The sequence below is a fragment of the Alosa sapidissima genome, chromosome 19 (genome assembly GCF_018492685.1).
Source record: "Alosa sapidissima isolate fAloSap1 chromosome 19, fAloSap1.pri, whole genome shotgun sequence".
NCBI lineage: Eukaryota > Metazoa > Chordata > Actinopteri > Clupeiformes > Clupeidae > Alosa > Alosa sapidissima.
In genome coordinates, this window is record NC_055975.1 from 1,109,871 (window position 1) to 1,181,959 (window position 72,089).

A 72,089-nucleotide genomic window follows, 5' to 3' on the forward strand; every position below is an offset into this window, starting at 1 on the left:
AGGATGGGGTCTCAAGTCCATGTACCAAATTTGGTTTCGATATGTGTAAGCATTGCTGAGATATGAGCCTACTTCCTGTGATTATAGCGCCACACAGTGGTCAAAATGTACCAAATTTCTTGAGCCTCCTCCTAATTGGGTCCTGAGCACATGTACTAAGTTTAGTCTTGATACGAGAAAACCTTGCAGAGATATAAATTCACTTCCTGTTTGGCGGCTTCACCGTCAATTTCGATTGGCTGTTACTGGCGAACGGTTATAGATATGGCTACAAAAAACAATACTTTTGTTAGGCATGGTCAGAAGATGGACTGTGCCAATTTTGATGAAGATCAGATGAAATTTGTGATCTTTGAAAACGTTTTAGTGTTTTTGATTAAATCCAATATGGCGGCTGAATCAATTACGATGACATCACAAGTTGGTCTGGGTCAGCCTCATAGACAGTAAAAGAAATGGACGAACAGACTCCGTTAAGCATCGGGCTAGCCATGCAAATAAATCACTGTTTTACACCCATTTACGAGGCTCAATGTATCTCCACACTTCATTGGTAGACTTCCGAGGGCCCTGACATTTTAAACGAGACATTGAGAACTTTGAAAAAGCACTGGTAGTTTACTTACAAGACGATTTATACAGACAGTATCTTCACAAAGTTTAGCGTTTGCAGCCATCTTGAATTTAGTCACGATAAGTCGAGCAACGAGTAAGAATGAACAGGTATGATAAGGGATCAGATTCCAAAAATAATTCAGTGGAAATGCATGGATTCCAGTTTCTTTCTTAAATGTCAAGGCCCTCGGAAGTCTAAAGACAAAAAGTAATACATTAATAAAGCATGGTCTGTAGATGATGTGTGTGAAGTTTGGTGTCGATCGGACAAAATTTGTGTTTTTGATGAAATCCAAAATGGCGGAAAATCCATCATGGCGGAAAATGACGTCATAGGGTGCGTCTTGGTCCAAGGACTCCAATATTTACCTCATTTTTCAAATCGGGCCAACGGGTCAGAAGTTACGTGCGTGAACACATGTCCAACTTTGGCCTATTGGTGGCGCTAGAGCGCTCGAAGTGCCGACATGAAACTTGGTGAAATTAATCATGGGACTGTCCCCAATCAGTGTGCCAAATTTCACAACTTTTTACCAGACGGTTCTATGGGCTGCCATAGACTCCCATGGCAAAGGAATAATAATAAGAAAACTAACAAACACAAAGGGTGCCTTCGCAGCTTCGCTGCTTGGCCCCCAATAAGAAAACGTAAAAAACTTTGCAGCTTCGCTGCTTGGCCCCCAATAATAATAAGAATACGTAGAATCACTCATGGTGCCTCGCAGCTTCGCTGCTTGGCCCCCAATAATGTCTTATTATTAAACAGTGTCAAGCCACAAAGGATAGCAGCAGATCCTAGACGGCAGTCAGCTTTTTTTAAAAACACCCCTACATTAATTTAAAAAGATGCTAACCTGCCATTTTACTAATCAAGTGACAAATGGCCATCTGTTATTTAAAATATTACAAATAGTCCAGTAGTAACAGGGTTACACCCGGAACAAATTAGTAACAAGCTGAATTTTTCAGGATATGTTCAGAATACCTTTAGGAATGACATACTAAAAGCAGAGAGGGTTAAAGCGGAGCGAGAGGCGCAAACGTTCGACAATTTCCGCGTTCGATTATTGCAAGGGGGAGGGGGGGAAATCCCCCTTTATGCAGACCAGAGTAAACCCTCGCTGCACTAATGTCAATGGAGACTTGTGGAATTTTACCAATAAATTGGTCATTATGTCTTTCTGGATTTGTTGAGGGTTTTTTCGAACATTTTGTCATAATCTGTAAGTGTTTGGGATTATTTCAAGCCTAAAAGTGTAATTTTTTAGTGTTCGGATTTGTAATAAAATAACTTAATATCAGACCATGCTGCTGCCAGTTACTGTCCAGTTGTTAGCATGCTAGCTAGCCTCTTAGCTAAGGTAACATTTTAAACGGAGAAGTGTAATTTCTTTGAAATGACAACTAGCTGAATAACATTACTGACATTAGTTAAAGTGGATAGTTTATACTCAAGCGAATTTGGAACAGTATATTAAGTTTAAGCGAAATCCTTCAACTACTAGTCACTTGTTAGCGCATATCTGTATTGCCATAGCTACTCCCATCCACTTGTATGGCATTTTAAGCTAGCGTTAGCTAGCTAGCTAGCTCGGTACACATGACTAATTCAATTATTTATATCATGTCCTAAAGAATGATTCATCATACATGATTATAGACAATGATACTGTGAACACAATTATGTTTATATGTTCTTATTGCTTATTAAGAGTGAAAGTTTATTTAGTGACGTAAGGTGACACTCCCACTTATGCAGACCGGAACTGTCCCGTTTTGCTCCCATAGTAACGAATTACATTGCTCTATCTTGCTAGTAATCAAGGATCTTTGCTAAAAGTCCCTGTGAATCCCCCTTGTGCTCTCTGAGATATTCAAGATGGCGTCCAAAATGACCGCCATTTGGAGATTTTTCCGTATCTCGGGCTTAAAACCTGATACAAATGTAATTAAAAGGTTGAAATATATGTTTTTTAGGGTAAGTCAAGTTCATCATTAGTTTATTGAATGGAGACATTTCATAATAATAAATCACTTTATTCATCATCCTCATCATCAGAAATTGGTGTTGATTCTTCAGTTTCTCCCTCATCATCTAGTAAAGCTGGCATTGGTGCTGCATTATATGAAGTCAGCATTATATATATTATTATTATATTATGTGCTATTACATTATAAAGGTTATAGAGGGAAAAATGCTGTCTCATTGTTGTCTAACTATGCGTTCAGACCAAGAGCTACCAAAGTTGCAAAATCACTTTTGTCACTGGTAAAATGCAGCTGCTAAATAATAAATCTGTTGTTTTTGTCGCGCAAGTCGCTCACGACATGAGAGATTTGAACCTTCTAAGTTCACATATTTTTCATAGACATTAAGATGGTTTATAAACATGATCAAATGTATACAGAAATGCCTGTAGCCTAAATATGCTTTAAAACATTTGCTTGCTTTTGCCATCATAGTTATTCCTCTTTTGCCAAACTCTCTGAATTAACAAGGAATTCTTATTTTAACTGTTTTTTGGGTCACTGTACCATTTCAGCCCACCTTGGAAAAAGGCATTTTTTTATGTTCACCCATCCAAATCCTAATTTTATTTTGTAAAATGAATCAGAAAACATATAGTTTGTACACTCAACATTTTAATCCTTAAGCAGTGTATCAGGGTTAATGTTGTTTCCCTGAATTTCCCAAAACATGAGTTGTGCTTTTCTTTTTGGAGTTTTTGTATTTTCTTTATTTTCCCACGGGAATCTAAGGGTAAGGGGGTGTGTTGTAGGTGTGACGTGGGGTTATGCTCCGCGAAAATTAACTTTTAACTAAGTGTCCCACTACCCCAGGCTGGCTTGTCAGAATAAAAACTGATAAGCATAATAAAGACATTGTGTGATTAGACAAAATAATGAATAGCATTAGCTCTTTTTCTAAAAAATGACAACGTTACAAATGGGCTTAAATGGTGCCTGGGCTTAATGGGTACACTATGTGAATTTTGTGTCACATTGACCTTGTAATCTTGGTTAACTTTAATTTTAGCAGTGTGTCAATGGTGAATTTGGATTCCTTGTATGAGAAAACTTATATTTAAACATTTTTGTATTATGTTTTAAGCCTGAGATATGGAAAAATCTCCAAATAGCGGCAATTTTGGACGCCATCTTGAATATCTCCGAAAGCACAAGGGGGATTCACGGGGACTTTTAGTATGTTATTCCTAAAGGTATTCTGAACATATCCTGAAAAATTCAGCTTGTTAATAATTTTTTCCGAGTTTGACTCAATTTTGAGCTAATGCTCTTGGACTAAAACCATTTGTTTTAAAAAGCTCTCCTTGTGTATCGGGTTGAAAACAAAAATCTATGAAATACCAGTAACATAATAACTAAGTGTGTGTGTGTATGTGTGTTGTGTTTGTGCTGTGTATTTGCATGTGTATGTTGTGCGTGTGAATGCGGAAAGGATGATAGCCTCAACTATCTCTGCTACTCTTCCCTAGCCCCTCCCAACCCCCTGAGTCAGCTACTTCCGAAGGGGTTAGAATGATAAAGGGTTAAAAAATGCATTCATGTTTACTCTATTCCTTTTACATATTACCTTTCCTTTCCCTCTCACTCACTCACACTCACTTATTCTTTTTCTTTCTGTCTACACAGTACACACTCTATCCATCTTTCATGAATCTCTTTCTCCTTCTTTCAAACACACAGACAGACCTTGGGTAATGTTTGCAGTACAAATGAGCATTAACATTTTCTCAGCTCTCCCCATCACCCCCTCCTCCCAAATTTAATAATAATGGCAGACCACCAAATAAAAGACTGTTTATTTATGGCATCAATATTTAATCACATATATTCACATCTCTCCATGGTTGGCTCATAAGGCTCAGCACGGCTGTTTAAATATTAAAATGAATTTGAGCAGAGATAAAGAAGATTGGAATAATTGCACTGAGAGAAGAATACAGGGGGGGGGGGGGTAAATAGAAGGTAGGGTAAGAGAAGAGAGGAGGGAAATAGAGAAAGAGTTAAAATAAAGTATGAGAAAAAGAGCTGAAGAGGAAGAGAGAAATAAAGGGATGAAGAGGAGAGAAAAAGAATGTGTTAAAGAGTGTCATAGCAGGCAGGAAGTAAATCCTGCTGATGGGGTGTCTCACGTGAGTACTAAACTCAGCTCTCAGCCCTCCACAAACGGACCAGAGCATGGACTGTGTGGTTCCCTCTCTGGTTGGCTGGCTACATTGATTACCTTTTTTTGTAATCAGCGACCTCTCTCTCTCTCTCACACACACATACACTCTCTCTCACTCTCTCTCTATGCACAGCCCCAAGCCATCAGCAGCAATTAAATGAAGTTCTCTTGTTAAAAATCTGAGTGTCTTCAGTGTCCGTCTACAACCGCTGTGTATGGAAAGCAAGACATCCTTCACATATGTGCGTACACACACACACACACACACAGACTAATGCACAAACACACACACACACACACATACACTGATGCAGTATTGATGGTGTTGCTTTTGGATAATGTATTATATATCTTTTTAAGAACCAATGCCTTGAGGCTGCGCTTGCCTCTAGTTCTTAAATTGAATCTTAGTCAAAGACTGTGCCTCTCATCTCCACTCCATAAAACTGACATTATAAAGCCCTTAAGGCCATGTTCACCATGTTCACCTTAAGGCACATTTCCAGACATGCAGAGAAACAGGCAAGCATCACTTGTGAGAGATCGAAATTACGTTTCTCACTATCCCACGGTGAAGACAAGACATATTTTACCAATTTAAGTCCACAGACAAACATAACATTCAAGTAAACAAAAAAGTAAGTAAATAAGTAAATAAGAGGGCACATATAATAATAAAAAAATAAGAGCAGCAAAATTTGGTTGAAATTGTGCATAGACAGTCAATAAAATACTAGTGCAAAGTCAGGCCAATAAAAGGCTTGGGTAATTCTGTTTGACCTAACTAAGTAAGAAAGAAAGTGGCATAGTGGTGCAAGTTATGTAAGAGCAGCAGAAGTGTTGTGTTTTCAGGACAACAACAACAAGTTGTAAAGTGTACAAGTGTGCAAGTGGAGTAGTGCAGGCGGCCATTGTGGGTCCAATGTCCAGGATGTTATGTAGCTGAGGGTGGAGGGGGGAGAGGAGGGAGAGAGTTCAGCATCCTTACAGCTTGATGTATGAAGCTGTTGGTGAGTCTGGTGGTGCGGGAGCGCAGGCTTCTGTACCTCTTCCCAGAGGGCAGTAGATCAAACAGATTGTGAGCGGGGTGACTTGCATCACTCACAATTTTGGTCGCCTTGCGGGTGAGGTGGGTGGTGTAAATGTCCTTCAGGGAGGGGAGTGAAGCACCAATAATCCTTCCAGCTGTGTTCACTATGCGCTGCAGGGCTTTCCTGTTGTATTCAGTGCAGCTTCCGCCCCACACAGCGATACAGCTGGAGAGGATGCTCTCAATGGTGCCTCGGTAGAATGTGGTCATGATGGCTAGTGGAGCACTTGCTCGCCTGAGTTTCTGCAGTTTACTCCATTTGGACGATGAAGTTCTCCTCAGTAAAACAGAAAATGCTTCATTGGTTCTTTCACAAGACAGATTGGACCAAAGGAAGGAAAATTCGGTGCTCAAAGCCTGTTGTAGCCGTAATAAAGACGGTACGGAAAAGTGAATGTAATTTATATTGACTTGCATGAAAACATGCCCTCAAGCCCCTACGATATATGTCTGCTCTCAAAATATTGACGCGTGTAAATGACATTCATATGATGTCAGATGTGTACTGTGCTCAAATGGCACATTCTGGTCTGGGATCAGGTTATTACCCATGTCATAGCTTTCCTGCACATTCCTATTTCCATTTATTTCCTATTGGTTGTTTGTTCAGAAGAGGCCTGTATATGGGTACTGTGTGTGTGTGTGTGAGAGTGAGTGTGTGTGTGTTTATAGCCCATCAAGGTTATGACTTAATGTGTGTTACCATGTCTTGTGTTGAATGACGCCATGTGTGTTTTTCTGTCTTCATTTGCATTTTACTGACAGCATCTTGATTTTAATGAATGCGTGGGCTATGTAGTGTTAGTAACACAAGGAGGCAGCTGCAGTGACAGAATCAGCCACGTAATTAGAATATCCTGTCAGTAATGAAATTCCAAGCCAAGCGAACATACACACAAGGACATAAACACAGACACACACACTCTCTCTCTCTCTCTCTCTTTCTCGCTCACACACACACACACAGACACAGACACAGACACAGACACAGACGTACACGCACGTACACGCACACACACAGTCTACCACTACGAAAGGGAAAAAAAATGATCCCTAGCAGAAAAAAACAATTGCATTGCTGCACACATACCCACACACACAAATAAACATTATCTCAATGTGTGTGTGTATTGGCACGGTGGTCTTTGTGTACCTCACAGTAATTGGTGTAGTTTCCCAGGTGACAAGGCTGTGTTTGAACAGCACCCTGACCAACACATCCTAACCCACCCTCCCAAACACACACATACATACACCAACAACAATACACACTCCCCCATCCACATCCTCGCTCTCTTTTCTATGTTCATATTTACCTTGACCTCATGACATCCCCGCACACACATCTCCACACATTCAGAATAATACTAGTGACTAAGCAACTTCCTGCCAACCCCCTCACTGCTGTGCCTCAGTGTTCAAAACAACATAGAGGAATCCACAGGGATATTTAGTACAATTCGCATGATATAAAGAATTTTTTCATACTTTAATTTGTTACATTTGGATGATTTTCAAAATCATTTACTTCATATTGAGATAATCAAAGATAATTAAAGATATCATTTTGTTGTAAGAGACTAAAAATGTTTCTTGCCATTATAATAGAATTTCCAAATCAATGTGTTGCTGAAATGGTGTTTCACTGTTTGCACACGTGTGTCTTGGCTTGTTAGCTTTGCTTGTGAAAAGCACAATGTAAATCATGCTGTATTGTTATGCTTTTCAAGTCAAGTCACTTTTATTTATTAAAAAGGATAAAGTTCCTATGCAAAGCCTTCTGATTACCAGGTGCTGGTGATGTGCAGTCGTCAATAAGATTCGAAAAAGTGAATGATTGCAGCACACTGGTGGATTTACTATGCTGGTTTATTTTTCAGTGAACGACACGTTTCACCAATGCTTCATCAGGTTCACTCTTAATCTTCACATGCCACCGACAGGTGATATAGGTCCTCAAAGTCCTCACGAAGTCCTCACATCAAAGTTCACATACATTAATTTCAATTCAATTTATTGTGCTTATACTGTATAGCGCCAAAACATTACACATGTATCATGGCGCTTTACAGAATGTAGGCAATCAGAGAAAAAGAAAAGAGGGAGAAAAGAAAAGGAAGAAAGAAAGAAGGCCCATGGGTAACAGGGGCGAGGAAAAACTCCCTAGAATTGGAGATACATATAGGAAGAAACCTCGAGCAGATCCACGACTCAAGGGCCTGACCCATCTGCCTAGGGTCAATATGGACAGTAAGGTCTGTAAACAATGACAAATGCATATGACAGTCAGATGTGGAGAATAGGACATGGTGTTTAAATCACCTGAGGTGAAAGTTACAAGAGGTGGGATGATTGAGTATCCGGTATGATAAAGCATTAATCATGATTTAGTGAGAGAAAGTGCAATAGTCCGGCGTCGGAATTGTCCAGGAAAGAAAGTTGTCAGGGGGCAAGTGGTGGGTCAGCAGACAGGCCAGAATCCGGGCAGAGTTGTCATAGGCAGGTGATGGGGCTGTACGGGCCAGAAATCCAGGTAGGGGGATAGTAATACAGCAGTCAAGGATGGGACTTCTGGTGGGATGGGTAAGTGGAGGGCCAGGCACACGGATGGTTGATGACTGGTGATGATATACCTGAGTGCCACTCACACGAGGACTCAGCAGGGTGGTCCATTCCAAAATCCCCGAGATGGTTGAAGTTCCACACCGCACCATACCTAACTATGGGAGGCAGTAAAGAGGTATGTTTTAAGTCTAGACTTAAAAATAGGGAGGGTGTCTGCTAATCAAATTGAGGAAGGGAGATTAGTCCAAAGGAGGGGTGCGCGATAGCTGAAAGCTCGGCCACCTACTGTAGTTTTTGAGATTCTTGGAATTACAAGAAGGCCAGTATTCTGTGATCGTAGCGGTCTGGGCGGGTTATATGGGACTAGAAGATCTTTAATATATTCTGGTGCCTGGCCGTTAATGGCTTTGTACGTTAGAAGTAATATTTTAAAGTCAATGCGACTTTTAACAGGCAGCCAATGAAGAGATGCCAGGATAGGGGAAATATGTTCATATTTTTTTGTTCTAGTGAGTGTATAAGCAGCTGCATTTTGTATAAGCTGTAAGCTCTTTAGACAGGTGTTATTGCAGCCAGCATACAGAGCATTGCAATAATCAATCCTTGAGGTTACAAAAGCATGGATTAATTTCTCAGCGTCTGGTAAGGATAAGGACTTCCTTATCTTTGAAATGTTCCTTAAGTGATAGAATGAAGTTTTGGTAATCTGTTTTATGTGATTACTCAGTGATAGGTCAATTGTAACTCCTAGATTTTTAACACTTGTGGATGAGGATAGTCGAAGATCAGTAAATGTAGCCTGTGATGAGGATAGGATATCCCTCATCTTTTTAGGACCTACAACCATGACTTCTGTTTTATCGGAGTTCAAAAGCAAGAAATTATTTGTCATCCATGTCTTTATATCTCTTATACATGTGTCAAGTTTGGCTAACAGAGTTAATTTGTCAGGTTTTATGGAAAGGTATAGTTGTGTATCGTCTGCATAAGAATGAAATTTAATGCCATGTTTCCTAATTTCAGAGCCTAGGGGAAGCATATAGAGAGAAAATAACAGGGGCCCTAGTACTGAACCTTGGGGGACCCCATATTTTACCATAGTTTGGATAGACGGTTTATTGTGGACTTGTACAAATTGTCTGCCGTTAGAAAGGTATGATCTAAACCAAGCGAGTGCTGAGTCTTTAATGCCTATCAAATGTTCAAGCCTGTGAAGTAGTATGTCATGGTCTATGGTGTCGAAGGCAGCACTGAGGTCCAGGAGGACTAAAATTGATATATGTCCATTATCGGCCGCAATGAGGAGGTCGTTAAAAACTTTAACTAAGGCTGATACAGTACTGTGGTGAGCTCTGAAACCAGACTGATATAATTCTTGGATTTTATTCATATGTAAGAAGGTGTGACAGTAGCCTACCTTGTATATAAACAGTCACCAGGTTCTAATACCCTGTTACCCAGGAACCTACCCGTTAAATTAACCTGATAATTTCCTGTTTACCACTAGGGTCACACAAGTTGGTAGTCTGAATAATAGGCAGAGACGTGAGATTACAATACAAAACTATTACAATTTATTTATTTAAAACAGGATCAATGTATATGCACTTCAATACCAGAGCAACACCATGTAATGCTAGATCGTCAGGATCAATGTTGACACTAGATTGGGCTTACCGTAGAGGGCAGATGTCAAAGCCTCTGAGGCGAAATCTGTGATTCAAACCACACTGCAAATCAAAATGAAAAGGTGACTTATCTAAACTAATTAACACAGCTCACACAATAAGGGATGGACACCACCAGAGGAGAATACACCCTCCAACATGCGCCCAATGCAGCCCCCAGCAGGAGAGACAAGCAACATACACAGGGAAAGCCCACTTGACAGTACATGCAGTAGAAAACAAACAAAAACAAATGAGTACAAATAAGACAAAACAAAATACAGAGAAAAGCACAGAGCATCAATAGAGCAGCAAGCAAACCAAACTCCCACACATGCACACTCATGCAACAAACATGCACGTCCGCACTAAACAGGCCCAAGCAGATAGCCACCACCAGGTTAGCTAGCAATCATGCATCAGAGACGCAGCGATGGAAGGCCACAGAGAGAAGCGGAAGGCGCTCCACACAGCAAACCCCAAACAGGAACAAAACAGCAAGGCCGTCACCACATCAGGATACCATACAGATCCATGCAACAGCTAACGTCAGATGTAGGGAGCCCGGACAGCGCAACACTCTGTGATGTTGCTAAGCTGGAATTGATGAGCACACCAGGGGAAAGAGCAGCCGTGAGAATATCCAGCCAGTAGTTTAGCAGCGACTTCTGTTACTGGAGCAAATGGTGGAACAAACTACAGCCAAACGTCGGGGATAGGCGATAGGTCGGTCAGAGTCGTCCCTGGACAAAGCAGACGTCTGCCCTGGATAGCCGCGCTTCCTTTTTATGGAGCACAGCTGCCAATTACCCACTTACGAAGTAGGTGGGGCAGGAGCGAGACACAACAAAGCCTATCACAATGCTCCAGGTAAGGACTCGTCCGGCTACAATCGCACTAATTTGTTTGGACACTATTTTTTCTAGTATTTTCGAGTGAGTTATTTATGATCTGGAGCAAAGCATTATCCAAGAAAGGGAGAGCAGTTTTCAGAAGATGAGTAGGGATAGAATCTAGTAGACTAGTTGTAGATTTTGATGAGGAAATTGTGGAAGTGAGGTCTAATATGTCGATAGGTGTAAATGAATTCAAAGTTGTACGTCTCATCTGTGATTCAACTATGTTTTCGCTACCGTTCAGCAATGGAGTATGAATATTTGGTGAGACTGATTGGTTATTAATCTTATCTCTAATTGTTTCAATTTTGTCATTGAAGAAATCTTTACAGTCATTACTGTTTAGGCATATAGGGATAGATTCGGTTACTTCAGTGTGGCTCTTCGTCAGGCGGGAAATTGTGGTAAAGAGAAATTTTGTATTATTTTTGTTTTCTTCGATCAGCAAGGAATAGTAAGTTGACTTAGCCTTGTTGAGTGCTTTTTTGTAGGTGATAAGGCTATCTTTCCATGCTTGGCGGAAGACTTCCAATTTAGTAGTACGCCATTTTTGTTGCGCGCTGCTTGTTTGAGGGTTTTTGTCTGTGTGGTGTACCATGGAGCACGCCTTATTTGTTTCCTTACTCTCTTTTTTAGTGGTGCTACTGAATCAAGGGTTGAGCGTAATGAGTACATCACATTATCAGTTAACAAGTCAACCTCGGTTGGATTAAGGAAAGGGCCTTCTGAAACCACATGGGTCCGGAAGGGGGCAAACGTAAGCGAGATTTTTTCTAGAAAGTCTGCATTCCTTTTTTTTCAGATAGGCTGCGGCTGTAGTATTCAGCTAAATTGGGTACTGCATTTTGTAATGTCATTGTAAAAGTAATTAGATGGTGGTCAGTTAAGGTCGGGTGTTGTGGCAGAACTGTTAACTGCTCTATGCTTATGCCGTATGACAAGACTAGATCAATAGTATGGTTATCTCGGTGTGTGGGTGAATTAACATTTTGACAGAACCCAACATGTTCAATTAGGGATTGAAATGCAATTGTGAGACAATCATTCACATTATCCATATGAATATTGAAAAGTATTTTTTCCGTTTGGATGGTTAAAGTGGAAAGGAAATCAGAAAATTCTTCTAAGAATTCAGTGTAGGGGCCAGGGGGTCTGTACAATGTGACCACAGTTACAGGCTTATTAGTTTTCCAATCTGGGGGTAAAAAAATTAGGACTAGAACTTCAAAAGATTTAAACTTGTGTGTAAGCTTGGGAGATGTGAGAAGACTAGATTGATACTAGATTCTACTCCCCCTCCCCTGCCAGTGTGGCGTGGTACATGATAATTAAGATGAGAGGGAGGTGTAGACTCATTTAATGGAAGGTATTCGTCTGGTTTAAGCCAGGTTTCAGTAAAGCACATAACATCTATATGATTGTCTGTAATAATTTCATTAACCAAGGCAGTTTTATTCGACAGTGATCGAATATTGAGTAAAGCAAATGTAAGTTGCGTTTGTGGAGGAATTTGCTTAGCCGAAGAAGTTTTTATCGTAATAAGATTGCTGCGAATAATTCCCCTCGTGGGTCGAATAAGAATTGACAGTCTTGGTAAAGACACCCTCTCTATTTGGCTATGTATGCCCTGTATATCCTGTATATCTGGGTGGCTGTTAGGACGGCAGAGATCTGTGTAAGACATTATCTCTGCTTCCTGGACCTCTGCATCCATAGTCCACACATTACCCACGACAATGCCCAAAACCTGAGTGCATATACATTCACATTGTTATACAGTACATATCCATGTACACATATATCACTTCCAAGGTTCACATTCTCAACAATTTTCAAATTCAAGACATAATGTAAGAGTAGGTTCCACTTCAATAATAAACTCATCTACCAAAGTGTAAAAGTGCAATGTGCAAATACCAATGTGCAAATATTACTTAAATTACATCCAGAGTCTGTACATTATCAACAACAATGTCCATGTGTAGTTCAATTCTAGTCCCATGCTCACATCCCATACCAATATTCATATATCCAAGGTTCACATATCATTAGTAACTCCAATATCAATATTAATCCAATATCAATCAGTAGGGCCTACACTCATACATGTCAGGTTCATATATCATAAATACCAGTGTGCAAGTATGCATTGTGCAAATAGGCTACCATAAGATTTTCACAAAAATACACTTAAATCTTGTAATCACTTATTTATATAGTGCATTTTTGCACCAACACGCTCTACATACAAGACACACAGGACAAAAGATGCCGGACGGAGCGGTGTAGTCGCCAGCATACCCATGACACCAAGCAGGGGCGTTGCCAAATTGAGCTCAGCCCGGGTAGCCAAATTTTTTTTATTTAACTTTTTTATTTCGTTGTGCATTCTATCCCTCGTAGCCTGTTAGAACAAGGAATCCCGAACACTAAACTGACAAGGAGAAGCAGAACGGGCGGGGCGAGGCAGGGCTGGGGGTGGATGGAGAGCGGCAGAGTCGCTTCGCGGTCTGGTCAGAGATCAGTGGATCTGTGCTCTCAACTAACATTACTGCTGTCAACTCACTGGGTGGTTCAGCATCATAGGTTGCAGTACGTTGAGAAAGCAGACGTGACATGGCCAGCAAAAAACAATTGAAACTGTTTGGCTTTTTAGCTATCATTAGTAAACACTAAGCAGGAAAAATTAACTTTTTGAAATGTGAATATCTACCATTCACTATCTTGAATATCTTCACTGACAAATGAAGTGGCAAAATTCACCCACCATTCAATAGGTTTTGAGCCCTGCTAGTAGGCTAAGCAAGCATTAGGCAACTGCAAGGCATCTGGTCAGGTTAATTGGCACGACACATTTCAGTGCTTGTGAGAGACAGAGAGAGAGAGAGATTTATTACACTAAGCTCTAAATAACTAAATTTAGCCAGAAGGGCTAAATGCTTTCCCCCCGTTGTTGAACATTTGTACTGATGTTCTGAGGAGCAGACGAGGATGTTACAATCTCTAACACTATAGCAAAAAATTGCAGGTTTGATACACAGCAGGCCTGCAATGTAGGATTTTTTCGTAAGGGAGATGTTTTAACAGTGACAAACTATAAACCATTAAATATCTAGAGGGGGCTGAGACAGCTTTCATTCACCCTGTAATGAGCCATTTAACCATCAAAGTGATTACAAAGCTGATGACATTAACATAAAACAGCATTAAAAAAAACAAGTTTCATGGGAATGAACATGTTCCATGGGAATGTGTTTAAATGTCCACTAAAATGTATGCAAATGCCCTATGCATAAGCAAAGCATTTGTAATTAGAGCTTGAACATTGCAATCTCAAAAGTTATTTGTATCCTGCAATGTAGTATGTTTTTGTTGGTTTGCCACACACTGATCTGATTCCATGATTTTGTAGAGGGTAGCTGTTCTCTCTTTCTCTTTCTCTGTGTGTGCAATCCCATTTTAACATCAAGCATTTTACTGTCTTTTTGGTAGATCTCTGGCATAGATCAAACAACATAAGAGCAGTCAGATGATGGAGAGAGAAGGGAGATCAACAGAAGGAGGTGCAGAACATTTGCTTAATGATACATTACATGCAACCTCACACTTAAACGTGTATGTACCTAGTAATTCAATAATAAATACTTTGGGCAGTCTAATGTAGTCTGTTGTCTACTATAATAACACATTTTATGTACTGTATATATAAAAAAAATCCTCAGCTAATCTTTACATTTACATCCGGTCCAGCCGGGCTAAGCCCAGGTTGTCCTGAAAGTCTAGAAACGCCCCTGACACCAAAACATACAAGACAGACAACAAACAAATTAACAAATAATAAAAACAAAAAAGAAAAACACATTTTTAAAGAAAATTTAAGTTCAATTTAATTCATGTTAAATTAGTCCAATTGGTTGCATCTAACCGGCTGACAAATGTCCAAGGGCAAAGATGACTTGCGTGAGACTGACCAACCTGGAGGATTTACTGTAGTCTGGAGAGCACTGGAAGCACAGAACAGTCTGAAGCCATGGGCGATCTTACTGATCAGCAGGTCATTTTTGGATTTTGACAGTGACAGTTTGTTGTTTCATCGATCGTGACCCAAGGCTCAAGGTAGGCTAGTTATGGCAAGCTCTTCAGCCCAATGGAATAATGTTAACTTGACGTTAACATTAAGGTTATCAGCCGACTTGTAAGAAAAAAAGGACTAAGAATAACACAAAAACTATCGAAAATTAACGTAAATAAAGAGTAAATACATTACATAAAACCAAACAAAATCAGGAAGCAAGATGGAGCGGCGTGTCTCACCTGTGTGTCTCGTCTCGCCTTTTCAACTTACCTTGTTGAAAGCCTTAAATACATGTATCTCACCACAGCAAGCTCATAGCTCTACATGCATTGCATGTGTGTGTAAGGCAGACTGTCCTGAAGCAATTTACAGAAATATGTGGTGTGTGATTTACGGAAATAAATGCCATTTTTTATTTAGTGATGAAAAATGACCTTTCTGCGCTCCATATCTGTGACATGAACTGATCTGACCTGACTTGACCCGAGGTTGCATGTTAGCCTGTGTGCCTATGGTGTATGCACTCATAATGATTCTCAACTTTTTACTGCATTGCTATGAACAAAGTAAAGGCAAAAAAGGTGCCATGTTAAGTCAAGTTTTGCCATGTTAACCTGTGGAGACTGAAGGCCTGTGGGTCATGAGGGGCACTTATTTGGATGTGTGGTGCCCTAACCCACGTAAAGACACAGTGAAATAGCATGTTACACTATATAAACATGATATAATTGGGAACACATATTGTTCTAACTATAAAAAATGGCATATTGCATGATATTTCCATAACCGCGAGATACACGCTTCACGATGGCGGTAAGAAGTTGTTAACAGACGTTCACCAAGATGTATAGCCCATCAATAATCTATTTAAAATAACACCTATTTGAAGTACCATTCATGATATGTTGTCAAATATTGAAGTTGTGGGAAGTACTTAGCTTAAATGGTATGTTTCTTTCATCCCGCATGCCTGTTCCATTCATTCTGGCCAGGAGAGTCGAATAAAACAAAACGCACATTTGACTTCTGCTTAAATAACTCATGAACGGTTTTGTTCAGAGCTGAAATTCCAACTGTATTTGACAGAGGACAGATGTAGGTTGCTAGTGACAAAATATTAGCTTTCAGTGTGGTACGATGTCTTTAATGATATTTAATTGAAAAGTCCCGGTTCTCCCCCTATGTAATAGACGTGCAGGGTGCTAAAGCTTGTCAGGCATAGCAACAGTAACTAAGGAGGGCGGGACTTAGCGAAGGGTGAATTAAATAAATGCAAGCCTCAGGGACAAAGACAAAGTGCAGCAAGTAAGGCAGGACATCACCAACAGTTTGGAAAACATCAACAAGACCCTACTGCCAGGGAAGCTCAAGCTCCGGTGCCTGCAATTTGGACTGCTCCCTCGAGTAATGTGGCCACTCATTATCTACAAGCTCCCAATAACAACCGTGTCGGTAACACTCCATAATAAGGTGCCATAATAAATAGCAAAGTAGTAATTACTTAACCCTTTGTTAATATTTGTTCATTGTTACTAACATATCTATTTGGCACAAGTTAGTAGTTTTTTCATCATTAATTAAATATTAGTTGTTTGCATAAAATCTGTATGGTAATGTTTTAGCAAATGTATTAACTAATATTGTATTAATATGTGTTAATAGTTAACTAAATGTCTTTTTGGCACTAATTACGTTATTTCTTACATCATTTAAATGTTGAATGTTTATTTACAAACAATATGTTAATCGAAAAGTTAATGAATGTTCATTATTTAACTAATTATTATTAAACTGTGCTTCTGCCTATCTCAATATGAACCACTCCCCATAGGACCCTTACAATAGATAGATAGATACTTTATTGATCCCCAAGGGGAAATTCAAGAAAAAAAAACACTGAGCTACCTTGACATGCTGCCACTCTTGTCGGCGCCGGAAAAGCTTGCAATAAAGTTGGTTAAGCTTAATTAACATATTAGTAGTATATAGCTATAAGCGTGGGGCCCCTTATAATAAAGTTGGTTAAGCTTAATTCATATATTAGTAATATATAACTATCAGTATGGGGGACCCTTATAATAAAGTTGGTTAAGCTTAATTAATATATTAGTAGTGTATAGCTATCAGTGTGGAGCCCCTTAAAATAAAGTTGGTTAAGCTTAATTAAGGTATGCGGTCAGCTCTAGGCTTGACTCAGGGAAGAGGACGTCCTCTGCCTTGCATAGTCCCGTGGGCTGCGTCACTTAAACTACTACTAGGCAACTCTCATGATTGGGCATGGGACACAAGCTCACCCTGTTCACTCTGTAGCTGGCCACCTTTGATGAGGGTGTCTAGTGTTGAAAGGCCGAAACACCCGCTGATTCAAAGGTACACTACTGATGATGTGTCCCGAAATGTAACATCTTTCCCATGTCTGAGATACAGCTTTCACGCCACTCTCAACATCAAGGCAAACCTCATGTGCATTCCATACATTGGCACAAATGGACAGTTTTACCATCACGTCCCGTGTTCCTAAGGCCATTGACACAATAGTGAAAGCTGAGAATCGAACCCCCTACTTTTCAGGCTACTGCATGCTAGTCCAGCTCTATGGCAAGCCGATTGAGCATTTATTCTGATATATTGATATCAGGCATAATTGTCATGTACATGTAAGCCATTTTTGTCAACTAGTTAACTAGTGAGCCATGTTTGTGTGAACTAGTTAACTAGTGAGGGCCAAAATATGCACACTAGTTAACTAGTGGGAGCCAAAAGGCTCACTAGTTAACTAGTCAACACATTTTAGCTTCACTAGTAACTAGTGAGAGCCAGAAATGTCTACTAGTTAACTAGTAAAGGCCAAAATGCATACCAGTCAGCTAGTTGAAGGCTTTTGGGTCTCACTAGTTAACTAGTGACAGCCAAAAATGTGCACATGTTTACTAGTGAAGGCAAAACACATCACTAGTTAACTAGTTGCAGTAGGTCAATGTCACTAGTTAACTAGTGAACCATAAATGGCTTACTAGCTAGCTAGATGATGGCAGTAGGCTCACTAGTTAACTAGTGAGGTCATAAATGTATACTAGTAAACTAGTTCAAGACAAAATTCACACTAGTCAACTAGTGGCGCAGAATTCAAATTAGGAGGCGGAGAATTCTGGAAATTGAGGCTTTCTATTGGCTCCCTATGCCCAAATAGAACATGACAACCAATCACAGTACAGAATTTCACGAAATCCCACCCACAACATTTGCATGTGGCACACAAGTTAACATGGTGGCCAAAAGTACTCTAGCTAGTAAACTAGTGGCTTCAGTGTGACACTTACATGTAAACTAGTGAAGGCAGAACTGCTCACTAGTTAACTAGGGAAGACACAAATGCCCACTAGTTAACTAGTGAGGTCTAAAAAGTGTCACTAGTTTACTAGTGAGGGTGTTGTGGGCCTTACTAGTTAACTAGTGGCATGCATATTTTGTTCACTAGTTAACTAGTTACACCTAAAAACACAAACAAGCTGACCGTTTTTGTCCACTAGTTAACTAGTGGAACAATTTAAGTCTCACTAGTTTGCATGTGTGGCAGTGAAGCAGCTCACTAGTTAACTAGTGCGCACAAGACACACACTAGTGGCTGTTTTTGGAGCTATCTAGTTCACTAGTCATGCAAAAGGTACTCTTACTAGTTAACTAATGACAAATTGGCCTTCTCACTAGTTAACTAGTTGACATGTTTGGCCTTACTAGTTTACTAGTAATGGAACAGGACATGCTCCCTAGTTAACTAGTGAGCATATCTGCATTATTAATGCCTTTCACTAGCTTATAGAGGACATTTTGAGCCTTACATGTTAGCTAGTGAGGACAAAACACTGTCCATAATGAACTAGCAGGAGAAAAATGCCCCTCACACTAGTAAACTAGTGGAATTTGAATAAATACACAAACGGCTGGCATTTTGTGCAACTAGTTAACTAGTGGGACGTAACATTGGCCACTAGTTAACTAGTGCGCAATGTCGCACTTGCATGCAAATGAAGGCGGAACAAGGAAAAACCTAGAAAACATGGCTGACTTCGTCCAGGCTGTTCTAAGAGCAAACTTTTATAAACTAAGATCGTTTGAGCATAAAAATATGTTTTGATAACATGTCTAGTGACAAAGTTGTGGTGTATTGCTGTAATCTTCGTTCAGTTAATGTCTACAATCTTTAGTTTTTCAGTTATTAGTCTGAAAATCGCATAAAACTGGAGGCATTTGTATATGGTTGCCTAGCAACAAAACATTTCAGTAACATGAATATTTATGATAGCATTGCTGATGTGGCAAGACTAGCTCAAGTGGTTAAGCAGCAGGACATTATGTGGGAGATCAGGGTTCAATTCCTTAGAAGTGCATGAATTTTTTTTCTTGATCTTTGAGCTTTTAATTACTTTTGAAACCATGTGCAGTTAATGTGTACAATCTTTTGTTTTTCAGTTATTAATCAGAAAAGCGTGACTGGATACATTTATGTCTGTGGTTGCCTAGCAACAATAAACAAAGAATAATAGGCTATTAAAATCGATCCGTTGAATCTTTGGTGTGGATCACTAAGAGCTCACTTGTTAAAGCATGGGGTTTCCCTGTTATTATTAAAAAACATTTTGACAGAATATGAGATACTGCATACTGCAGGCTCTGCTTTACTATCTATACTGACGTACCGTTGCAGAGCAGTGTGTCACTTTAGCCACTAGGGGCACCCATCAGGACCTGATTGCGAGGCTATGAACAGTAAATTTACATTTAGACTGGGTGGGATTCTTACATAATACCCAATAGGAGTCTTCTACCCACCCTCTCATTAGAATTTGCATAATAGCCGTTTCAGGCACTAGTTAACTAGTGAGCTGCTTCACTGCCACACATGCAAACTAGTGAGACTTCAATTGTTCCACTAGTTAACTAGTGGACAAAAACAGACAGCTTGTTTCTCTTTTTAGGTGTTAACTAGTGAACAAAATATACATGCCACTAGTTAACTAGTAAGGCCCACAACACCCTCACTAGTAAACTAGTGGGTATTTTGGTTTTTACATGTTAACCTGTGACCATTTTGGCATCTCACTAGTTAACTAGTGGGGCTGAAATGGGGCACACTAGTAAACTAGTGACACTTTTTGCACCTCACTAGTTAACTAGTCAAATGGAAATTGCCATCACTAGTTCACTAGTGGGTGTTTTGGTGCACACTAGTTAACTAGTGACATTGACCTACTCCAACTAGTTAACTAGTGAGGAGTTTTGCCTTCAGTAGTAAACATGTGCACATTTCTGGCTGTCACTAGTTAACTAGTGACACCCAAAAGCCTTCAACTAGCTGACTGGTATGCATTTTGGCCTTTACTAGTTAACTAGTGGACATTTCTGGCTCTCACTAGTTAACTAGTGAAACTAATGTGTTCACTAGTTAACTAGTGGGCATTTATGCTGTCACTAGTTAACTAGTGTGCACAAACATGGCTCACTAGTTAACTAGTTGACAAAAATGGCTTGCATGTTGGCCTGATATCAAAATATCAGAATAAATGCTCAAGCGGCTGGTTAACAAGTGGGAATTTGACATTCAGTAGTCATCTAGTAAACATTTTTGTACCTTACTAGTTGACTAGTAAAATATAGAAGTCTTTAAACTAGTTAACTAGTGCACATTTCAGTGTCCACTAGTTAACTAGTGAACATGCTGAGCATTACTAGTTAACTAGTAAGATATGAAACATATGAACTAGTTAACTAGAGAGAATTTGGGCCTTACTAGTTAACTAGTGAGCATTTTGGCTGTCACTAGTTAACTAGTTCACACAGAAATGGCTCACTAGTTAACTAGTGGACAGAAATGGCTTGCATGTACATGACAATTATGCCTGATATCAAGATATCTGAATAAATGCTCAATCGGCTTGCCATACAGCTCCTTATCCACTACACTACCCTGGCCCGGATAGAAACACCTACAACCATGCAAGAGCTTCTCTTTTCTTCTACTACACACTGTTAAGCATTTATTAAACATCTGTATATGTAACTATTATTAAATGCTGTATTCGTTGTTTGTAAAGCATCATTCCTACATTAATTCTCATCTGTAAATCATGTTGACACACAGTTAAAAATGGTTTGATCATAGTAAACACACATATCTATATTATATTTTTGAATTGACTGTTGTAATACCACTGGGCAGAGGTAGTGTAGTGGATAAGGAGCTGGGTTAGCATGCAGTAACCCATAAAGTTGTGGGTTGAAGTCCCAGCGTCCACCAATGTGGCCTTGCCCTTCAATTTCATTGACATGTGTAAGTCGCTTTGGGTAAAAGTGTCTGCTAAATTAATAAATGCAAATGTAAACTTTATAACTCATTTGTAAATGTGTTGCAAGGCATAACATGTCCTCACTTTAGATGAGCTCACAAAATATCATTAACTAATCACTTGTAACTCCTGAGTTAATCATGAATTATAATATTAGGAAGTAGAGTTCTCAACGGGTCGGGTCGGCCCGACAAACCCGACGGGACCCGCGGGTTCAGGCCGGGTTCGGGTCGAAAATATAAGCAAATGACTCGGGTCGGGTCGGACCTCGGGCTTAATCTTTTCCGTTCAGTGAAAAAAAAAACATTTATTAATCATGGCTGCTGTTCACCGTAAAGAAAGTCTGGCTGCTGCGTGCAACATGCATCATGGAGAGGGACGGGGGCAGACCTGACGCCGCTGCGTGCACGCCTTTAGCCTGGAGAAGAAGATGGAGTTGGTGAAAAGTAAACTTGCCGCAGGTGAATTCACCGTCGCTAGCCTACTACAGGAGTGGGAAAATCAGAGGTCTGGAAAGTGTTTGGAGTGGTGCTGGATTCTGATGGAAATTCTACAGGTTATGTGCAATGCTCAAAATGCAAGGTGCTGATGAAATATGTGACCCTGCAAGGCGAAACCAGTCGCTTTGGTAAAATGTACAAAATTAAGTTATTGTGCTCACATTAACGGCCATAAACTACCCTTTCCTGTACAGTATATCGAGGGTATTGCAAAAAGTATCGCTAAGATAACCGTATCCAAAGTTGACATGGTTCTTCCGTCACGATATGCAGAAGAGGAGAAAATCACCGTTTTAAGTAAATTGTCACGCTAATGTGTTGAATCTTAACCTAAATAACGTCAGGGTTTAACAGTCAAAACGTATGTTTTACGTCGGGCCGTGGGCCGGGTTCGGGCAGATAATTCATGTTGATGTGTCGGGTTACATAGGGTTCAGCCTTTAAAAGCCACGGGCCGGGTGGGGTAGGGTTGTAATTTTCAGGCCGTTGAGAACTCTATTAGGAAGTGCTTTATAAAAGATGTATCCTCACCCTAACTAATCATTAGTGCATGTGTATGTAACAACTGTTAAATCATGGAAATATTACTGCATCAAAAACATATAATTGCATCATTTATTAAGTATTAACAATAATGTATAAACATATTTAGATATAGGCTTATTTACTATGAACAAATCATTTATAACTGTGTGAACAAATGCTTTACTGATGATAAATTATGTATGAACAATGAATTACTAATGATGAACAAACCATTAACTAATAGGTAACAAAGGCTTAATAAATGATGAATTGTGTGTAGTTATTATGAAGTGTTACCCTACGACAGTGGTCCCCAAACTACGGCCCGCCACCTCATTTTAGGTGGCCCCCCAAAACATGTCCGTGGTATATAGGATCCGGCCCGCACGGGAGTACGACATCGTCAAACTATAATCTCCGTAATTTCCCCATTTATTCTCTATGGCGGGTCTTAACAGTACACATGTAATACTCTTTTTGTCCACTGGTGGTTGTTTTGGCGCTGTTTCGCGTTTGCCATCGAAAACGGAATGAAATGTATAGTAGGCCTACCTGCAAACAATGTAAGAGGCCTCTGCTGACTGCATCAGTGCTCAAAGTATTCTAAAAATGTATCAATTAATTGTTAATAACTAACTAACTTCTATTCAAGTCATAATTCTGGAACTTTCTGGTATAATTATTTATATTTTTTATTCACTCGTTCAAATGTTCATACAGAGTTCACAAAGTTCTCATCAGGTGAGTGAAAGTTAGAATGGTGGTCATTTCAGATGTTTCTGCCACCACTTCATAAAACTCATAGTTTGAGAACTTTAAATTATTTGTAGGATATTGCTTGTTCACAATTTGAGCTGTGTACATGCAAAGTTCAGAGTTCAAAATATACTTTTGGGACTCCCTGCTTATAGTTTTGAGAATGCTATTATTAGTATTATTTCATTTGAGCTACATTTTACACTGATATGGCATGATGGCAATATAAACACAGATAACAATGGTATTAAATTGCAATAGCCTATAGATTAAATGTAATGGAATATTCAACTAAGGTAGACTGCCTTTGTTCACAGCGCTAAGCTATTTATAGTTACTGATATACTCCAAGTCTCTGGCCCTCTCTTAGAGCCAGGCATAGTGAGCTGGCCCTCGGAAGAAAAAGTTTGGGGACCACTGCCCTACGAGAACCTTAAATAATGACTTCTGGCGAGTTTTAGGTTAAAAAACATTAATCCTTTGAGATCTAGACAGTGTAATTTATCATTGTAAGGACCATCTACAGTATACATGCTATATCTTGTTTTTATTATATTTTTCAAGACAGCCAGGATTTTTTACCCATCTAGAAAATACAATAATACTTGCATAATATTTCTTATGTCAGCCTTTATATCAAGGAAAAATCATTTGTGTTTTTGCACCAGGAAGCATGCCAGTAGAAATAACTAGTCATTTTTAGGTGGGATTGTCTGGAATCTAGTAATATAAGAATCATGAGGGTGGGATATTCTACGGCTTAGCAATTTACAATAATATTATGTAGAGTGACATAAATATGTCATCCATTAGGCTATGAATAGCTTTATTCACTTAAGTCTTGTCACTGAACCATTGGATGAATAATGTGCCTAATACTCAATTTTTCAATTTAAATTGAATTTCACTTATAGAGCGCCAAAACATTAGGCCTACACATGTCTCATGTCGCTTTACAGAGTGTTAAAACATTCAGGGAGAGCCCATGAGTATCAGTGGCGAGGAAAAACTCCCTACAATTGGAGATACATATAGGAAGAAATCTCGAGCAGATCCACGACTCAAGGGCCTGACCCATCTGCCTAGAGTCAGTTACAGGGCAGTAAGATAATAATAATAACTAGATTTGCGCAGATAGACTGCAAGAGTGGGTTTGATCAGAGGCATGGAACTCGGCCTCATCCAAGGATTCCAACGGTACCTCATTTATGAAAATCGGACACACGGATCAAAAGTTATCTGCATTAACGCAACATCCAATAAGCTAAAACGCATAAATAACATGGTTGCTATGCTGGTTGCTATGGTGGTCGCTAGGTTGACATTACAGGGGTGGTTTCTAGGTTGTTGCTAGGGTAATTAGTTAGTTGCTAGTAAGCCATCTTAAGCTGACTGCATAAAGTGATTATTTTAAGAGATACATTTTCAAACCAGAACTGTGTATAGGTCATGGTTAAAAACGTATCAGAATCTCAGAAATAATCACGTAATGCAGCCAGTTTAAGATTTTTTAAGAAGTCAGATTTTTAAAGGCAATCAAATTTCTGCTGACTCTCTTCTGGCTGCGGTTAAAGGCCAGCGCCTCCTGAGAAACCTGAAGGGTCAGTTCTGAGGTTGTTGGCTGCTGGAACCGAAAAATGGACTGCATTTTCTTAAAAGACAATGTGACTGAATGTGACTAAAGTGCGGGCAAAGTTTGCACAGAAATGTACGATTTTTCCCACCCTCATCGACCTTGTCATAAAACTTGTTTAAATGATCACACGACGCCTCCTTGCTGCTTTGTCGTCTACATCAGTCTTTCTCAAACTTCTTTGACCTGAGGCCCAGTCAAGGCATACTTTGGGGTCATAGGGCCCACCTACATGAACCCACCCCCCCATCAAATTGTAATGATATCACAATTATTATAATTTTTTTACTATATTGCTATACATGCACTTCAAAACAGTCAATGTTTAAAGTGCTAAGATTGTTCACAAAAGTTTGTGAAAGCATGCACATCAGAGTACTGCTTTACTAATATAATATAACTAAAATATAATTAGGCCTACACTAGTTTCATTGTTTTTGCATTGTTGCATGATGCTTGCATGAGAAATACTTCTCAAAACAACAGCAATTATATGGGTGCCGTTGTTTTGGGATGTTTCCCTCAGGCAAGCATCATACACTGATAGAGTATATATATGCTATTTAATTACATTTCATTTGAATGCCTGAATGTAAGAATTCAGGAAACACAATACCAGCTTTTAACATTTCTGTTGTTTACTAGTTTATGTAAATCGCACAACACATGAACTGTTTACATACTACTGATAGCCCATTACTGTACACAATAATACTGTGCCCATTCATTAATATTAAACATCAGGCGTCTTGTTTACACATTTAAACCATATTTGCACTTCGAATTTCGACTCCAAAGTCTAAGGAAGATAACCAGGTAGTCTTTTCAAAGATTACGTCGATTTTATGAGAACGCCAGCCCTCAGAAAGCAGTAACTATTCATTCATTCACTTCCTTTTTTCTAGCTCGCAAAATCGCGGTTGTTCTGTTTACACATTAAAACCATATTACACTTCGAATTTCGCCTCCAAATTGTAGTAACTACATCTACGAAGTCTAAGGAAGATAACCATGTAGTCTGCTCAAAGATGAGATACATTTTGACAGAACTACAGACCTCGTAAAAGTAGTACCTAAAATGACTCCATTCACTTCATTGCAAAATCGCGGTTGGTCTGTTTACACATTAAAACCATACTAACAATTTACATTTCGACTCCACATCGCTGTAACACCATACCAAGGGTCTTAAGAAGTGAGTCAATTTGGCTGATTACGTTAACGCATTTCCAGGGCTTGTCAGCTCAAAAAAAGCAGTGGCTATTGCTAACGCATTCATTTTCAATGCCTAGCATGTTAGCTAACATTAATAGGTTGCATATGACAACAGCAAATAGCTAACGTTTACGTTAGCCTAACTTACTTATTGTTGACGTTGACCGGACACGTTCATAAGTTAGGCCATAGACTGATAAGGACGTCCATCAAACTAAAAGGGTTCGTTCTTCGATGTCTTCAAATTCGTTCGAATTCCGTGTGTATCCTGTGTATCTTTCGTGCTGCTATCCTGTTTGCCTTTTCCCTGCTGTTCCGGCAACAAGGTTTCACGCGAGATTTACGCCACATCCCAGAGAGTTGTGTTTTCCCAAGATGGCGCCCGTCTGTATATGTGAACGTTACTGTTTTTCTTTTTAATAAACTGCCTGTAGACTTACACAGTTCTCAATGCTTCGGTTTACATGTAGATACCCTTATTATGCTACGGTGTAAGTGTGTTGCTATTTGGAGCCTTGGCAGCGTTTTATTTTTAGTCTAATCACAGCACAGCACCCAGAATGCATTGCAACACACCGTCATGAAGGGACTCATCTTTACGTCGGCTTTAAATATATACAGAACCCATAGAAATTCAACGTTGTCTGTAAGCTCCACAGTTAGATCGTGGCAAGACAATTGACCTATCGCAAGCCCATCGAACGTGGATGAGCCAATGGCAGTCCAGTTGCTCCGCACATGTAGATAAAGTCCGACAGCTTCACCTTACGGCTCCATAGAAATGCATTGGAAGCCGTGATTTTATTCCGGTTTTATGGGATTGTATAGTGATATAAATGGAAAAGGGACGACCAAACGACATGTGTGGGATTAACGCAACACTGATACACAGAATAATGGCTTTCAATCTTGATTATGCTTTTTTGTTATTATGTTAAATTAGATTAAATTATCTCCTCCCAGCTCTCCCCTATTTTAAAGGGGAACTTGGCAACTATTTTAATGTAATAAACCCGTTTAGAAATCATTTGGATGGTTAAATGACCTGTTCCGGTGAAAATGGTGACTTTTCCCGCTGCCCCTAGCGTCCCCAGGCGGAAAACCAACCTTGCAACATTGAGACTACCGTCCCGGAAAGAGAAGTGAGAAACAAGAAACTTGTTTTAAATCGTGTTTCTTACCTTGTAACATCCACATTGTCTACCGAACTTATGCTAACCGTTTTGCTAGCTTGTAAACAAATCCATGTGCTTTATCATTACCTTTTTTCACAGTTTGAAATAGCATAATGCACAAAATCCTGCCAAGTTTCCCTTTAAGCAAAGAGTTAAACTTACTCCTTAGCAAACCACAATGAAACAGTGCTCCGCCACTCTATGGATTAAGCCAAACAGTTAACTCAATGTAAGTAAGATAAAGATCGTTTATTGTTCTCAGCACTGCCAGCATTATGTATAAAATGATTGTCACATAGAGGAGACTCGTAAACAACTAAGGTTAGCATAGTTAGCTAACCGCTGCTAACGTGCTAGCATCGCCTCGTCATAAAAGCATGGGGGCTGTGCACAGTAGTGTAACATTTATTCACCAAAAATTAATAAAGTTGAAGTCGCTCTGCAATGTAGACTATGTTTCCGTTTATTTGCAGTACCATGTTCCTTACATGACATGACCTGGTGCCCTAGCAATATGCATGCAAGTCTATCTAGCACAGCTAGCTATTAATATCAGTGAGTCCCACTCGCCCCCCCCCCCCCTCCGTCTAAGTTTGTCACCCAACAAACCTAGATATTAATTTTTATACATGTGTCTCCATACTGGAGTTGTTCAACGGATTCTAAATGAAATCAGGTCCATGGCTCTGTAAAAGAGCCTCTTTGGTTGTAACTTTTACAGACAGGCTTACAGCTACCATTGAAGTTCTAGTCAACTCCGGTCTTAGCTGTCGGACTTAGCAACAGTAACTAAGGGGGGCGGGACTTAGCGAAAGGTCAATTGAATTGATTGTGGACTTCTTGCCGGGCAATGATGAGTAACTTAACTTGAAAAGTCGTGTTGCGTGGATGTGCATAATATTTGTATGAATGTGTGTATCTCAATGTTGTAATATATACAAATGTGTACATGACAAAGTTTGAATCGAGCTAGCTAGGCATTGAACTGGGTTGAATGAATTGGAAAAATCCTTTTTTTTTTTTTTTTTTTTTTTTAATGACCTATATGAACATGGTTTGGCTTTAAAAAAAGATGAGACATCTTTTTTTACATGACCTTTACACTTGGTGCTGGCAAGGCATTGAACTGGGCTTCATTAAAGGATTCCAACGGTACCTCATTCATGAAAATCGGACATATGGGTCAAAAGTTACATGCACGCACCTTCATATACACAGACAGCCCAGCCCCATAGACAGTAAAAGAAATGGACGAACAGACTCCGTCGTTTTCAATGGGAGGGCACTGAGTCAAATAGAACGATTTTTCAGTTGGTCCCCCCAGTACTGCGCAGACTCACACTTAACTTCGTGACGTTAGCCATCGAACTGAATCTTGTAACTCATATGATAGATACACAGAAATTCTTCTCACACTTCCTTCGCCTTCAAAGTCATCAAAGTTAAACATTTATTTATGTATTATTATTATTAATATCATCCTCACCAAGTCGTGTTAATGTTGAAGCTACCACACATGATCATCTTCAAAAACAGTCATGCTACAACAAAACAAAAAAGTTATAGCCTTGAAGCTAATCTTCTTTCCACTTTTCCGACCTACGGTCAATCCATCGAAAACCATTGAAATGATTAGTGCCGTTTTTTTTAATTAGGTTTACTTTTTTATTATTATAAGCCTCTGTGTAATGCTTTACGTTAACATAGGGTCGTGTATGCTAGGTTTTGCTTATGAGTTACCGTCATAGACAGTTAGGTGGACTGAGCTTCTTATCCAAACAATACGGTTATCTCCCTACGGCGCGAAAGAGAGATTACGTCAAAGCTAGCTTCCCTCCAACCGAACAAGCTAACCATTCTTCTTACGGGTAACCAACGTTACGGACGAGGTAGTGGAGTCTGTTTTGCCTTTGTAGTGTTTATGTGGATTACACAGAAGCTACAATATCGGCACAGGATATATGTTATATGAAGTTATGGTATTTCAAAAAAATCCTAGAATGAATGGACTTCTATGGGAGTTAGCAGAGAGATGGTCCCTCCAGCCTACGTCGATTCTTCTACTTCCGGGAATTCGCCTGCCCCCTTGCCCAGCCCAGCCCATTAGAGCTCTGCCAGATGGCTCAGAACTCTGCCAGGTGCAAGCTTAAACAATTAGAGCTGTGATGTCACAATCGGAAATAGAATCCTTGAACATTCCGCCATTCATTTCAATGGGGCCCAAAAACGCCGAAAAACGTGAATACCGCTGCTGGATCAAACCCACTAATAATAATAAGAAAACTTAAGAAGAACAATAGTGGTCTTGCTGGATCAAACCCACTAATAATACGTTTATTTTATATAGCGCCTTTCTCAAACCCAAGGTCGCTTTACATAGTAGGAAGGCAGGGAAACACAATAACAAACAAACAAACAATACAACAGAGATAAAGGCAGGGAAACACAATAACAAACAAACAAAACAATACAACAAAGACAAGTTATCTGTATGGAACTATGTGTTGGGTGTGGAGGAGGAGTGATCATTAAACAGAAAGGTCTTGAGATGTGCTTTGAAGAAAGGAAGAGAAGGACAGGCACGAAGGGGTTGGGGGAGGGAGTTTCAGAGTTTGGGGGCCAAGGCACTGAAGGACCTGCCACCCAGGGTGGAGAGTCTGGAGCGGGGGATAGCCAAGAGGTTTTGGTTAGAGGATCTGAGTGAGCGGGAAGGAGTGTAAGGGGTCAGGAGGTCGCAGATGTAGGGGGGAGCAAGGTCGTGGAGGGCTTTGAAGGTGAGTAGTAGTACTTTGTATTTGATCCGGGACGGAACTGGTAGCCTGGAGTTGATGGAGAATGGGGGTGATGTGTGCTGATCGTCTGGTATGGGTGAGGAGCCTGGCTGCAGAGTTTTGAATATATTGTAGTCTTTGAAGGGTTTTAGTAGGGAGACCAAGGAGAAGTGAGTTGCAGTAATCTAAACGGGACATAATGAAAGAGTGAACCAAAGTCTGTGCATCACTAGTAGAGAGGAAGGGTCGGAGGCGTGCAATGTTACGGAGGTGAAAAAAAGTAATCTTAGTGAGTGATTTCATATGAGGATCAAAGCTAAGGGTGGAGTCAAGCTGAATGCCAAGGTTTTTAACAACAGGGGTGGAGTGGACAGATGAGCCATCAATGTTGAGAGTGAGATGGGGAGATTTGGTGAGGATGCTTTTAGGGCCAATCAGCAGAATTTCGGTTTTGTCTGTGTTGAGCTTGAGAAAATTGTTTTGCATCCATAATTTTAAGTCAGAGAGGCATTCAGTGAGGGAGCGTGGTGGGGGGTCAGAGGGAGAGGGAGTGGTAAGATAGAGTTGGATGCAGGCTTGGAATTTCACCATTTTAGGGGCAAGGCCACTTGGCCTTCAGTTGGGCATATTTGGTGGGGGGCACAAAGGCCACATGTCAGGGCACCAAGGCCAAAGTTAACTATACAGTAGTATGCTATAAAAATGATCAAAGTTGTATTCACTGCAGTAGACCTGCATCATCACTGTATGAAACATTACAAAAACATAAAACATGACATATTACATATAACTGTAAATCATCTGATCATCTAATATTTTCAGATATCTAGGCTATATTTAACATTTATTTTATATTTGGCCTGTTATGAAATCATGTATTAAACAATTTAAGCACAGCTCAGCTTTAAGAAACTCAAATAGCCTAGATGCATGCTTAGCATTTTGTGATCATTAAGGCTACTTTCACAAACTCTTATAGTCAGCTGTCCTCTGATTTACCGATATCTAGGCGACATTTCTAATATTTATTTTGTATTTGGCCCGTTATGAAATAATGTGGAACAATTTAAACACAGTGTAAAACTTAAATCCCAAATTTGAAGACATCCATGTATGTTGAAATTTACTGCAAATTCAAAACGGGATTAGTCTGGAACGGCTAACTGTACAAGGGACTGCTTTACACTTTTCTGTTCGGTAAGGTCTGCTGTTTATTCTGATATATGGTTTGTCATGTGTTAAAAGAAGGGTTCGTAAAGTATTCCACCGAGATGAATGGGTAGGGAGATGGACGTAAAACCTTCAGTAGAATTTATGATTAAATTGAATGATATTATTTACTTTTCTCACGAACCGTTCACCACAGCAATTAGCGGCTAACATTGTTTAAAAGCTGAGAAAAAGCTCTTTCATGTGATACTTGTGATGTCTGTGTGATGAGTAGGCTACTTCGCGAGTAGTTCAACTGAGAAGAATTATTAATAATTTGGACGCACTTTCTTTTTTGCGCTGTCACTTTCTCCACTGCGTAATTTGCGCTGTGAGTGCTAAGATTATTTTGACAGGCCATAGGCTAAATATATATCGCTATTAGTAGGACGCAAAGCAGAATATTTAAAGAAGAGGGCACCAAGGCCACCGTGGCCTGTAAACCTCTGATTTTCAAAGGGGCGTCACGGCCAACGCAAGGGGCTACGACAGCCATGGCTGTCGTGGCCGCCGTGAAATTCCTACCCTGGTTGGATGTCATAGAGACAACGACTCTACTTCCTTCGTCAGCTAAGGAAACTCAAAGTTTCTACATCCATCATGAAGGCCTTCTACACTTCAGCGGTTGAGAGTGTTCTAACTGGTAGCATCATCACCTGGTATGGGAACTCCACAGTTAGAGATTGTAGTACTCTGCAGAGAGTAGTGCGCTCAGCTGAACGTACTATTAGAACTCAACTTCCTGCTCTACAAGATATCTATTCCAGAAGAGTACTCCTAAGAGCCCAAAAGATTCTGAAGGACTCTTCTCATCCTAACAATGGATTATTCCTACTGCTGAAATCAAGAAGACGCCTATGTAGTCACAAAGCCAGAACTGAGAGACTCAGGAGAAGTTTTTATCCCCAGGCCATCCGAACTCTGAACTCACACTATACTGACTTTGCACACATTCACTCTTCAGCACTCTCAAACATTTCCCAACTCTGAACTCACACTATACTGACTTTGCACTCATTCACTCCTCAGCACTCATGCCCCCCCCCACACACACACACCTACAAGACTTTTAGCACTTTTACATCCCTCACCCTATGCTATAGACCTTTTATTATTTTCTTATTTCATCACACGTCAAAACACACACACACACACACACACATTCTTTCTCCAACTTTTGCACATCTCCATAGAACTTTTTATTTATTCTTTTTGATTTCTCCTCCATCTACCCATGTCCTTGATTGCCTAGCCTTTCTTGCTAAGTCGGACAAGTTTGCAGGAAAGTGTGCGAGAACGCGTGTTCAACATGGGGACGCAGCACTCCCATTTAGCCGAGTGCAACAGTGTATGCTGGATTTCTGGGGGTCAAGTAATCTTGATATATTCAAAAAACAGAGGCCAGAAAGGCCTTCAGTATGCAGATGTACACATTCACAATGTCTGCTGTTATCAACGAGGTGGAACACCACAAATTGAGGACAAACAAATCCGGTGTCGTGGATCTTAATGGGATGCATGTTAACTGGGGATAAACAATTAGCACGTTATCACGAGCAGGTAGTTTACCTTATTTGCTGCAGATGTGACTGATTCAATAAACAGGTCTGTGCAAAAATATGGTGTTGACGTGTCCATAACAAAATCTAACCATATTTCGAGGATTAATAGAAGACGGGACCAAGTGCTGCAGATCCAAGTTCCCACGCAACTTGGGAGAGTGACTAGCCAAGCAGCTCATGTTGGGGAGGTGGAGAGATAGCTTCTCTTCGGTAGGCCGATAGCCTACTTATTATTTTGAATGGCTGCTTTAGAAGGAAGAGTTCAAATAAACATGATACAAGTGTATTGAAAAAAAAACCCACTCCGAGTTCAAACCCATGCCTATCACGTTTGACATATCTGCAGTTTGCAGACGTGATTTGTCTTGCACTAGACTTGCCCGCTTATGCTATAATTAATTTAAACGTGGGCAATGTAGTAGCCTTTGTCTAATATGGGCGATTTCGAGACTGCATAGTTTTGAATCTGCACATGATTCGATCTTTAGAAGACATTGGCTATCTCTCGTTCAGCCATCAATAATGCATCGCAGTATAGGCTATTATTGCGTTTGTTGAAAAAATGATCATTAGCTTATTTCTGTGAACAGTCTTCTATCCCAAGTTAAACATGGCAAGGTAGCAAAGCTGAAAGTATTCTTGTTGTGTGTAAGGCGATACGTGATTGAAGGTGTATTCTTTTGCGCGTCTTCCAATCGTATGAATATGCGAGTTCAGTTCCTGCAAGGTAGGTATAATTTTTTGCGTAGGCTTATGTTGTCGTTTCATCAGTGGAAACCATATTTAGTTATGTTTTTGTGTGTAGCCTAGTTATGAACACAAATAAAGGGAACATTTTCGTACACACTCAGATTTCTTTACTGAAAAGTAGCAGCCTATCCAAAGTTATGCAAAGGTTGTTATGCAAAGTTAGGCCTATGTGTGTTAACGTTTCACACGGTCAGGATATCGGATGTCACTTCTACAAGTATCCCAGGCTTATCTTTGAACCTTTTTGAGCTCTTTAGTTATTTAGTTACTTAAGCTAAGGCCACTAGAAATTTCAAAATTGACCGAGGTTGACCGAGGTCCTCCGAAGTCCTCATTGTGACATAGCAAAAAGGGGCGGGGCTTGGGATCGGTCAATACACAGCACATTGTCTCATGAGGAAGCTTCTCCAACACATATTGCACACTGCCCTCTCCCCACATACACAGCACACTATCACATCTCCCCTGTCATCCCCCCAACACACACACCAAGACCCCTGGCAGTTGGGTTAGCCCCTTGAGCCGTGGATCTGCCCAAGGTTTCTTCCTTGGTAAGGGAGTTTTTCCTTGCCCCTGTTGCTCTTGGGTGCTCCTTGTTGGTGCCCCCCCCCCCCTCCCCCCCAATTCCTATCCTCCCTCACCTTTCTTATGCAGCCCTTGCCACTTAATCTACTAAACCCCTCTTCTACTGCACTTTTTACCCCCCCCCCCCCCCACTTTGCACAAATAGGCTGACACCAGACATAATTTCACTGCATTTCTTACTTCCAGTAACTATATGCATGTGACAATAAACTTCCTTGTATCCTTGTATCCTTGTATCTGCATAGCAGTGGAAGTTGAGACTGTGGCTGCGAATAATCTGGCCAAGAGGGAGGATGTATATGAGAAAGAGGAGAGGCCCAAGAACAGAACCCTGGGGGACACCATGAGTGACAGGGGACTTGGGGGACTGATGTGGACCAAGTGTTACAAACTGCTTTCTGTTGGTGAGTAAGGTCTGTATACATGATAAATGAAAGATTAGGTAGGTGTAGATAATAGAAAATGGTGTTTAAAGCCACCTGAGGTATATGTTACAAACAGGGATAGGCAGTATTTCTAATACATGTATTTAAAATACGTATTTCAAATACAAAATACTATTTTGTAATTTGTATTTTATTGAGATGGTGAAAATGCCTTCGTATTTTGTATCAAAATACTTCAGTGTATTTTTGTATTTTCAAAATACTGTAAAATACTTTCTGTGAAACACTGTGATGACATCTAACTATCTATAAAAATCTAAATCTCTGTCTCTGTCTGTGGCACCCTTGCATGGTCAAGCCCCTCTGCTCCAGTAGAGCATTTATTTTCCTTTGCTGGACTGATTAACAGGCCCCACAGGCGTCATCTGAATGCAACACTGTTTGAGAAGTTAGGCATCAACTGAGGAGACACCACTAGCTAAGGTTACACACACTCCTTTGCTCACACAAGGACAGCACAAGGACTTCGCAAGCTTAGATCGCATCACTTGAGTTTGCTATTTTCCTTTCTTTTCTCTGTTTTACAGTTTTTTTTTTACCTGTGAAATATTTCAGTGCTATGGTGACTTGATAATTTCCTACCTCAAACAAGGACATTTCCAACCTCTTGCACATTTTGAATAAGAAAGTATTGATAATGTCATAATTATTGGCTTCTAATTGGCTTAACTGATTGGATGGTATATGTGACAACCTGATTTGTATTTTTTATTTTTACTTTTTATTTTGTATTTAGATTGGAAGAGGTTGTGCACAAAATTATTCAACTGTGATGAAAATCACCATACAGTATGTGTGGTAGTGATGGTGTTATAACTAGGTTAAAATGCTACCTAGTTTAAATTTCTAAATAAATCATCCATTTGGATAGCCTGACGAGCCAGACCCACATCAAGATGTAGGGTCTGGGAACTCACCATTGGCAGTGCTCAATCCGAGGGGCAGGATAACCGGTTGTCTTTCAAATTCCCTCTGCACGCAATAGGATAGCGCTACAACTCATGAGCCCCATTTGTTTTGCCACCAGCGAAGCTAGTTGGCTAGTTGATCAAACTTTTGGCAACTTAAAAAAAAGCTTAACTGTAGTTGCGCTGCAGCAGCATTCATCTTTGTTTTCAAGTAGCAGGAAATTCACGGGGAACCGTCGCAACTCTGCCATCATTATGTTAAGCCTGTCCACCAACTCTATACACGATGTAATTGGCCTAAAAAAGTTTGTTTTTTACAGCTTGCAAGCCAACAGAGAGTTGCTAGACTACCCTGGCTGCAAATTACATTTGCTGCCACTAGGGTGCGTCTAGATTTCTAGGCTACCATTTAGATAGTTTGTCTTTGAGTTATTGTCACTGACTCATAGTGGGCAATCTACACCAATAGAGTAAATAAGTATACTTAAGGAAGGGTTCCTTGAGTTACCGAACATTTCCCAGGGCAGAGGTTTATATTGGGATGTCTAACATGAGGGGTCATCATATCTAATCTGTTGACTGATTATGGAAGGAGTCTCTTGCTTTCAGATGTTTTTTCCAGGTATTGTACAAGTGAAGGGATAGACGAAAAAGGCTTTTAGAAAGAAGTATTTTGTAGTATTTTGAAAATACAAAAATACAGTATTTTTATTTTGATACATTTTTTGGCTGCTGTATTTTGTAGCTTATTTTGATACATTGTTAAGGTGGCTATTTGGTATTTTATTTGAAAATACATTTTGATCCCTGGTTACAAAGAGGTAGGATGGTTACATATCCAGTATGTTAATGCATGAAACTCCTCTGCATTTGTGACTTGAAGTAGGCCAAACCTGTTCTTGCACATGTACAGATGCCATGTCGGCTAGCCAAAGGCACAGTTGATCTGCGCATGCCAAGTCCAACTTTTGAGTCTTTGAAGTACTTCATTATGTTGGGTTGCTATTACATTAGAATTGCATCAATCTGTTCTCGTTATCATTTTGATCAGGCAAGTCATTCCATTCAGAAAATATCAAATCAAAATGAACAAACTGAAGAGGTTACCACATTCATCCGATCTGGCTCTTTCACTTCCAGCTGGACTGCACTCCTTGTGTTTGTGCATCAATAGACATAACGTGGTTGCAGGGAGGGGGATCACCTATTTTGGAATTTTACCTGGATACAATGTGTTGGGTTAAGTAAATGTGTTGCAAGGCGTGTTGCAATGTGTTGTTGTCCTCACTTTAGATGAACTCACAAAATTAACTAACCACTTTTAACTCCTGAGTTAATCATGAATTATAGTACTAGGAAGTGGTTTATAAAACATGTTTCCTCACCCTAACTAATCATTAGTGCATGTGTATGTAACAACTGTTAAATAATGGAAATATTACTTCATCAAATATATTATTGCATCATTTATTAAGTATTAACAATAATTTATAAACACATTTTAGATATACAAACCATTTATAACTGTGTGTACAAATACTTTATTTATGAGAATTAACATAGGAGCAATGTTTTACAAATTATGAACAAAGCATTTTGTAATAGTTAGCAACTGGTTTATAATGTGAAAATTATTTCATTTATAAGTGGTTGTTTCATTATTTATTAAGTATAAATCATGGGTAACACTTTACGGTAAGGGTACATGAATCATCATGAATTTATGCATGATTTAATCCATGATTTATGTATTACTTCATTCCTTAATATCTCATGAATCACCAGGAATTGACATGAGTTCATAGTTTGTCATTTGTGACCTCATACATGAACAACACATCAACTAAAGCATTAAATATGGTGGACACATCATTATAATTTATTAAGAATGATCATGATGATTTCTTTTTCTTCCAAAAATGTGGTCATCACTACTCAAATTCCAAATTGATCACAACTTGGGCAGTTCTCTAAGCACATGCCATTGTTCACACTTTAGTTGAGGGGCCACATACATGATGAAATCATGAGTAATTAACCTTAAATTCATGTAATCATGATAAGAAATCATAAATCAGAATGATGTACCCACCTTAACTTATGCTTTAGTTAATGTGTTGTTCATGCATGAGGTCATGAATGAGAAACTTTGAACTCATGTCAATTCCTGATGATTCATAAGATATAAAGGAATGAAGTAATGCATAAAAAAATAATTAATTCATGCATGAATTCATGATAATTCATGTACCCTTACCGTAAAGTGTTACCGACGTTTTTTAGGAATCTGAGTGTTGGCATGGATTAGAGCATGCACACGCTCTAAGATCAGATATGTGCGTAGGAACATTTTATAAATGAGTCCCCTGGCCTTTTGCTGTGGAGAACATGCTGCAAGAGGAAGAACCACTAAGAAATACAAGGGTGCATGGATACATACACACACACACACACACACACACACACACACACACACACACACACACACACAGACAGACAGACAGACAGACAGACAGACAGACAGACACACACACACACACACACACAGTACCAACTCATTTTAAACACACAATAGTGCAGCCCCTGCTTAAAAAGCCAGAGCTTGATGACACTGACTTACAACAATTATAGACCCATCTCAAAATTGCCCTTTCTTTCTAAAATCCTAGAAAAGGTTGTCTTTCAACAACTCCAATCCTTTCTATCAGAGAATGAGATGTTAGACATCTTCCAGTCTGGATTCCAACCTAAACACAGCACGGAATCTGCTTTAATTAAAGTCACTAACGACTTGTTACTATCTGTGGATGCAAAGAACTGTGCGTTACTTATGCTACTAGATCTTAGCGCCGCCTTTGACACTGCATTCTTTTAGAGCGCCTTGAGCACTGGGTTGGAATTTCAGGTACTGCACTGAAATGGTTTGCCTCCTTCTTAGAGGGAAGAACCTTTTCAATTTCTTTCAATGATACTTCATCTTCATCTACCCCCTTATCTTATGGTGTTCCACAGGGATCAGTGCTTAGTTTTATTTTTAGTAGTATTTTATTCTCACTGTACATGTTGCCACTCAGTCAAATTATGAAAAAGCACGGTATAGCCCATCATTGCTATGCGGATGATACACAGCTGTATCTCCAATTTAAATGTGGTTCCTCTGGTGCTCTAAACCCATTGCTTGATTGCCTAAAAGAGATTAAACAATGGATGTCGACCAATTTTTTAAAACTGAATGAATCCAAAACAGAAATTCTATTTTTTGGTTCACATGAAGCTGCAAATAATGCAATTAGTGAACTAGGGTCTTTTGCCAGATATGTAAAACCTTATGCAAGAAATCTTGGCTTTCTACTTGACCCTTGATTTTAAATTTGAGAAACAGATTAATGCTGTTGTCAAGTCATATTTTTACCACCTTAGAATCTTAAGTAAAGCCAAAACTATATTTTCTTTCAAAGACTTTGAGATATTGATTCATGCCTTTATTTCATCCCTCCTGGACTACTGTAACTCCTTTTATTTTGGTGTCACTCAGTCCACTCTATCCTGACTTCAGATGGTGCAAAATGCAGCTGCAAGGCTGCTCACCATGTCTAAAAAGACACAACATATTTCTCCAGTTTTGAAATCTCTGCAATGGTTACCAGTGAAATTTAGAGTAGATTACAAAATTCTTCTTTTTGTCGTCTTTAAAGCTTTAAATGGACAAGCTCCCCAATACCTAAGTGAGCTTGTACACTTTCACTGCCCTCCCAGAACTCTGAGGTCATCAGATAAACTACTGCTCTCAGTACCTCAAAGTCGTCTAAAAAATAAAGGTGACTGTGCTTTTTCAGTAGCTGGGCCCAAGTTGTGGAACAACCTCCCTTTTTCACTTTAGATCTACACCAACTATTGGTGCTTTTAAAGCCAAGTTAAAAGAACATATGCTATTAATGGCTTTTAAATGAATTGTGGAATGTAATTATAGGCTATATATATGAACATATTATTTTAGTTTTATTTTCCTGTTGTGCTTTTTTTGTGTCTTGATTCATTTTGTCTTCTATTATCTATTTATTTATCTGTTTTTTTTTTTTTTTGAGCACTTTGGTCAACCACAGGTTGTTTTAAATTGTGCTATATAAATAAACTTGACTTGACTATGACACAGACAGCTCTAGGCTTGTGGAATGCAGAGCCATATATAAAGATATTTTATCTTTTTTTCTCTTTGCTCTGCCGCATCAGCTTTGCTGCCATTCACTACTTTTCTCTCTCGCTCTCGGAGGTAGCCTCCCGAACATTTCCTCTGCTGCTTGTGCCACATCGCCCAAAATGCTTGATCGCATTGCATTCTCCACATTTTTAGCTACATTTTTATATACTACGTCAGCATTTTTGTTCAGTGAATCTTTTGTAAATTAGATAGATAGATAGATAGATAGATAGATAGATATATACTGTATTGATCCCCAAGGGGAAATTGCTTTACAATTACCGTCGGGCCCTCCTTGTTGGCCACCTTCGTTATCGCCCGGCTGGCCTCAGCTTCGCCCGCCATTCACTCCTTCGTCTTCATTAACATTCCCGGTAGAATTCTCAATCTTTTTGGCCTCTATGTGTTCAGTTACATAGTCTCTGTCTGTTCATGGTCTTAGATTTTGTTAAATAAATTTCTAAATAAATGCAACTTATACTCCGGAGCGATTTGCATGTATAGTCTGGAAAATACGGTATACAGCATATAGTATTGTATAGTATTGTATAACATATAACACAAATTCACTTTTAAAAACTCTCAAAATACTTTTCCTCAACATCATGTTCTTTTTGTGTCCATGACAAGGGGATTGGGAAGTTTACTGTGCTTGAAAAGATGAATCACCCCCCCCCCCCCCCCCCCACACACACACACACACACAGACAACACACACACACTCCTACCCCTTCCAGTGGAAAACAACAAAGAGAATGATGGCAAGAACTAAAGGGGTTTTTGTTTGATTGGGATGGAAAGAACAAGGGATGAGAAGGGTTTGTTGTGTGTGTGTGTGTGGGGGGGGGGGGGGGGGGGGGCGGTCGATCTGCGGCATGAAATTAGTCGGCACATTGCAGCACGGCTGAAGAATTTTATTAAGAGTCTTTATATCTGCCGCCTTAAGCCGCCCGATCAGCATAATCCCCATCCAAACAACAGATAATGAATCTCCTCCTTTGGCAGTGGGTGAGATGGTGAAAAGCACGCGGTAGATCCAGGGAGGGAGAAGCACGCAAATTATTGGATTTAGATTAGGGCGAGCCTTTTTTAATGGGTTTGGAGTAATACCCAATGTAAATGAAAAGTCTCCTTGCACTGTGCAGCGGAAAGTACTTTAGCCTTTGCTGGGCATAACCTCTCCCTCTGCTCTCTAAACGCACACACATACACAAACACACATGCATAGAGATACACAGATGTGCAAATCACACACAAACACACACCCATAGACATGAACACATACACAATATACAAACATGTATATGTAGACACACACACACAAAGACAAATACACAACCCTTAACTCATGCGCACACGCAAAATTACACACGCACACACACACAGAGTGCAGCACATAACAAGCCTATTGTTTTCCTTGTAGAGGACAACAACAGAACGATTGCTGTCTTTTCGGCAGTTTTGGTAAATCCACCGTGACCAGTCGGCCATGGGCTGGACGTCTCAGCCCTGTCTGCTTTGCTTATCCCATCTCACGCATGCAAAAGAGCAGAATCCACTCCAGCCCTAGTCTCTCCATCCACACAGCACACACAATCCACACTGGCACATTGTGGCTCCATTTACTGGTGTATGTGTGCTTGTGTGTGTTTGTAGATGTTTGTGTGAGACCAACTACACTAAAGCTGCTTTCAGACATTAAATGAACTCCTGACATTGAAAAGACATCAAACGGGCGGGTTGTAAGTGTGAGCACAATATCTGATTTATTTAACCTAGAAATCACCCATATCTGACACTACCATGCCCCTAGTAGTAATGGGTCTATCCATTTGTCTCGTAAATCCCCTGTCCGAGTTGGAAAGTGTAATGCCCCTCGTGGCTCAAGTGAAACGTGACAGCACTTGTTGAAATTGAAATAGGCGAAATTGAGTTACTAAAAATGTTTTTATTATTAATTCACATTGACCATACCCAACAAGGGAGAATGAGGGACGCGTTCTCGTGTTCTAGACCAGTGTTTCTCAAAGTGTGGTCCGCAAGCTATCCCAAGTGGTCCGCGAGCAGACGTGGTGAAATATAGTATAGATGCAATATTGAACCAACTTGTATGTAAATCAAAACAGTTCTGCAATATTGCCTATGTAAGCTATGCCAGTTTAAATCATATTAATCCTCTGACACAATAAGCAAGGTGCAAAGACAATAAGCAAGGTGGTTCAGTGAGTAGGCCTATTGTGTAATATAGCCTACTTTTGAAGTAGGTAGGCCTACTACTCTTTTTGTAGCTACTGTAGGTGGTCCGTGAGGGTTTTTTGTATTGGTTAAGTGGTCCTTGGTCTGAAAAAGTTTGAGAAACACTGTTCTAGACAAATGTCCAGCACTAACAAGACAGCTGCTGCCCTGGTGACATCCATGTTCTTCCCAAAAAGACTACAAACACCAGCATTCGCGCTAGCAACTCATTCGTACATGTTGTATGGGGGAGTGTAAGAGACTAATGGATAGCCCCATAAGTCCGGGTGCCACACGGGTGAGCATAGATCTGAACAGGTTAAAGCACGGGTGAATTCACACATGCAAGGGGGTGCGAGGGGGTGTGTTGATGATGTAAAAGTCAGGTCTTAACATTACATGTAACAAAAACAAAATGCTTGATTCATGAGTCAATTCATAGGCCCTACATTTATTTCCTACCTAACAGAACTAGAGAAATTGCACTGTAACACAATTCATTTTTATTGTGTATGCGCATGTGTCGATGTGTGGGAGGGAGGGATGAAGAGAGAGAAAGGCCCATCACCAGCAGCCTACATATTTTAGCTATACAACACTGACTGCATATTTCATGAAAATAGGCTAGCCAAATGATGGAAGGTAGGCTGTACAACAATCTAGGCTAGGCCAACCTGTTGTTGTCATGTTGTCTGCACGTCACACACCCCATAGTTTAACTGTAACCTATATAATAAGTTTATGACTGTCATAATCAAGTTCATTCATAAATTCTCGTTTATAACAGACTAGCGCTAATCGGCAAAGATAGGTTTGTTCCCATGGACAATCACTGCTTCATGATTTAACTGACTGACTGTAGGCTGTATATGGCCAGATTGTCTAGCTGGATAGCCTTCGCACTAAGGACAATTAGACCGTACGTACCTAAACCCAACACGCCACTCAGATCCTAGTACAGACCATGGTGATACTGTCTCATACCTTGACTACTGCAACGCCCTCCTCTCGGGCCTTCCAGCTTGTTTGGTAAAACCACTACAGATCGTCCAGAATGATGCGGCCCGTCTGGTTTTCAATCAACCAAAATGGGCACGTCACCCCGCTGTTCATGGTGCTCCACTGGCTCCCCTTAGCTGCCCGCATCAAATTCAAGTCACTAATGCTTGCAAAGTGATTGCCGGGTCTGCACCCACTTACTTTAGTGCTCTCATAAAGGCTAAAGGGGAAGAGAGAGAGAACAGGCAATATCAGCCTGGTAACTGTCAAGCACATTTCATTTATGGACATAATTATTTATTTCTCCCAAAATAAACCACTGAGTCTCTTCAGTACACACACACACACTAATTAGAGTTTTTAAAATCAGTTTATTTTGCTGTACGAGACCATAAATAGAGCGGCAGCTACATATATCTCAATGAGAGAGGATCTCAGTTTTGTCTGTCAGTGTGGGTGGCTGAGAGGAGCGCCGAATAGATGGATTGATGGATGAGGACAGAGGGCTGGGACACCTGAGGCTAAGACAGCAGCAGCACAAACAAGAGGCACCAGAGCAGACTGTACCTCAGCTGGTCCATTTAGACCTACAGGACAGCCAAAACAGTAAATTATCTAACACCTCAAGGAGGGATAGAGAGACAGAGAGGGAGAGTGATAGAGAGAGAGAAGGAAGAGAAGGTGGCATGAGTGAGAGGTAGTGCTGAGAATAGAGAGAAAGAAAGACAGAGAGCTCAGGGAAACAGAGAAAAATGCTGAGTCTGACCAGTATGGACAGGAACTAGCCCTTCAGAGGCTGCAAACCTCCAGGATAACCCAAAGCTACAGCACCAGCGTGATATACCCCCTCCCCCCGCCCTGCTTCAATCTCATTCACACTCTGTCCTCATCTCTGTCTGGTACCAGTGAGCTGCTTCCAGTACACTGCCAGTCATGATTAACCCAATGTCACTTATGACAGACTCTCTCCTTTAAGTTCCACAGCTAACATCACATACAGTAGGCACATCTCATTGGGCCTCATTCACCAATATCTTCCTAAGAATTTTCTTAACTGTGTTCTTAAGAAGGTCCTACGAAAACTCAGATTCAGGCAGATTCACAAAGCTGTTCCTAAACCTTAGAATCGTTCGCAGATTTGTTCTTATCATGCTGAATCCCATTTCTTCTTAAGTTGTCAGGGTGTGCCAATTGTTCTTAATTAGCATAGGTAAATGCCCTGTCAATCCCTTTAAAAGGGCCGTGTGCAGACAAATTGAGGCTGAGGCACCAGCTTTCATTTGTACCGTATATTATTATACACTACATGAGTAAGACAATTTTTTTACCGTATATGACACATGCTTTGAAGTGAAAGCACTGTAGCAGGAAATAGTAAATGAGTTGGTATATTTACTAGTATAAAAAGTGAAAAAGTGTTAGTGGTTGTGTTTATTTATTTATTTATTCTAAAATACATTAATGCTTTGAAATAGTGGAATTTATTTTATTAAAAAATCATTAGAATATTTTTATTCAAAAATATCCTAAATGATAAAAATATATAGTTGTAATTTAAATTATATTACATTTTACACCTGCAGATATGATGAAAATGCAATAACCATTTATTTTGCACAAACAAGTTAGTTCTCAAATATGCGTTAGAATGTTCTTGAGTGTTCATAGATTTTGTTCTTACCTAAGAACAAGAAAACATTGGTGAATACCATAATCTTCGTAAAAACTATGTAAGTGGGTTTTAAGAACTTACAGTATTTCTTTGTAAGAACGTTTGGTGAATGAGGCCCACTGAGAGGAAAAATGGGGGGGTTGTTGGGGTTGTGAATATCCTTACCTCCACACAAACAGACATGCATGCACAAAAAGCCTACACATACACACACACACACACACATGGGTGTAAATACTGTAATTAGCTTAATTGTGACATAAAAGACTCCCCTCGTGCTCATTATTTCCATATTTATTAGCGCATGTGGCATAGATGTGGGCTCCTGGTCATTAACAGGCTAATTTCATCTCACTTACCTTTGTGCAGGCCGCAGTCCACCTGCAGAGTGGGGCCATGTAATCGCATTCCGATGGTGGAGTCTTTTGGGCTAAAATATGAATGTGGTTGTCACTTTGAATTAGATTCCCTCTGAGGCAACCTAGAGGGAGGCTTTTAAAGTGAGCCATTTGTGCTAAAGCCACACAACACAAAAATGTGTTCATGAAGGTCACCATCACATAGTGCGAACATATCTAGTCAGTGCTACAGTATGTATGTAGTGTGCTTTATAAAGGGTATTTGCAGGTAGGGTATAATGATGCTACAAATGCCAGTGAAATAAAGACTGCGTTAATGTTGGCTGTAACCTCACCATCACAAATGGTACACAAACACACACACAAAAGCGTAGTGTATGGCTCTTCACTCATAGTGAGCTCTTCGTCTCTTTTGCCACAAAAACATCAGTGCATAAACAACAGTGGTAATCTTGACTGTTAACTAAATGTCTCAGACGGACACACACACGCATGCACGCACACCTGTATTTGGTTACTCACTACAAGTCTCTTAGGTCATGCATTCTACTGCACTGCATACAGCCATGCGTAACTTGCTCTCCTTGATACAGGGGAGAGGATAGTAGGGTTTCTTTTGTCTCCTTGTCATTGCCATGTCCTCCAGGGGTCTCAGCTCAGCCGCTGCCGGCAGACGCCGGGTCCCTAGACCCCGCTGTGCTGCTGAAATTTAACACGAATGTAAATCTGACAGAAAAGATTAATCGAAGACAAAAGCTCGTTGCTCCAAATGTTTACACCCGCAGCGCAGAGATTAATTAGATCCAAAGAGGAAGCTCACATTCTTGGAGGATGTGCTCATTTGTCTTGGGAAGAGAGAGCGAGAGAAAGAGGAAAAAGCCCTTCTCTCTCAGCATCTAGTGTGGAGTCCATCTACACTCCAGGGTGAAATCTGACACCATGTTAATTGTGGGGAATTGCATTATTGCCTTCCTCCACACAGACACAGCAGTGTAATCAGCGTCCTGTCCTCACCCCCTCCTCTTCTGTGCAGAAGAAAACTATCAGCTCATCCATCGTCTGGTTTGTCTGTTAGTACCCTTGGCCTCAGACAGAGGAAAGTGAAACGTCCATGGAGGATTTAACTTTGCCTAATGACTTCTTGGATATCAATCTTAAAAACGTAGGGCGCAAGCAAAAACTGCCAAGTGATTAATTGCCGGGGGGGGGGGAGTTCACTGACCATCATTTATAATCAATTCGGTGACATTTTGGGTGTGACAGAGGGGTCAGAGCTTTTCACATTAAAGCAATTTGAAGTTTGGGGACTGAATATTTCAGAGGGACTTAGTTAAATAATTCTCTGTAACGCCACAAATGACAATAGTAAGATACAAGAAATGACAAGCTGTTCAAGATCTAGGCAATGGGGTTCTGGGAGGCTTCAGACAGTGTTGTCACACCTATTTAAATGTCACTCCATTTCTGCCGAATCTGCACAAGGTGACTGCAATTAAAATGGAAAAAGGGGGTGGGGGAGAACAGCGGATGAGCACAGGTGACAATGGAGAGCAGGAGGTGTTAACAACATCCCCCTCATACGGGGACAAACGCAGAGCAGCGCCGCTCGACAGTTTGAGCTAATCAAGAGCGCGCAGGAGGGTGATGTGGGAGAGAGGTGATGGCAACACGGCTGCTATGGGCCTCTGAATATGTATGTGTGTGTGGAGTGATTGCATGGCTGCTGTGGGCTGTGAATGTGTGTGTGAGTGAGGTGATTGCACGCATGGATGCCGTGGGCCCGTGAATATGTGTGTGGAGTGATTAAATGGCTGCTGTGGGCTTTGTGAATGTGTGTGCGTGTGTGAGTAAGGTGATTGCGTGGCTGCTATGGGGCCATGTCTCGCCAGCAGTAATTGAGTGTGATTAATGGGCAGCTCAGAGGAGCTGCGCTTTTCCGTCCACTTGGACTCCTCTGCCCAATTGGTCTGCAGGCATGGGCACTGCACAGGCCGACACCTGGATGCCTTCCTTCACATGTGGAGGATGTGACAAACACCTCTTCTAATAGGAGGACATAAGCCACAGCAGCCACTGTTGGGTTTTCATACTCAAGAATATGTTCATGGTGCATGATATAGTGGCAACATAGAACAATTGGTGACTAAGTTCAAATTCAATAATGTGCAATAATTGGCCAAAGTGCAATGTGTCTGTCACTGTGAGATAATTTGAAAGCCGCTACTGACTTCCATTTCAAGAACTCAAAGCTCTTAGACAAAACACACACACACAATGCAGAAACACCAGCTGCCACAACACAGGTCACACTACGTAGACCAGGTGCCGGCAGATCTGCAGTAGTTCATTCATCAAACTGGACTTGGAAACCGGCAACTGTGTATTGTGAAAGACAGACACACACACCACCACCTCCACCAAATACTGACACTCGAACACACACTCTCACAGCTGCACCCAGATGAATGCCCCGATTCATTCCACAGGAACTGTGTTCATTTGTCATGTGTTGACACCCCCCCCCCCCCCCCCCCCACACACACACACACACTCTTTCATAGTGCTCCCAGCTGGCCCCTCGACAAATGTTCCTTTGATGAGTCTCCTCGCTCCTTCCTTAGACCAGAACCCCACTTCCTGTGCAAGTTGGCACCAAAAGCCCCCACCACTTCCTCTGTGCAGTCCACAGTTTTACAGCTAGAGGCTCAACGCTGGAGTTTCCACAAGGGGAAGGGGACATCTTTTTATTCTTATAGTTTTCCAATTACATTTAATTTTCCATGCCAGACACCTCATGCGTCTTGCTCTGCACACATATCTTGAAGCATCAAAACAGGAAAGGATGAACACTAATAAACATTAGACCTGAGAAAAAGAAATTATCCTTTGCTTTTATATGAGAATTAATAAAATTGACCCCTTATTAAAGGCTGAGTCAGGGATTTCGGAGGAAGTCAGCATTGTTTATGTTTAAATTTATCATCAGAGGCTTTTGTGCAAAAAACGTACATAATATTTTAACAAAGGACCAAACGGAATGTGCCAGAGGTAGCTCAGCCCTACCTTCAGTATTGCCAGAGAAATTCCACGCAGTTTTGTTTTTGTTTGGGGGACAGGCTGCCCCGACTTTGTTTGTTTCCAGTTTTCAGAGCCTGGGCTGCCTACAGAGACCGTTTTTTTTTACAGTGTACGGAATAGGCAGCTACTGGTCGTGAGGAAATGATTGCTGAATGTGACAAAATGTTTTATGGGTTTTAAATCGCGTAAAATCCCTGACTGCGCCTTAGTATAATTTATTTATTTAACATAATTTACACATTGTTGCAAAGAACAGGCACATTTCTGTAGTTTACTGTGAAAGCAGGTGACTGATGGTGGTCCTAAAGTATCCTCTGAACCACTTATCTGGTTTTAAAACTTCATACAGATTCAATGAAAGGATCAGCTGAAAAGCCCTAATATGTTAAGACCCATATACACAATAAGAGAACTGTTTCAGAACCAAATTTTCATCAGTAACCCAATACAGCTCTCAATAACAGTGTCTTTTCACATTGTGAAGTAAAATGTTAGATCATATTTAATCACATATAAGAATCATTTAAATAGCATGATTCATTTAGTTGGTTTGTGGTTTTATCAAATGAAATCGTCAGGAAGATGATCCATCATCAGTGAGTTTGTTGTTTGGCCTCAGTGCCTAAAGCAGTTTCAGCAGCATTCAAACAGAGGGACATTTTGGAGGTACAAGTATTTGTACTGCACTTGGTAAACTTACATCCTATACATCCTCACCCAGAGATGTATAGAGCAGCTTGCAGAGTCTTGGCTGACAAAAGGTAACAGCTCTGCAGTTGTCCTGTAACCACTAATGAAATCAAATAAACACTATTCTCCTCTTGGACTCATACCAGCACTCAGAGAGCAACTGACCTTCACATTTTTGACTCTCTAGCAGATAACTGATGACTTGTGTAAACTGGGCTATTAGAAAACAAAACTTTCCAACTCTGTGTGCCATAGTCATTTCAATTCAATAGACTGTCAGGTCATATTATATTTGTCAACCTCCTTCAGAGTGAAATGGATTAAGCAATGCCTTTTCATTCACAAGTGGAAAGGAACGCCTGAGCCAATGGCTGTGTGAGCCCAGTATGTTGTTTGAGGTTTTATTGTGATATGAAACAACTGACTGCACTTTGAGGGTATATCTTGAACATAAGCAGAATGCTACCTACCTTCAGCTGAGAGTGTGGGGTGTCCCAAGATTTCAAGTGTGACATGAGCTAAGATCAAGGACAAACCATGTCAAACTAGTCCAGGGAGGTACAGCACTCAAAGCCTTCTTAAAAATGTTTGACTTTATTGCAAACATGACAATTTACTTTTTTCTTCTTTTTCTTGTAATTTTGTATTCATGTAGACAAAATTACCACCATGAGATGCTTTACTAGCTTTGTTTTTTATATATCAAACAAGGTCACATCAAGAACAAAAAAAAAATCATACTACATAACCAATTAAAACACTGACACATACAACAAAAAAAATCAGATATAGTGCCCCCTAATCTCAATGGCAAGGAACTTGACAAACAGTCCTCATTTTCACTGCTAACAGTGGAGGAGAGAGGGAAAAAAACTGAACAAAGAAAAAACAAATGAAACACAACGGCACAAACAAAACCAAAAACCCCCTGGGGAGATTTGAAAGGTCTTAAGTTTTGGTAGTAGTTTTTAACCCCCTGAGTCCTGAAGCAGAGACCACCCTGACTGTTAGTGTTAGCTTTTCTATTAGCAGTCCAGTGAGGAATGTATGTCGACAGGTAGGGTTAAGTTTCTTTGAGGGAGGCCTGTTATTGAGATGGGAACGTATGCCGCTGGATTTATCCACTTTTCACTTGGAGTTTTTTAAGGTGGGGAAATGGCAGCCATTTTCAGCATATACTGGTCCAGTTAAAGAGCTGGATATTAGACAAATGGAATTTAAGGGTATGATCCAACCCATCATCAATTCACGTTACTTTTATAGTAATGCATGATCATTTAGAAAGTAAAAAAAAAAAAAAATTTTTGGTCAAAATGTTCCAGTTCTGTTGAAAGAGCAACAGCGAGTCACAATATCTCCAGTGTGCCAGATCCTTTCAGTGCATTTCAAGACAGTTTGGGGACATGAACAAAATCTTCACTGGGCACTTTTGTGAAGTAGAAGTAAAATTTACAACTGCTGTGTCCTACAGAAAAGGCACTTGTGTGTGTTTTTTTGGCAGCATGGCAGCACAGAGACACAGTGCCAACTGGTTGTAGTAATAATACTAATAATAATAATAATAATAATAATAATAAGTAGTACACAACCATGCAAACAAAGCTAGCACCTCACATTCAATTATATAAAAATGCCTTGAAAGGTCTGCAAAAATACAAATAGAATAAGAAGTGGAGGGCAAAAATATTATGTTTTTGACTTTTCACAAATAGCTTTAGAAATGATATATACAACAGTAAATTGATTACTTGAGCATAAAATGTTATCTTGGATCTCTAATGGAGTGCGTCTGACCACTCAGAGGGTTAAAGTGTAATAAAACAGATTAATAAAGTTAATTTTTGGTTGGTGTGTTGCATTACACCTGTAATTAGTGCAGAGAAGAAGCTTAAAATGCAAGGGGAGAAAAACAATGAAGACAAAACCCAAGGGGACAAAACTGAAAGATTAGTATAAATTAGGTGTGCCGGTGCGTCCACAGCCACAAAAAATAAAAAGCTGTTCACTCACAAAATATACTGTTCCAAAAATGTTTCCTGAACAGCAACTCTATGGCAGATGCCCATGCTGCTCTATTAGGGATGGATTACTGAATGGGCCTACCGGGCACAGGGGCCTTGAAGCTCAAGACTCTGCGTGAAGTCACTACTATGTTCTCTATCCCTGATCATCTGAATGGGGCCCCTCAGTCAAACACAGGTCACACTATGTGTGAATCATGCTTTGTAATTGCCATTTTTTTCACAGCAAGATGCCTTAAATCTGTTGATGGTTATGTCATATGTGTAAGCCTCTAATCTATCCATTTCTTTCCACAAAAATCGCCACATCATTATTTCATCAATATCTAATTGTTTTAACGTGGGTGGGTTTGGGGTGGGAGCGGCAAGCCCCCGGACCCCCCTAGCATTGCTGAGATAACTTTCTGAGGATGGCACGGGGCCCTTTTCATGTCTGTGCCCAGGGGCCCTGTGGCCCATAATCTGTCCATATGCTCTATACTTAAGTATACAGCAATTATATTATACAGCAAAGTATATGCACTTTTTTCCAAAAGCTGCTGCTAGAGGTAACTACAAAATGGAGAATTGATCACTATTCTAAGTCTTCTTTGTGGCATGCTGAATGAACACAGACTAAAACAGCAGATCCAAACCACATGGAAAAACAATAAAATACGAGACTGGCATTGTTACTATAGTCCCACCAGCGCTGGTATAAAAACACTGTTCCTCCCCCCCCCCGGCCAAAGTGGGAGTATTAAGCTTATGAATCTGACAGAAGCTAGCGGATGAGGCAGCAGACCCTGGCATTGAGAAGCACTGCACCCTTTGGCAGATCAAAGCCAACAGACTCCCTTCTTTCTTCCAGTTGTGTTTTTGTCTTGTCTTTTCTTTTTTAAAAGCAGCACTCAGATTCTCTGACAGCACAACAGAATGCCCCCTCTCCCAACAAACAAACACATACATACACACAAACACACATCACACACACTCACTCACACACCAGGAGCACCGCACAGGGGTGTGTGATGCGCAGCAAGACAGACATGACAGCAGTGTTTGAACCTCAGATTGAGGAGTGTGACTAGCAACACAGGACAGCGTGTTTGTGAGTGTGTAATTTTTGGCTTGTGCACGTTCCAGTTAAACTGTGTGTGTGTGTGTGTGTGTGTGTGTGTGTGTGAGTGAGTGAGTGAGTGAGTGAGTGAGTGAGTGAGTGAGTGAGTGAGTTTGAGAACTGTATATAGTGACGTCATTTCTGCAAGTGTGGTCAGTTTTAATTGTGTTAGTCCGTGATCCAGACCAAGGTAGTACATTCATTAAATTGGTTAACAACACAAGACAAAAATAAACATTTCAGCAAAAGTTAGTAAAATTCTTACTAAGAATGTTTTATTAAAATAAATGCCAAGGGGTTAATAAGAAAAAATAATGCATACACCATGAAAACTAAATGCAAGCATGTAAAAATACTTATGACAAAGAAAACTAATCAAATTGCTAATGAGTTAAACAAGCTAGGAATTGGCAAGAAAACAAAACAAACAACAAAAAGTAATTCTAGGAAAGGCAAAACTCCCAAAGAGGCAGACTCTGAGATGGAGAAGAATACTGGAAGAGAAGATGGGGGGGGGGGGGGGGGGGGGGGGGGCGTAAAAAAAAAAAGTTGTAGTGGGCTTCATCCAAAAAAAGAGGAGTCAGAAAAAAAAGATTTAGAATATACATATAAAATGAAGTTAGAAAAATACATTATAAACCTGTAACAATGGTTGTAAATTACATTATTATACATGTAGTAGGCAGGCCAAGAAGAGTACTGAAGTTCTCTACACATCAGATGGACTAACCCAACCTTGTACAAGGACACAGCATGTTGAAACATTGCAGAGGGAAATTCTCATAATACTGTCATATTCTGAGTTGTCTTCTCGAGCTCCTTTCTCGTATTGCATTTCTTTGTTTTTAATATTTATATACTTATATATTTTTATTTCAATATTTTTTCAATAGAACACCTAACACTGAACAACATATGCATTGACCTTTGTGTGTAACAGCATGTAAAAGACAGTGATTGGGGATAAAGAGATAAAAAGCAAAGCCAGGACAGAAGCTGCTGCCAGGGGGAACGCAGTTTGTCGCTCCAGTCTTCTAGTCTACCACATACCCATGGTGGTTCCACATACCAAGAACAGGGGTGGTCAGGTATCAGATGCCTTCAGCTACTAAATTACCATAGTCTTTGTCAGTAAAATGGGCACAATGCCCTGAACATTTGGCACTGATAAAAATTGGCTTTAAAAACTTAAGATTTCCAACCTGGTTTAGGTTTTTTTTCTCTATTAACCAGCTCATCTAGTGCAGACTTTAATTTGAACCAACATCATATAATTGCTTTCTTGAAAGAGCAAATGAATAAAAAAAAAAAAAACCTAAAACAAAATGCTTTCAGCTTATATGCTATTTCGGCACAAATGTTGAAAAAGAGAGCAAATGTGTTCTCAGTATATGAAACAACCAGGTTTATCCAGTCTATTTCCCTGTGTATCCATCCCCTTCCACGAACCCCCAACCCCCCACAGATAACTGACTTCATCCCGCCCCCCCTTTAAAAACTACACCTGGCAGCCTTCTGCATTGCTATTGGCAGTTTGTTCTCGACATAGTCACAGTAACCAGAGATATAAAGACAACGAGAGATCGTCATCAAAGTCAAAATGACAAAAAAAAATACATACAATAAACAATCAAAACCCAAAATGAGACAAAAATGTCTCCCTATATATTGTTCGCATGGCTGAAAGAGGGATCAGAAAAAAACAAAGGAAGAAAAGAGAACAGCTCAAACTTGGGAAGACAAACCATGGCACATAGTCAGCTGGTCAAATGACAGCTCGTCTGTTTGCATAGAATAAACTCGTAGACGGTCGGTGGCTGACGCGAGCACATGCGTGCACACACACGCACACTCCTCTCTGAGCCTTTCCTAGCCCGTGCTGGAAATTACTCAACAGAACAGTAACACTTGGGGGAAAAAAGGAAAACCACCCTTAGTAAGGCACTTTGTCTCTCGAGTTTCCCCTCTTACATGCATCCCTCTCTCTCTCCTTTCTCTCTTTCCCCACTCCCACTGATTTTCGTGACATTCCCCGGTATGACTATTTTGGTCATTATTTTTCTAGCCAATACTATCCAGAGATACAAAGCATCTTCAACCCCATCATTTCGAACCCATTTTTTTTCCTTTTTATTTATTTTATGTTTTTTGTAACTGCAAGTATAAAAAGCTAAAATTGGCAAAAATATATTTTCTTCTCCAGCACCCTGTAAAAGTATCTAATTTTTCTCCTCCTCTGTATTTTCATATGTAATGACATATCTACATTTGTATATATTTATATTAATATAACAGGTATGTATAAAGCAATTGGAACAGGCAGGCATGGCTTTCGCATCCTATGTTTTTTCTTGAGAGTTCAACATAACATGGGTGGGCACAGTAGCTTAAGTACTGGCGTGCTGAGGTGTGCGAGACACATTATGGATAGGCTAGCTCGGAACAGATGGAGTGGTGCATGCTGGGAAAGGGCTAAAGAAATAGTGAGAGCAGACATGAGTTAAAATGAAAATAAAAGAAAAAGGAGAAATACTTTGATTGGAAATGTCTCAAGGAGGCAGTTTAAGCTTCCCTTCAACAAACAAACTTTGATGGTAAGATGCAACTCAAAGAGGTGATTTTCAATGACTTAATTATTTTTGGCAAGTTGTGAAATAGCAACAAATAGAGGGGGAAATTCAGATAAAAAATAAAAAGTTATGTTATGTACAAATCACTTGTCGGGCAGTGCCTCCCAAATCCCTTATCCCACCCCATCGGACCCTGCAGATTAACAGTCCTGTTTAGTGTTCAGTAATCTATACTCATCCTGATGGCAAACCAGAATTTAATCTGCCTTTAGTTTGAGACTGACTATCAAGAAGCTGTGGACACAACTTTATTTATATATATATATATATATATATATATATATATATATATATATATATATATATATATATATATATATATATATATATATATATGCATTTACGTATATTTATAAACTAGAAACCCTTTGGCTATATACGCACACAATACTTTTTTTTCTCCATTTTGCTATTTAGGCTTGTGGATGTTTTTTTTTTTTTGTCTATTAGATCAGGCACTGATTATGGGGCCAAGGTTAGGAGGAAGTGTTATTAGCTACATCATCTACTCCCTCATGCACAGCTCAAACTTCTCCCACCTCAATCAAAATGCTGTAGGCATAGATCTTGACCCTGGCCACTCCCCCTTCACAAAAAAGAAAACCATAGATTAACCCCACCCACTCCTCAACAAGAAGTTCTTCTTCTATCTTCCTCTATAGCTCATTCTCTTGCCCTTACACTGCCTGGCTACAACTAGTCAGTGAGGCCAGTGACAATGAAGAAATGAAATGGAACAAAATAAAATGAGGAATCAAGTAAAAAAAAAGAAAACGAGAGGAAAAGAAAAAAAGTGAGAAGCTCCATTTGCAGTCCATCAGTATAGCCATGCTTTTTTTTAGAACAAAACAAAAAAACAGCTGTTCAAAGGCACACCCAGTATGTGTCAGCACATTTTCGATAAAAGTCAGAAAGGGGGAAGAAATTAAAAAAAAAAAAAAATGAAATGAAATAGAATAAAAATAATACAGAAAAAGAGAGGGGAAAATCAAAGGGAACACAAATCAACAGATTTGGTGTGAGTGTGAGTTCCTTCCTTCTTTTTCTTTTGTGTTTTTTGTCCCCCTTTCAGACCTCTTAAAAGAGAGAGAAAGGTGAGGGGGTGAATTGTTCTGTGGAATTCACATACAAATTCTGGATGAGATCATGTTTACTGTAAGAGAGCCTCCCCCTTCAGCTTCAACCAAGTAAAGTGTGAGTGAGATTACCAATCAGGGTTTAAGATGTAACTGTTTCTGTGTATACATATGTGTGTGTCTCTAATTGTGTGTCCAGTCTAGGAAACATGGGGACGGGATGCTTTATTGCTTTTTAATTCAGTGCAGATTCTTGGGGAACCGTGCATGCGTCCACCCAATTTTCAATGATTTCCAAAAGAAAAAGAAAGAACCGCGCACACACACAAAAAAAACTAAACAAAATAAGGGTGATTCAAACACAACTAAACAGAACAGAACAAAGAGTCAAAAGCAAAATAAATTACACAACCATAAAGCTGGATTGTGTAGTGTGTTGTAGTTGTTGTTATAATCTGGGTTGTTGGTAGTCTTTTGTGTTTCTTTACATAGAAAAAATAATGATAAAAAAATAAAAACAGAAACAATGTTAGGATAACTGTACGGGCAGGCGCCTTCCCTCCCAGCATCCGAGAGGCTAGCAACAAAGGCAATTACCAGTTAACACGTCAGCAGGCAGGCTTGGGGCGGGGCTTGGGGCAGGGCGGCTCGTCATTGGGTGAAGAGTTCAGAGGTCATGTGTTAGTTGCCGGTGGCGGCTAGGTGGTTAGAAACAAACAAAAAACAAACAAAAAAAACAAAAAGGAAAAAAAGAATAGAAAGGATATTAGTGTCAGCAGAAAGAGACTGGAATGACATCATTTTAACAGTAAAATGAATGCAATCTCTCACCCCTACTCCCTAAACCCAAATCCCATCATCTATCCCCAGCTCCCACCCCCTTTAGGAAACCCCCACCCTGGCTGTATCTGGTTAAGAAATCATGACATGCTGTTTTGGTTTGACGTCATGATCAGGCCACCGCGCCCCAGTCTGACTCTAGACGTTATTATGGCGTTAAAAGCAGCACTAATGTGACCCCGCTACCCCAACAAACAAGAAGCCGTGAAGATGAGACAAACAGAAAACACTAAATGAAGCAAAAACCAACAGAGAATAATAAAATGACTATTAATGTTTTAGTGTCTCGGGTTGAAAATGCAAGTTATGGATAGTGTAAGTAGTGGTTTAAAAAAAGGAGAACTTAACTGAAACTCAATTGTGCAATAAATAAATGAAATCACTTTGAGTTCAGTTCTGTATCTTTATTTTCCAGGATTATGTACAGGAGCCATAAATACAGTCGCTATAAAAATGTCCATGTATATAAAAAAAAATATATGACAGTACCTTGTGTACAACTGAAATACGTAACAAAAACAAAAATTCCAGTATGCTGGAGAATATGTGTGTCCTTTTAGAGACAAAAAAATGTAAACTATGTTTCAGTGTGGAACTGACATTTATATAAAAATGGATAGACGACAGACTCAACGAGGACAATGCGAACATCAAGATATGTGAGGAAGAAAAAAAATAGTATTAAAAATACTACTACTACTACTAATAATAATGGACTCCAAATATTGGTTTGCTCTGTATTTCCTGTAGTGTTCTAGTCCTCAGTATCTAGCCCTCCTGAGTAGAGCAGAGATATGATTCACAGAAAATGTGAATGTTTGACCTGCATCGGGACTTAATCTCACGTTATGGGAATGTAACAAATGAGGGCCGAGGTACTGAGGTGGCATAGCCCCCTGTCCTACACGTCCTGACATATAAGGGGGGGGCTAACAATAGAAAACCCTCCCTTAAACAGACGGAACCCTGAACATATTGATAACTCATGACAGAGTACTGATTATGATTGCTACACATGAGTCACTGCATTTGTAAACATAGGTATATACCACAGCAAATAAGAGCATATAAATAGTGTGTGTGTGTGTATGTGTGAGTGTGTGTGTGTGTGTGTGTGTGTGTGTCTATATGTATGACAGCATGTGAGACTAGTGCGTCAGACTGGCACACACATGTGTGTGGAAGAGTATATTTGATGAGATAGAGAGAGTGCAATTGCCTGTGTGTGTGTGTGTGTGTGCGTGTAAGAGAGAGAAAGTGATGCAGGTGCTGTGGGAAGGGTAAGCATTAGTGGGTATTATCCTCACTAAGCCAAAAGCAACATCACAGCCCAGACTAAGGGCGACTCTGTAACAGAGTGGAACAGATCCGGCCAAAACTCGGGCCACATTCGCTCCAAATCCACTCCAGAGTCGGCTCAGCACCTGGGCTCAGAGAACATGAAAAACAAGTCTTAAAGGGTCTACAACTAACCTCTGTCAGCGGTCACAATCCTTTGGTAAGGATGGACTCGCGTATCATGCCGTCTCACTTTAGTTGCCATTGCACCTAGATTGTGACAGGTCCACAAGGTTAGACACAGCTCACTTCGAGGAGGGAAAATTCAGGTTTCTTCACAGTATATTATATATATATATATATACAGGTGCATCTATATAGTGGAAAAGTTCATTGCCCTGCCCAGACTGAAAAATTGAAAAAGTTCCACTGCTGGTATTTTGCCTTAATTAGCTGATCAGAGCTCTTCTCAGGTCAACATTAATTTATTATACATTCTTTACTGTAATATTTTGAGATAGATTTTTGATTTCCTTGAGCTGTAAACTATAATTAAAACAAACAAAAGGCTTGGAATGTTTAACTATGTGTAATGAATCTAGATTATATATGAAAGTTTCAGTTTTTGAAATAAGGTCACAGGAAAAAAATGTGTTTGAGATGCACCTGTAATTTATATATAAACACATTTACAGTTAACAATTACATATCTCCACACATCACCTTCACATAGATCTACACATCTATATTCATGTACATAATATACACTACTAATACACATATTGACATTGTATAGACAATTATTAGAAAAAAAGGCATTGAAAAAAATAAATTTTTCTTTTTCTTATTAAAACTTTTTTTCCTCTTATATAAATTCATAACTTAGAGATTATAAAATTCCACAGTACTGAGATGCACACAAAGAGAGGCTTGTGAGACTGCTGGATCAGACATGGGATGGGGAGACACTTCATGCTATGTGGTACCTGATGGTCCCGTGACTAGCATTAAGCATCAATGTGTGTGTGTGTGCATGAAATGTTTAGCAGTGATCCTAATGCCTGTCTACCGGATGGCAAGCATTGCTTTGTTTCATCTAAAGAGTCTCAGAACTAACCAGGGAAAAGCTAACATCTATTTAAGACTGAAAATAAAAAGTCTGAATTTTTTTTCTTCTGCCTGATGGCTGTGGGCCTACACAAAGTGCTTGTTACCATGGTCACAAACCCCTTTTGCAGTGTATGTGTGTGTATGGTGGTGAATAGATGGGATGCATCTGTGAAACTCATTTGGAGATGACCAAAGAGTAGGAATTTATTTCTCAGATGTTTAGAGTACCCCCTTCATTTTTATTCTTGTTGCCAGGGTTTCTATGTTGTGTAATGCACTCAGATGTTACATCAGATTTCTAACTATTAGCACTGAGTAGCAGAGAGAGTGTGTCTGTGTACATGTGTCAGTATGAGTGTAAGTGTGAATGTGTGTTGCTTCCTGTCAGCGAATGTGTTAGAGTTTGCGAGTATACGCATCTGAGCCATGCATATGCTAATGTGAGTGCACATTTCAGTTTGTGTATAATTGTGTGTGTAGCCATGCATATATAAGTCGGTTAAGTAAGTGCACAAGAATATGTAAGCGTGTTTATGTGTGCATGTACATGTGCTTGCTTGAGTGTGTGTCACTGTGTGCCAGGCAGAAGTGGAGTGACTGTTGACAGCATTTGCTGGTAGTTGCTTTCGCCCACACTCAGCTCTCTACCACACATGTCCTGGAGATTCCAGACTGTTTGAGGAGCCTGCTATGCCCACAGAATAAGTGGTGGTGGAGATGAGGCCCTCTAAATACGGCCTGAAAATATGTTATATAGGGGTGTGGGAGAGGACGCTAGATCAATACGATCCGTAAATGAATCATAAGGTACGTGTACAAACACACACCGTGACACTCAGAGGGAAAGCTCTTAGACAAGAGAAGCCACTACTGACTACAAATTGCCGTCTGGTAATGAATGACCTGACTGGTTGAGATTTTGCAAAGCCTCATATTCTCTAGCTATTCTCTATGCACTCACATTCTCTATTAGCCTGGGTGAACCCAGAAAAACATGTTAATACATGAATTTGCTCAGCGGGTCTGTCTAGAAAGATCCCATTGACGCTTGTTTCCAAACTTCCTATTTTACAACTTCCAGAAGTGTAACCAGCAATGAAATTAAACTTAAATTAGTGCATTGAACTGTGTGCAGCAAAGTGCAGCAAACACATCTTTCTTGTAAACAAAGTTTTTAAATGCAGTTGTTTAGCCAATTCCAAAGAAAATACACTTCCATATCTGTTTAACCCTGTTGCCATAGGTACGTGGAATAAAGTTCTTTAAAATACAGGTGTGATCGGAGTGACAGCTGGCTGAACTAATAAAACAATAGCATTAACATTAGAATGAACTATGTCTCTCTCTCACTCTCTGGGAAGAGGTACAGAAGCCTGCGCTCCCGCACCACCAGACTCACCAACAGCTTCATACACCAGGCTGTTAGGATCCTGAACTCTCTCCCCCCTCCACCCTCAGCTACATAACATCCTGGACTTTTAGACCCAAAATGGCTGCCTTGCACTACTCCACTTGTACACTTGCAACTTGTTGTTGTTGTCCTGTTGTCCCGAACACTTCTGAACACACTTCTGCTGCTCTTACATAACTTGCACCACTATGCCACTTGCATACTTAGGTCAAACAAAACTACCTCAGCCATTTATTGGGCTGACTTTTGCACTATTATATTGACTGTCTACTGTATGCACAATTGCACAATTTCTACCAAATTTTGCTGCTCTTATTTCGTCATTGTATGTGCCTTCTTATTTCTACTTTTTATATTCTTTACTTGAATGTTATGTTTGTCTGTGGACCTAATTGGTAAAATATGTCTTGTCTCCACCGTGGGATAGTAGGAAACGCAATTTCGATCTCTTTGTATGTCTTGACATGTGAAGAAATTGACAATAAAGCAGACTTTGACTTTGATGTCTGGCCTGCTATCTAGGTTTTGTGAAATATCCCTTTGGTGTCTAGTAGTTGCCACCTCTCTTCCTACGCTGTTATCTGCCCTGTGTAATTTATTTACAAAGCTTATATGGCAAACAAATGTAATTTTGACCGTTCCAATGTCCAGTGCAAAAAACTGAATTCTAATTTTATTCCACGAGCAAGATCCTAAGCTCAATGCTTCCACACACCACACGATAGCTTTAGTTCATGCACTAGACACTTTGAGGGGGTTCAGCAGGCAGGGTGAGACTAAGAGGAGGGAGAGGCAGGGGAAATGCTGGAAGAATTTAATGAAGAAGCCCCTCAGGGGAAAGAGACCATTGCTGCCTCTGCCTCCCTGCCTGCCATACAACCATTACTGCCGGCAGCATGGTGGGAGTGAGGGAGGAAGAAGGAGAGAATGAATAAAGGAGATAGAGTGTGAGGGAGCGAGTGAGGGAGCGATGCTTAGAGAGGGATGATGTGGAAAGGGAAAGATGGAGAGTGAGGGACAGAGAGGAGGAGGGAACAGAAAGCGAGAAAGAAAAATAAACAGACAAAAAGAGCAAAGATGATAGAAAAAGTAAGGAAAAGACTGAGGGAGGGAGAAAGGAAGGAATAAAAGAGAGACAGTGAGAAAAGAAGAGAAAGAGGCGTCTGAAGGGAATCCACCAGCAGACAAGAGAGACCTGCCCCAAGTAGGAGCATGAAAGAACAAAAAACTTAATGCACCGCACACACAAGCACATCATTGTCACAACGAATGTGTGCCCTCTTCTCAGAATGTATGTGTGTGAGACAGGCATCAAGAATAATAGAATGGACAGAAAGCATATTCCTGTTCTTTAATTAAAGAAAAATAAAAGCAGCTGCACTCTGGATAACTGTTCCAACACAGAGAGGCTAACCATTGTCATGTTCATGTTCTCTAACTGTTCTAGCACAGAACCATATTCCTTGCCATGTTCCCTAAAGCAGCCAGTGTCTCCCCTCATGATCCCTTTGGAGGACCAACTCCTTCTGTCTGAGAGCTCAGTCACATTGTCACGCCCCTCTCTCTCGTGTGTGTGTGTGTGTGTGTGTGTGTGTCTGTGTCTGTGTGTGTGTGTGTGTGTGTGTGTTGCATGTTAACCCCAAACCTTCCCCCCCAGTAAGTCCGGCCTCAGCTGGACAGGGTGTATTTACCTTTGAGTGCCTCCTGCTGGGCACTGACCCCCGCAACGTCCAGCAGGCCCGCCCCGCCCGTGTACAGGAGACCGCCGTCCTGCTGATGAGCAGGGTAGGCCCCTGGCGCACCAAAGCCAAAGCCCAGCCCCCACGGCCGCTTACCTAGCATGCCGCCAGGCTCCATGGGGTACTCCAGCAGTGAGGTGGGTGCCAGCGTGTACGGGTAGTCGTAGGGGGAGGTGGTGTAGATGATGCCCGCATCAGGGCCAGGGGGCACCAGGGTCGGGGTGCCGTTAGGCAGCATGGCTGCAGTCATCTGCGTGGGCCGGATGAGGTTCATGATTGGGGGGGCGCCGGCTGGTGAGGGCGGAGGACGCAGGGCTGATGGGGGCAGCACTTGGCCTGGGGGCGCCGCGATGAGGCGAGGGCCCTGGGCCGCCGCTGCCGCCGCTGCAAGAGAGAATGCAAGGGGAGCTAAGAGAGATGGAGAGAGAGAAAGAGTGGGAGAGAGGGGGAGAGAAGGGGGGGAGGGGGGGAGAGAGAGAGAGAGAGATAGAGAGCGTAGAAGAGAGGAAGGCAGAGAAGGAAGGAGAGAGGGTGACAGGAGGAGGGAGAGGGGGAGAGAAAAGAAAAGGACAGCCACAAAAAGAGGAAGCAGCAATCCAGAGAAATGACAAACAACAGTGTGTGTGTACACAGCAGAATGACAAATTGAAGATGAAGCAGGTTGTGCAGGTAGGTGTGTGTGTGTGTGTGTGTGTGTGTGTGTGTGTAAAGGGTGACAATCACAGGTGAGAAATTTAAGGCAGAATATAGCAAGAAAAGAGGGGGAAGAGCAGGGGGAAAAGAGAAGGCAAAACAAAAAAGAAAATTAGTCCATGCAATGATCAACGCTGCACCACATACAAGCCACAACATCTACAGCAACAAAACAAACAGAACAGAAATTGCTAAAACCCACAACCAAAACGAAAACAAAAAAGCATTGATCACCAGATGCAAAACACCACATTTTCGCACATTAATCACCATGGTAACTACACATACTACAGCTCAAAAATGATCAGAAAAAATGCTATGATCATATCGGGACATCTGAAATAGAGCCAATGGCCATGGGGTGGGGTAGGGCATTTACTTGTGGGCTCAAAGATCAGAGCCTGACAGGTAAATGTAAAAGTACATAGGCCCGCATGACAGTGGCACCATTTAAGATTTTCAGGACATTTAAAAAAAAAAAAAAAAAAAAAAAAAAAAGATGGATGTGAAATCAAGTGCATAAAAATCATTCAAATGACAGTAAGCATTCGGTGGTTGAAGGAGAAGGGGGGTGTAGAACACTGGAGTGCTTTGGGTGGGGGATACAACACAGTCTGACATAACTACAGTTATTCACATCTACAGACACCGAGACCCCCACATCCACACACACACACACAAACCTGTGTGTGTGTGTGTGAGTGTGGGGGAATTAGCATAATAGCCACAGTTGAGCAATGGTGCAGACTATTATCATGCAGAGTTGCAAATGTGATTCAGCAGAGGGCACTCTCAGAGCACAGAGCAATGTGTGTGTGTGTGTGTGTGTGTCTCCCTCCCAGTGAGTGAGTGTGTGTGTGTGTGTTTGTGTGTGTTAAAGTGACATAGTTGGCATCTATGAATATGGTCCAAAAACTGTGTGTGATGTCATTCACAAAGATTATAACTAGAGGCGCGCATCTCTCCCTTATAAGAGACAATTTGATACGTATCTAGATGCATAAGCTATGAAAAAATTCAGAAACGATACGTTTTAATACAGAATGATTCGGTGCGATTCAAACCGATTCGGATTATTTTTTATGTTTTCCTTTTATTATGATCTTTACCTTTTAACTATTCTTTGACTATATTGCCCTTCTATGCTTTTATTTGTTATTATCGTTTGGTTTTGTTTATGTAAAGCACATTGAATGACCTCTGTGTATGAAATGTGCTATATAAATAAACTTGACTTGACTTGACTTATTTGGATGCAATACGATGTAATAGGACCCCTAAAGTTCTTAACATTTGTTTAATTTAAATCTTATTTTCCATTCTACAGTATCCAATTATAGAAATAATTATTAAATGGGTAGGCTATAAGACAGGGGAGTTATTTTTGTTACTTTATGGAGTGAGAAAAATGACAATGGCATGTCATTGGGTTTACAATTTCTCCAAAAGACACAAAGATGTGATTGACTGGATTGAAAGACTGAAAAACATTTTGACATTAAGAACTTGGCAAAATGTCTCTAGATAGATAGATAGATAGATAGATAGATAGATAGATAGATAGATAGATAGATAGATAGATAGATAGATAGATAGATAGATAGATAGATAGATAGATAGATAGATAGATAGATAGATAGATAGATAGATAGATAGATAGATAGATAGATAGATAGATAGATAGATAGATAGATAGATAGATACTTTATTGATCCCCAGGGGAAATTCAAGAACTAAATCACTAGGCCAATTAATAGAGATCTATACATTCATGTCACCCTTCTACTTAGCTGCTGAGCCAATCACAATAGTTTAAAACTCTGTGGTGTAGCTGTAGCCTTTGCTAAATTTCGAGTGCCAGGGGGAAAGGGTATCTGGATTACCTTTCATAAATAAGGAGGCTACTAACACACAAATATGAGAAGTAAGTTCGTCACATCAACAATGACAGGTAGGCAATATTTATAACTTTCAGACGTGCACCTCATCGATGGGGAGACTCCTGCGGAAAGGGGAATGCAGAAGGAGGCTGAGCAGTTACCACGTGGAGGCTGTTTGTTGCAGCCATAAAATGCTAGTGCTTACGACTGAATATAGGACTTCATTCAGGATACTGCAACACACATTAACGTCACACGCATGTTATTAGTCCATGCTGCGTTTCACTAAACTCGGCATCTAGTTAGATAGATAGATAGATAGATACTATTGATCCCCAAGGGGAAATTCAAGTTTGTTGCCACTGAAGCAGTGACACTAATTCCCCCAATTGGAGAAGGCTACCGGACACTCTGTTGATGCGTTAGCGAATCAGGATCTGTCTTATGATTTTGAAAGTAACATAATTTGTAATGTTATCCTTCTGCTGCAGCTTTGCTTATTACCGTACAACCGATTTGTCATTTTAAAATCAGGGCATTGACCAGGGTTTGCATGTCGATGCACTCACATCTTTAACGTTTAAATCGTTTACCGGCACATATCAGTGAATCTTTACACCCCTTATTATAACCCTTTCGATATTGGGCGCGTGTGTAAGTGTGTCTCTCTTACGTGTTTTGATGTTGGTGTCTCTGTATGTTCCGTTAAGAATAGCCAGCTCCATCAGCTGCATCTTCTTCAGGTTGTCCTCCCCTTCCGCCTGTAACAAAACACACACACACGGTCAGTACTCAGCTCAGGCTTACAGACTGCAGAAGAAACAGGACCAGAATGTCCTGGTCTGTCCCACTACTAGCGCTTAGACACACAGTATGGAAAATGTGTAAGTCACACACTGCATGAACTAGCAGAGTCATTGGATAGAAGACACACACACACACACACACACACACACACACACACACACACACACACACAGGGAGGAATGAACATTATTAAATATATATTCAACCAGAGCCATAAAAGTGGATAATCATTTTAATTCTTCATGTTCCCACGTGCACAATCAAAATACACCGTAATACAGCCCTGGTAATACCGTTCCTGTCAATTAATGTTTGGATAAATAAACACATGCACGCACGCACACACCAACTGTCATTACTGCCAAATTAGGGAAGTAGAATTATTCATGGGAAGCAATTTATGTCTATGTCCCCCTCCTCCCAAACACACAATTACAAACACATCCACCCACTTTGCTTGTTTTTTTCCCTCTGGCCACTAACTGTTTCGTAGCCATGGAAACGCGACGGGCTGGCCGTGGGGACTACTGGAAGTGTGTTTGGCCAAGGGAACTGAAACTCAAGCTGTCTGCACTCACACAAACACACACACACAGCTGGCCTCAACCAACCTGCAGACAACACACACTCTTCAAGGTTGTCCACTTTGTTTTTGTTTTGGTCCCTGTGTGCTGTGTTCTGGCTGTGCTGTCAACACTCAGCGGCCACCCTCCTCCCCCTTTCTCTCGTCTTTTTTATTTTTCAAAATACCATCCCTCTCTGTAAACAATGCAGGGTATACAGAGATTGAAGTCTCAAAGGCTCGTCTACCACAATGGTCACACACAGACACAAACACACACACATATCTATCTATCACACAGTAGTGTGTATGGGAAACGCAATGTCTCCTTCAGTCCAGGCAAACACACCATTAGATAAACTTTAGCCTAATACAGTGTGTGTGTGTGAGAGTGTGTGTGTGTGTGTGTGTGTGTGTGTGTGTGTGTGTGTGTGTGTGTGTGTGTGTGTGTGTGTGTGTGTGAGAGAGAACTTGAAGATGAACTAGACTGCATTTCCGGCGGGAACTGCGAAAGTGTGCTTGCCCTGGTTCCGGTCACCAACGTGAGCAGACAGTGACATACGCTATGCTGAACCTGGCTTGATCCAAGCATTCTAACAGTGCCTTTCAGTGTTGGAGCAGTGGCAATACCTCAAAAGCTCTATTCAACTATTGCCTTGCGGGGTGAATGCGGTTCGTTGGATTTTACCTGTGGCCTGCCTTCGAATTTAGCTTCTATGACTAAAATCAAATCAATAAAATAAAACAACAGCAGTGATTGGCTGCAAAAATAAATAATGTCACGCGTCTTGCACCTCTCAAACTGGGCTATCAGGTAACAGGTGAAATTATGAAATAAGACTAAGGCATTAAAATGCTGCTTGTTTGTCAGGATACTTTTTCACTGATTTATTTAAAAAATATGAGCTATGAGTGTGAATATATTCCATCCCCTAATTCTGTTTTACTGGTTTATTTGACAAATAATCTATATGGATTTGCTCTATAAAGACCTTATGTCTGTTTGGGATTGTTTTGAGAGCCTATTGATGTATCTCAGAATAAAGGAATGTCCACAACATTAGTGATGTTTTTTTTGTGTGTGTGAATGTATTTTACTTAACTCATTGAATGTAGCTGGATACTCATGAACGCATGTCTCTAATAGCCACAATAGGAGTAATTTTAACAACACCGTATTTTGTGTGGCCCATAACAACCCAGTGGATCATGAAAATGTGCCAAAATTCACATTCCTTGCTTGTTGTTGGTACATTAATCCCATTCAGATTGCCACTTATCTGAGATGTAAGAGTTCAGTATAGGTTTAAGGTCTGGGGCAGGGATTTGACATTCTGTGACTTCTTCATTGAGGGCTTGCTTAGCAGCACTGTCCGCTTTCTCATTTCCCCTCAGACCAACATGGCCTGGGACCCAGCAAAAAACTACACTCAAGTTCTGGTTCTTTAGACGTTCTAGTTGATCAAGCTCAGCTTTGGTTGTACTTTTTGCGTGATATTAAAGCCTACTGGAAAGATTTTTAATGGCAATTTAATTGAATGCAATTTACTTTTACGATTAAATAAAATTAATTTATCCCTCTCACCCATAGTTTTCTATTTATTTACAAATGTACATAGGCCTACTGTAATTACATTTATACATAGTTATTCTACTGATCTTTATACTATTCATCCTGCACATAGACTTATTCTTACTACTCTTATAATGTTGTTTCTGCACTACAATGACACTGTTTCCACACTGCACATAGCTGTATGTTATGTACATATCTGTTATATATTTGTCATATTGAATATCCATATTTTTTCTGTTTTATTATATTCTGTTAATACACTGCATATATCTATATTATTATTTCTACTATTATAATGTTACTGCTACATCTACATACATGATTCTACTTATTGTATGAGATGCTAATACACTGCTAATACACTGCACATATTTATATTTAATTCATATTACTCTAAACCACCTTCTGTAAATCAACTGTATACTACTGTTTACATTGCACTATATTTCTTGACCTGTCTGTATATTTAATCACCTTTCTATACTTTGCATCACATTGCATGCATACTGTAGCTACATGAATCACAGCTAAGATCCTTGGTTGCTATAAAGGCCAGTCGTTCTAAATGGATGGTTGCTATGGCCAAAGGCCAGTTATCTCTGCCGTTGTCAAGCGGGCATATCCTAACTTTATCTTATTTTAAACATCTCTATTTTACTTAGCCTACTTCCATACAGTGAGTCCCATTAAGAAGTGGCCACTTCATTCGCGCTTACCGTGATTAACGCAGCAACATTATTAAATTAATCTGTCACCATATGCCTATGCTAACGTTTGCAAAGAGGAGAATCTTTTAATTTGATTCACAATGAAACGTTACATTTAATGTACATGTAAACAATGAGTAGGCTAGTTTTGGTTGTTGTTGTTACTGCATCCCTTAGTTAGGCCTACAATGCAAAATTGTGATTGTTAGACGCATTTCAAAACATCGCGACGTGAAATGCCACCATGAAACATTGTTTGTGAATCGGTCTTATTAGGAGTCCTCGTTTAAGCTGTCACAGACTCAGGCGCTACTTTTAGGGCTAAAATGCTTCCTGAATTACTCTTAGTAAAAAAAAAAAAGGAGTTCTAAAGTTACGAGTACAAGAATCTCATATCAAATGACCATGGCATTACGCTAAGCAACATAAATCCCATAACGTTACAGCAACATCTCCTCCCTATGACATAGCTAGCTAGCTTCTAGCCACACAAGAAATGAATGATGTTAAATCTCCGCTTAGCATTCTAATAACAGAAGGGGCACATTTATGTGGACCACTACAACATGACTCATTATGTCTGTAACTCTATAAAACACTTACTTTCATAAAGGAAGCACATGCACATGGAAACCGATATTTTAGGTACTTGGCCACAAACTCAAAACGTGTCTCTCTGAAGCTCTGTTCTAGAATATTTGCTCTGAAGGCTGCGTTGCTAGGCAACATCAAATAAACGAAATGAAAGTCTTTTCAAGGTATTAAAAGTGTACGTGTGATTACGAATGGATGTGTGTGGTTTGCAATTAGAATAAACAAGAAATAACATTTCCAATAATTTCCCATGATAAATTACATAATATTTGCAGCTTCCTTACTTGTGAAGCTCACACCGTATTTCAAGTACACTAGTGAAATGTAATACAATGTTGCCACCTAGCGTTCAGATGTAGGCTATTTAACATTAACGTGACATTGCTTGCTTATTCTTTCGTCAACTCCATGCTTTTAGGAAAACAATCTTTTTATCATAGTTCCCTCTTCAATGAGCGATTACCAGCTCGTTTTTGTAACAGAGATAGCTGTTTATTGTCCCTAGGTTTACAGAAACAACTATTCATATTAATAAGTAGCCTATGGAGTGCTGCCGACCACTGTTCATTACGGCCCAGAATGCCTTGCATGTCTTTACAACAAAATAACACAGTAAAACCTAAATGCCGGTAAACATATGCATTTGCATACTTGTAACATTTTTAATAATACTCTCCCATCATGATATTTAACAATAATGAAAATTTTAATTTGAATACCGTCAATGTGAAAATAACTGTACTACGTCAGCAATAAATAGCTAATGTTCTCCTTACCATTTCAGTTCGTAAGTCCATACTATCCCATGGCAGAGCAAGGATTTCATGATTGGGCAAGGTTACCCGGAGACATTGTTCATACTTGGAAGGCGTTGTGATAGATGTACCAGTACAACTGCAAATGTGGAAGGTGATAATTACCAAATATGGGTGGGTGGTTTGCCAAATGCTGGAAACTTTTGGAATTTTTTCTTTAGCTTATGCACCCTCACATTGGAGTCCCAAGTTCAAATACAAAATTTGGTATCGATATGTGACAGTGTTCCTGAGATATGGACGACTTCCTGTTTCAGAGCTTCGCTGCCGATTTTGCTTGGCTGTGACGGGCAAACGCTTTCGAAAATCAAACATCCTTCTGGTAACTTTTGTGAGGCTTGGTCCAAGGATAATGTATGTCAAGTTTCGTGGCGTTCGGACCAAATTTGTGACCTGTGAAAATTTAGTTTCACTTTCTGTTCAATCCAATATGGCGGGCGGACAAACGACACGCCCACCTGACGTCATCTTCGCGACCAACTGCCACCGGTACTGACCTGACATTTTAAAGTTGGAACGGTGTCTCTGTCTCAAAGGGCCTAGGTGCTAGAGCTGACAAAAAATTAGGGAGACGGGAAAAATAAAACTTAAGAAGAACAATAAGTGCAAGCACACTTAATGAGTCACCCTTTCCTCTGCCAAAACACTCTGAGTCATGCTTTGCGGAGAAACAAGAGTAACACACACAAACACACACACTTCTGTTCTGTCCCTCTCTCTATCTAAAAAGAGTTTGCAGAGAAGATGTGAAATGTGAGTTACCATAAAAAAGTTTGGCTAGCTGATTTAGCCTATAGGGTACATTTTACCCCCACAGCTGACATGGACATATGCATTTGTGTGTCTGCACACAGACAAACAAATCAGCTTGTGTTTCACCAGGCGAATGGAAGACCTTCACACTCTAGTCATCCCGCCAACAGCGCTTTAATCAACTCCCAATGCTGAACGTCCTCACAAGCAAACTTCTCAGACACACACACACACGTATTCTCTCTGGAGAGTCGGCTGGCTGAAAGCAAAGCTTGGCTGATGCTCCGACAAGACAAAGGCGGAGAAAAGAGGACAAACATGGTGTGCGCGTGCGTATGTGTGTGAGCAGCTGAGATAAGAGTGTGTCTTTGCAAGTCCATCTCCTTTTCCCTTCTCTGTGTGTGTGTGTGTGTTTGTGTGTGAGAGAGAGAGAGAGGCTGGGAGCCTGTTATAGTCCAGCCATGGCCAAGTTGGTAGCCACCATGGTAGAATAGAAGCTGCTTGTCTATTCTGCATGCAAGTGCTGTTCTCATGATGGAAGCACACATGCTGTGTGTGTGTGTGTGTGTGTGTGTGTGTGTGTGTGTGTGTGTGTGTGTGTGGGGGGGGGGGGGGGGGGGGGCAGAGGGGCTGTAGCTGGACGCCCATCAACAGCAGGGGCAGCACAGAGAAAGGAGGCAGGGTGAAGGACCGCACCGATGAGAAATGAGAGGAGAGAGGAGAGGAAAGAGTAGGGGGAGGAGATGAGAGAAGGATAACAAGTAGAGGAAAGACTGATACGTGACTGACGGGTGAAAGACCGGGTGAACACCAAGCCCATACTTCTAGCAGCCCCGGTCTCATTACATCTGTGGTCAACAGGATCACCCTCAACTCGAGGAGCAAAATGAGAGAAGAAACACAAGAACAGAGAAAAAAAAAAGCTTTTTACCCCCTTCATTCCTCTCTCTTTTCTCCACCCTCTACACATCAAGAGGGACAGAAAAGGAGGAAAACAGGAAATGGAAGGAGAGCGTTTTCCCCTTTCTCTCTTTGTTCTCCAGTGAAGAACTACATCTGCTCCTCTCTCCCCAGAATCTTGCCCTCCTCCCTGCTCACTCTGGATGTCTACTCAACCAAAGGGGTGAGGTGTTTAGTCTTTACTTCACTGTCCATTCCTCTCCCTCCTGTTCTCCTCCACAGAGGAACGACAGTGTGTGTTCATGTAAACCCTCCCACCCCACCCATCTGCCTGCCTGTGTTAAGGCTTTTTGCCTTGTCCTGTGACAGGACAGTGAAGATGAACAATAAGTGCGTGGGATAGTGGGATTGGGAAATGGAATCTAACCCAGGTCACTGTGGGTATTTACACCTGAATAACTTCAGGATTCTGCTGCATGTGCCACAGCTGCCCCCTGAGGCCAGAGGATTTTAGCAGACTCCAGGTCAGCCTGAGGTTAGCAACTAGGGTTTAATGGATGCCCGACTGGGATTAAGCAGAAAGCCTCGTGACAGGTTGATGGTGGGGACTTGTGTACATTTTTTACTGTCAACACTCTCATGGTGTGTATGTGCGCGCATGTGTCCTTGTCTATGCATGGGAGAAGGAGAGAGAGAGAGAGAGTGTGTGTGTGTGTGTGTGTGTGTGTGTGTGTGTTTGTGAGGGAGGGAGGAAAGGGGTATTTTGGGGGATTTCTGAGAAGCTGCTGTAATGTGTCAGGGCAGCACGATTGGCTGTGGAACTCAGGGGATGAGGAAAAACAAGGCTGGAACCGCGTTACGGGAAGAGCAACGAGCAGAACATCCCAA

The 72,089-nt window shown here is 40.4% G+C and overlaps 1 protein-coding gene and 2 long non-coding RNA genes across 3 annotated transcripts in view; 1 reads left to right on the forward strand and 2 right to left on the reverse strand.

Moving 5' to 3' along the window:
• Positions 1-12,502: 12,502 nt before the first annotated feature.
• LOC121693286 lies at positions 12,503-26,258 on the forward strand. The gene is made up of 3 exons (XR_006025457.1): positions 12,503-12,512; positions 14,546-14,549; positions 26,172-26,258. It is a non-coding gene; the product is annotated as an uncharacterized LOC121693286 (long non-coding RNA).
• Positions 19,752-33,562, reverse strand: LOC121693284. The gene is made up of 4 exons (XR_006025456.1): positions 33,242-33,562; positions 27,563-27,564; positions 21,854-21,862; positions 19,752-19,762 (listed from the first exon to the last, which is right to left on the reverse strand). It is a non-coding gene; the product is annotated as an uncharacterized LOC121693284 (long non-coding RNA).
• A 14,942-nt stretch (positions 33,563-48,504) lies between these two features.
• The window catches only part of qkia (QKI, KH domain containing, RNA binding a), a 93,441-nt gene continuing 69,856 nt past the window's right edge, over positions 48,505-72,089 (reverse strand). Inside the window, exons 6-10 of the mRNA XM_042073126.1 lie at positions 65,161-65,248; positions 61,867-62,322; positions 57,850-57,924; positions 49,181-49,228; positions 48,505-48,810 (exon numbers count right to left, since the gene is read on the reverse strand). Of these exons, the coding sequence (XP_041929060.1) occupies positions 48,734-48,810; positions 49,181-49,228; positions 57,850-57,924; positions 61,867-62,322; positions 65,161-65,248 (744 nt within the window). The 3' untranslated portion in view covers positions 48,505-48,733. The remainder of the gene's footprint in view (positions 48,811-49,180; positions 49,229-57,849; positions 57,925-61,866; positions 62,323-65,160; positions 65,249-72,089) is intronic.